Consider the following 72089-nt stretch of genomic DNA (forward strand, 5'->3'; position numbering starts at 1 on the left):
GTGATCCAAAGTAGCATTTGAATATGTTTTTGTAAGTGGAGAAATGGGAAGAAGCAGTGGGAGGACCAAAGAGCCTGTTCAGTGGGGAAAGGACTACTGCCTAGAAGAAGCCCGTGAAGTCATTGTTAGCTAAAAACTTCCTTTCTCCTTTCTCCTTTCACTTTTTTTTTTTTTTTTTTTTTTTTAATTCTAAAAAATGCTACATGAGTGTCAGATTATTCCAATGAATGTTGTGTGTTTGGACTGGGTTACAAGACAAAGTATGTACAGTGGTGTATAATAAGGATGATGCTTGTGTGCGCCTCTCATTTTTCCAGGTCACAATGTAAAGTGCCTAGGGCATTTTTGAAAACTGCCATGGCTTAGGTAAAGTCATTTATAACATAGAGTTAATATTGAGCAGAGCATGAAACAGTTTGCTCAGACTAAAAGTGAAGCATAGGGGATGACAAATTCCTGTCTTGCCTACACTGCATCTTCAGCAGGGTACACCAGGTTTATTGCCTAAGGGCCTGCATTGTGGATACAGCTGGGTTTGTCAAGGTTAGAATAATAATACATGGTCTCTGAAACATGGGCATAAGTGCTCAGCAGTTGTAAATGCAACTATTTATCCTCGCCTTCATGAATTTTCAGAATAAAGATGTTGGATAAAATGAGAGCCCAAGGGTATCCATGGGGGACAGTGCTGGACATTATTTCCTTATCTAGATGGAATTACTATTTATATAATTAGCCTCTCCTGAGTTAGACAGACAGCTTTTGATCCATTTAATTGTATTTCTCTCCAAACCAATTTGATTTAATTTCCCCATAGGATATGGTGTGACATAGCATCAAATAAATTTTGTGAAATGCAGACAGACCTCCTGCATGCCATTCTCATAGTTCTGCAGTTGTTTCAGCAGCAGAAAAAAAATGATCAAGATGGCTTGGGACATTTGGTCTCTATTAATTCATTTATGATTCTATTTAACAACTGATTCCAGACTTCCAATTATCATATCTAACTAATGTAATATGCAATATATTAGATTCTAACAGAACTTTCTCATTTCATAGAATGGCCTGGGTTGAAAAGGACATAAAAATCATCTAGTTTCAACCCCCCTGCCAAACATTTTTCAATGTTACAACTGCAACTTATTAATGCTAATTGCTCAGAAAACGATTCTATACTTTGCAGCTAACTCATTGATTTCTGTGCATCCTGCCCTGTTTACATTAATCAGGTATAACAAACAAGTCTTGATCTAAGCCAACCTTTGCAGCAGAGTTTTTGTGTTTTGCTTTTCATCTATGCTGTTTTTTTCACTTCTGGTCAAGTTTCACACCAATAACTAGGGAAAGTCTACTGTGCTGATCCCTCACTCTCTGAACTGAGAAGAACAGGTGGAGAAAACCCTGATGAAAAAATGTTCATGGATTGAGGTAAAATTGGGGAGACCACTCAGTATTTACCATAATAAGACAAATAGACTCAGCATACAGAGAAAAAAGTAAATTTCTTACATACAGGTAGCAGATGAATCAAAGAAATCTATACACAGAAATCTAACAGTGAAGTTTTGTTAATGTTAAGAAAGGTATTCTTTATTGGCAGCATGGGAGTAGCATTGAGACAACTCTCCAAGAATGCTCCATCAGTTGATTGTGAACAGATTATATTTTCACATGTATTACATGTTCATTACATTCCCAAATTCATTAACCGACCCACTTCCAGTGATTACCCAACTAACATAGCCACCTGGTGATCACCAAGCATCCTTCCAGCATCGTGATGGTCCACTGTTGGTCTGTTGTTAGTCCTTGGGGCGACCGTTTACTTCCTCCCAACACTCCTTTTTGTCCCAAAGATTGCTATGGAATGCAAGGACAATCAGGGAAATCTCTGTACACACAGATTAGGAAGACAAAGAGGAATGTCTTGATACTCTGTCACATTTTAGGCAAATTCTACTTGATATGTGAGGATCCTGGCTTTAATTACATCTTCAATTAACAGACTAGAGCAGAAACAACTAAAAGTAAACTAACAATACATTTTCCTCATCCACCTTCTATTAACTCCTCCCACTGAGTGGTACAGTGAAATGGGGAAGAGGAGTTGTGGTCAGTACATAATTCTTTGTTATATGCTTCCCCTTCATGGTCATGAATGCAGTCCTCCCCATAGGATGCTTACCTTCACAAAATATTTCGACATGGGCTTTCAAAACTCCAAGCACCGCCCCAATACGGCTCGGTAATGCGGAGCCCTTCAGGAACTGCCCTACAGGGTCCCCCTGGGGAGCAGCTCCCGCAGACCTCTCGTCCCACCGCAACCCCTCCCCACGATCTGCAGCTCCGGCCGTGCCGCTCCCGTGGGAGTATGCACGGTCCACGCCTCCTCCGGGCTTCATCCACCACCGTACCGCGGGCCCTTCGTGGCCGCACGGGGAGCTCAGCTCCGCGCGGTGCCCGCGAGCTGCAGGGTCCTGGGCTGCACGGAGCTGCTGCCGTGCGCCCTCAGCGCCTCCTGCTGCGCTCACCTCGGTGCCTGCACGGCCGTTCCTCCCACATCTCGCACCCCTCTCCCAGCTGCGGCTGTGTGGCAGTTCCCCTTCCCTAACTCCGCTCTCCCAGAGCACCCGGCTTCACTTATAGCTCTGCTCCAGGAGCGGTGGTTCCTCTCGGAGCAGCTGGAGCGGCTCTGTTCAGACGTGGGGCAAAGCAGAGTTCTGCTCATAGAAGCCCCAATGCAGCCCCCTTCCACCAAAACCTTGCCATGTAAGCCCAGTGCAGTAGCTAATAACTTAACCTTGGATTTTTAGGTATTCCAGTGACCTCCTTGTAGTCTGATCTTCCCACTTATGATTTTCCTTAACTGGAAGATGTAATGGCCAATAATTTTGCTTTTTTTTTTTTTTTTTTTTTTTTTTTTTTTTTTATGTCTTTGCATATGGTTCTTTTGTATGTTTAGTCAATTCTTCCACATGGTCCAGTTGCAATCATTTTTTATTTTTATTTATTTCTTTTTTTTTCAGGGAACAGCCATTGATCTAATCTATCTGGACTTCTGTAGATCTTTGACATGGTCCCCCACAGCATCCATCTCTCCAAATTGGAAAGATATGGATTTGGTGGGTGAGTGGACTGTTCAGTGGAAAAGGAACAGGTTGCAAGATCATACCCAGCATGTAGTGGACAGTAGCTCAGCGTCCAGATGGAGATCAGTGATGAGTGTTGTTCCTCAGGGATCAGTAGTGAGACTGAGGATCTTTAACATCTTCATCAATGGTATCAACAGTATTCAAAAGCACCCTCAGCAAGTTTGCAGATGACACCAAGTTGTGTAGTATGGTCAACTCAACTGAGGGAGAGGATGCTATCCATAGAGACTTCAACAGGATCAAGCAATAGACTCAGGAAAACCTCGTGAGTTTTAACAAAGCCAAGTACAAGGTCTTGCACCTGGGCTGTGGCAACCTCTGCTAACAATACAATCTGGGGGATGTAACAATGGAGCACAGTCCGGCCCAAAAGGGAGTACAGGTGAATAGCAAGCTGGACATGAGCCAGTGATGTGCCCTCTCAGCCCAGAAAGCCAACTGTATCCTTGGCTGCATCAAAAGAAGTATGGCCAACAGGTCAAGGGAAGGGATCCTGCCCTTCTACTCTGCATTGGTGAGAAGTCACCTAGAGTTCTGAATCCAGATATGAAGTTCTCAGTACAGGAGAAACATGGTCTTGTTGGAACACATCCAGAGGAGTGCCACAGAGATCATCAAAGGGGTGGAACATATCCCCTATGAGGTCAGGCTGAGGAAGCTAGGGCCATTCAGCTTGGAGAAGAGAAGCCTCCAGGGAGACTGGTAGAGGTCTTTCAGTATCTAAAGAGGAGCTATAAGAAAGAAGGGGACAGACTCTTTACCAGGATCTGCTGTGATAGGATAAGGGGAAATGGTTTCAAACTAAAAGAGGAGAGATTTAGATTGGATATGTGGAAGAAGTTTTTTACAGTAAGGGTAGTGAAGCACTGGAATAGGTTGTCGAGAAAGGTGGTAGACGACCCATCCCTGGAGTCACTCAAGGTATGGCTGGACAGGGTTCTCAGCAACATTATCTGACTATAGGTGTCCCAGTTCTTTGCAGGGAAGTTGGACTAGATGACCTTTAGGTGTCCCTTCCAACTCAAACAATTCAATGAGCCCATGATTCTGTTTCATCTGACTTTAAATGAATTAATTATCTATCAGCAACCATAGGAAATAAAAAGTAGCTCCTGTGTTAAATCAGACATGATTAATCTTCTTTGGCCTACATTCTCTGACAGAGACCAATATCTGAAACTGCAAAGAGAAATGGAAAATGATAAACAAAATTCTGCTTTCAGGAAAGGATTGAAGGATTAAAAAAAAAAAACCCTAGTAAAATCTGTAGAAAATAATAGTAACTCTTTATATTCCAAATATTTCTCTCTCTTAAGGAAAAGGATGGAATTATCTTGTAGATTAGAATAGCTCTTCTTTCTAATAATTGGTTATGTCAGGCAAATGCAGCCTTGGAGTTTTAAACATCCTACATAAAACATTCAGCTTTGAATTTCTGAAGTCAAAGGTTTAAAAGGCAAATAAGTTATCTCCTGAAACAGTTATGCATATAGATGTATTTGTTGTGTGATATAAATTTCTGGTCTAGGCTTAAAACCTTTTAAAATAATTATTAAATATATTCATACATGTATTTCGTGTAAGGTTGCCATTAGTTTGTCCAGTTTTGAAATTGTTAAAAAGTGTTTTCTATCATTTGTATTTGAACTGTTTTTGTAGTACAGGAGTCTAGTTTCTAATATCTGTTTCTTAGAAGATCAAGATGAAAATTAAGAGCATTGTAAATTTTTGTCTTTTTAGCGAAATCTTGGAGAATCATAGGTATATACATGAGAATGAAATTTCTTGCAGCAGACATGGTCAAGTGTTTGTTTACTATCTATTACAATGATAAAAAAATGAAATATTTTATATTGCTTTTCTTTATTACTTATTATGGAGATAAAAAAATTATCATTAATCTAACTATTTTAGGATTTGGAATTGCTTATTTATGAAGTAAATGAAATTATGGCTTTTCAATTTTCTTAGCTAAAAGCTGTGAAAAGAAATTTTAGTACTACTAATGGAGTATTTTTCACCTTCTTATCTATAACTTAGAAACAAAATCATTTCATTTTATGAAATGCTCTTTATAGCAATCTTAAAAACTATAATAACCATTGTGTTGGGAGCAGTATGTGCCTTCCTGTGCACAAAATACAGTGTCTTGCATTGCAGGCTTGAAGAAATAGCAAGTAAAACATTAGTTTTGATCATTATTTTATAAATTTTCTTTCCTATAGCATAAACATATACATCCAGTATTGGTCAAGGTTCAGTGCTATGATTGTCTTTTCATCAATGCACATAATTTCTTGAGATTGGCCTTGTTAATTATTGAAAGCTTGTCTTTAGATCAATGGGGAAAAAGGAAAAAAAAATCTTAGTGAATGAAAATACCCAATTTCTTCAGGGATAAATAAAATATTCTACTTGATACAAACTTTACTTTCAAAAACTCGTATCAGAATTAACCTTGAATTTATAAAGGCCAAGAACAAATTGTTTTGCTTTAGTTAGTTGGTTGGTGGACTTTTCTTGGTGAGATAGTTAAACATTTAGGTGACTTAATTAAGACCACTCTAACCCATTGCTCTAGTAATTTAGAGGTTGTGCATGTGTATATAAAGTGATCATTTAGTAAATTCACTGTTTAAAATTAGGTCCTAATGACTTTAATATGATGTCAGATTTTACATTTCCCATATTTTTAATATTAAATGTACTCATATTTTTGTATGTTTGCGTTCAAGTAACATTTTATAAATGGTTTCTTAAAAGCATATGAAAAATGTACTATAAATCATACAAATCTAATGTAAGTTATTTTTGAAAATTTCAGGGTAGTTAATAAGTGTAATGACTTCTGTTCAAAAGAGAAGGATGAATTCACAACCACATTTCTTTATTCTGCAAGCATGTCTTTAATTTAATTGTGCAAGATACAGGAAGATGACCTTTTCTCCTATGCAAACAGAAAATATTTTTTCAGGAGCACATTTAATTGAATTTCAGCTGCACCACTCCTATTCCAATAGAAAAACAAAGCCTTAAGAGACAATAAAATCAAGGGTATGCTTGAGTAACAAAGCTTTTCTTTTTCCTAATACTTTTGTTAACAACAGAGGACATAAAGTAAAACTTAAGCCAACCGAATAGACAAAAAAAATATGTAAAAGTGTAGATACAAGAAATATGTGAGAGTTGGAAAAGAAATGCCAAACTATTTTCAAGCTCTTAATTTAAGGAATGGAAACATAATTTTGGGGATGCTTGTTAAAAAAAATGATGAAGATAAGAAATAAATGAAAATTATGTGTGGTATTAGAACTAAATATAAAGTTATTGAGAATCAACACTAAGGAAAAATACTAATGGTATGTAAAAATTAGCTTCATAAATATAATTTTGGCCATAAATTGAGTAACATTTGACACACATATAGACAGTAGTCAGTACTCGCTGCCAATCATAATTATGTAAAACTATCTTTTCATTATTTAAGGGTTTAATTTTGCTGCATTTTTTTGTTGCTTTTGTTGTGTGTGTTTCTGTACATTTTTGTTTGTTGTATCTACTTTTGCACTTTTCTCTGCTACATCTTCCCATTACTTTAGGCTGTTATCTAAACTGAATTTTGTCCATAAATAACAAAACAGAAAACTTTCACCTTACAGAGCTGCTGCTGCCAAGATAGAATCTAGTGTAAAATGAATCAAAACAAAATTGAGAAACAAATTCTTCTCAACATTGTATAGAAGTTGTTGGATAGAGATTCTGCTGAATTAAAAAAAAAAATAAATAAATCTGGGTTAAGCAAAGGAAAGAAAACCATAAACATGAGGGAGCTTGTGTAAACTGGTTTTGTAATCCTCTTAAATAGTACAATATAGCTCTCTGTGAGGGTAAAGTACAAGCTCTATTGTAAGGACACTGCAAAGAGGTTTGACTTTGGGACTATCAATGTGATTTTATGTTAATGGAATTGGAAGCCTAAGTAAATAGCTAGGAATTGCAATTATTTTTCTGAAACAATCTGAGCTGGTTAAACATAGTCAGTGACATCAGAGAGATAATGTTTAAGTCCTAAGACTAGAATACAATAATTCTTGTGTACCTAAAGCATTACTCAGTGAAGAATAAGAATGATAAATATTTACCATTTGTTTAATATAATGAGGACATAAACAAATAACTGTTCAAAATGACCTATGTATAACTTGTTACTTAGGAAAATGAACAGGGGAAACTAATGAGCAAAATATTAGAAGAGTAAATACGTACATACAGAGCTCTTTTTCAAAACAAGAACACTAGTAAATGTAATCTCCCATTTCGTTAGGTGTCTGACACTTGTTAAATACCCCCACAGTGTTGCAGTCTTGCTAAATTTGATAATGAGTCTGTGAAATTATTTGGAGCTCTAGTTGACAAACAAGTCTTATGGTTGTAAATGACTTTGTGACTTTCTTAGATGGCTTTGAAAATAGTTGCAAAACACAGTATTTTGATATATTATTGCTTCTCACATTCACTTTTAGGAGGGAATTTTTTGCAGCTGCAACCAATTTCAGCAGCTTCAATTCACTCATGGATTTCAGCTGAGTATTTGACTTTTTAGTTATGTCCTGGGATAATATGGTATAGTAAACGGGGGAAGACTATGAACATTTTGCAGTTCTGCTGACATCTTCCTATATTCTAACCTTAGTTTTGTCTTGCAAGTGAAATATATCTATGTATTTTTGTGTGTGCACATCTGTTTTAAAACAAGAGATGTGTCATTTACATTTTTTTCTTTTCCTGTTTGTTTTGTTTTTTTTTTTTTGTTTTTTTTTTTTTTTGGTTTTTTTTTTTCTTCCCTAAAACTTGATTTAAAAAGAGTGAAAACAGAGCATATTTTCAGGATTAGATTTCTCTGAGGACAAAATCATTTCTGACAATATGTGTTTCTAAATCAATGTCAGTCTTCTAGTTAGACTTATAAACAACTGTTTAACTGTATTTTCCAAGCCTAAATTCCATAATCGTGAACATCCAAGACACAATAAATCTGAAGGGTTGCATAACTTATGGTAACTGAAGAATTTTTTTTTTTTTTCAGTGACCATGCTTCAACACAATTTTGTAAAGTTACCCAAGCACCTCTCCTATGTTAAAAGAGGGAATGCTTCAATATTTTTTTTCATGCAGGGATTTTCAGATTGTGAGAAAAAAAGTTTTGGAGATTATGGATGGAAAATTTTTGCTGTTTTAAGCTTTCAGCTAAATATATGCATAATTTATCGTGGTTTTGCACTTGACTTATTCTAGCATTTTTAAACAAATGAATCCTAGAAGTTCTTTTGTAAGTTTAGCTGCTTTGAATAACCCAAATAATCACTTTTGCATCACACCTCTTACAAAATCAATAACATTTATGGATTCCCTGAGAATCATTCATCAAAACAATTACATTTTTATACAGTACATGAAAAATATGCATAGAATTGCTCCTATTAAATTATGATGGACTACTCTATAAAAGTATAACAAATTAAAAGGTTTCCATTTTATTTAATTATGACATTAATGTATTTGACCTTACTAAAATCTGTCACCATTAGAGATATTTTTGGGAACATAATAGTCTATATTCTAGTATTTTAGGGAATTTAGGGAAAGATTTTTCATTTTCTTTAATAGCTATGTAAAAACATCTAACATCTTTACTGTGTAGGGTTAGTATTTTTAGCAAGTTGTCTTATTAAAGAATATAACTGTTCTATTTGCTTGATATGAGTGGATTTTTCCTTGCATCAGTTATTAACTCAGAAAATTAGTTCCTAGTTTTGAAAATCTGTATGGAGCAACTTTACTTCAAAATAAAACTCTCAGAAAGGTTCATTAATGAAGCCTATAGCAATTCAAAACAGAATAGCAATGTGTAAAATTTTTGTTTTCACAAGCAAGGATTTCTTAGTGAATTTGTATTTATAAACCTTATGCTTCAGGCAGTCTTCTGTCTGTTTTCAGGAACAACGAAAAAAAAAGAGGAAAAATATGTTGACTGATAACCTTTCATATGTTTCTGAATATACTTAACTATACCTCAACATGAGAGGTAGAGCAGACTGTACTCTTGTTTTTATTATTATTTGTGGATGAAATAGGTGAACAGAGCAGATGTTCTAGAAAGCATTCCAGATTGGACAGCTGAATCTGTCTGAATGCTTGTCTGAATGCTTATCTGATGGTATAGCAGAGAACTTGGCTACATAGTTGTTACACCAACACAGGAAACAGAAATAATAGGTACACTGACCCATAACCTGGGCTTGCATGAAAAACTCTGGTGGAGTGAACCTCCAGAAGAGATCCTTCCCCACTGGTAGTCAGCTCAAATGGGTCTAGAAGAGGTGGAGCCAGGCTCCACCCCTTCCGGCAGCACAGGTGAATTGCCTTCACCTGTGCTCCCATGGCTGACTCACTGCTTGCCTTGGGTGATTAATCAGAGGTTCAGACCGTGATTCAGTAGTTCCCCTATATTCTGGTAGCATGATGGTGGTTGTTATGGTGGTTGTTTTTTTTGTTTGTTTGTGGAGTTTTTGTGTCGTCCCCTCCCCCCCCCCGAGAGAGATGTAGGTGTTTGATTTCCATTTTAATCTCCTTATAATTTTAATCACCTCAGTAACCATACATTATCTATTTATCTATTCATTTGCCACTCTGTTATATTAGCTTACTTCTCCCAGCACCATTATGTCCTATTTCCTCCTAAGCTACTCCTTACACGATATATTGCTGATGTCAGAAACTGCTCTGTATTACACAGGGTCCTGGAAATGGCTGAATTTCTGGTAAAATCACTAAGGGGAACACTGTGGAGCAGTGACAAATATGTAATCTGACAAGCGATAGTTTGCTCTCATGCAAGGCAAACACTTCTGTGCTTATTTGCTTTTATGTACATTTACACTGCTGTAGAACTCAGAACAGGATTGTTTCAAGCTGTAATCTGTATAGTTACAAGCAAGCTGTACTGTGTGTAAGTTACAACTTGCTTATCTCTACACAGAATTTTTTTCTGAGAAGGCTTCCAGCATTTTCATGATCATCTGAAACAAGCGCCTTTGTGCCCTTTTCATCCTATGTGTAGTTATTCCCATGAGCTGAGCAGCTCTCTCTAGAATCAACAGAGCAAATCAGTCTTTTTTTTCTCCTTTTCCTTGTTTAAATCCATATTAGAAAGCAGAACACGTGCAGAAATTCTTTTTACTTTGTTGTTAAACAAAGCAAATTTGTTGGCAAGACCTCTTCAGGCTATGGCCTTGAGTGTTGTCTTGCTCCAATTTATAGGAGAGAGAGGAGGTTCTTTTTAATATATGTATACCCGGTGCGAGATTAAGAAACAATGGTTCAAATGTTAGTCCAACCAGTTTATTACAGATCTTAATCAGGGAGATGGGAAGGGGAGGACGGACACTATTATGAATTAGGGTAATGGGGAAGGGAAGGAGAGCGATAGAAAAGTTAGGAAAGAAGAAGCAAGGAGCCTTTATGGGAAGCAAGAGAGAGATAGTCACCACCATGGATCCAGCGTGGTTCCTAGTTCAGTCATCGATCTTCAGTAGTGGTGGGTCATCAGGCATTGCTGTTCCGTTGAGGATGATGGTGACCGTGGTGATAATGGCAACTTTTCAATGGTAGTACCAACTTATTTATAAGTCCAAACTGGTTGAGTCAGCTCTCTTTGGAGTGACAGCTCAAGTCCAAAGTGGTTGAGTCAGCTCTCCTTGGAGTGGCAGCTTCTGGCTTTGGGATCTCAGCAGGAACTCCTTTTGTTCTTATCTTCTGGGCCTTGCTAGCAGATAGAGGGAGAGGGAGACACTTGTGCCTTGCCTTCACAGGATACAATGGTATCATCCCCCAGTCTCCCATAGCAAGCTGGAGTTATCTGGTCACTAGGCTAGATCTTCCTCCAGTAAACAGCTAAAATTGTCCACATACTGATGTTAATCGCCACACGACAACACCCATCACTCATCTCCTAGACAAGTCTGTCTTATCACAAGAAATACCTCAGGAAGCAGGCTTTGAGCCAAAAAAAAACAAAAAACAAAAAACAAAAACTAAGAAAGATTCTCACAAGTGGTTTACTGGTCAGCTGAGATAGTATTGAGGCTATGAACCCAAATATGTGAATATTAAAACTCACACTAATTATGTGCTTATTTTAAAATTTACAATTTCTTTCAAGTGAGTAGTTTCATTAGATATGTATATTTCTGTGAGAAATAAATTGTAATATATATTTATATGAGAATTTTGAGTCCATCATTCAAAGCAATTTAAGAGGAAATAAAAACAGTGTGAAATACATGCATGAAGTAATACAAGCCACAACATGGTTGTAGATGTGCACTTGCAAATGTAATTTCAAAAACTGTTACTTTTATGACATTTGTGACAGACTGGGGATTAACTAATTCCCCAAAATTAGTTCTCTGATCATAGATGAAGGAAAATTGTCTTTTTTAATACTTCAGTTTGACTTGTGATATCATTCAGCATTGCATCTGGTTGTAAATAGTCGTGTCATATTGTGGTAAGTTATACTACAATACCATCCTGAAAAGGGTGATGTAATGATTTTCGGCATGTCATATCTTGATGTGCTCACCAAGGAAATAGAGCATATACAGATCGATCCTTTCTGTAAATGGTTTGAATGTATGATATTTAAAATAAATGAAAATATATTTCATGACAAGCAGAGAGCATAAGAATATCTGCTTTTATACTGACCTATAGTAGTTGGAATTATCTTTGTCTTAGTTACTTCAAAACTGAATATTGGCAAACTTGGCGGAAAAAAAAGGGTTGTGGGATACATAACACAAAGAATCCCTTCTATAAAAAGAACTACTAGGGATCTATTTTCAGCAGTGCACAACAGGAGTCTTCTTCATAGTAACATTTGAAGCACAAATGGAATTTAAATGCTTAAATTCATAAAATAAATACAGTCACTTGTAGAATAGATGAAACTTTGAAAATTTGCACTTTAATATATTTCTTCTTTTATAGTATTCATGGTGTCTGTGTTCAAAATTATTCACAGGTATACACTGAACATGACAGGAAAACCTGAAAGTTGAGAAAGTTGAGTTCTTTGAGAACTTCATCTGTAAGAATAACAGCCAGCAAACTTATCTGGGCACAGATCAGTTAACGACCACCTGTTTATTAAATGCATAAAATAATATTTTTATAAGCAGATCATAAATTTATACGGCCAAAGACTCTTTTCTTCAATGTACTTAACTATGTGAAAAACAAACAGGAGACTTGTAAGTAAAGATAATTGGAATTTGGTGGATTTTCTTTTACTCTTTCCTTGGAAGATTTTATCATAGTTCTTCAACCATTAAGGTTGTGTAAAGTGTTTAATTGGTATCCACCACCTCTACCTCCATTAAGAGTTTTGAGGCCAGGATGAGCAGTAACCAATTTAGTAATACAGCTATCTAAAACTGTATTTATACCAGAATGGCTCTAAAACAGTAAATGTAGAATTGGCTATTTACTTTAATGCTATGTCCTAGATATTTGAAGGACACTGCTCAGAATGAAATGTTATTTCTGTCTTATGGTACCATTTTTTCCAATTATACTTCAGGTTTTTTGGAAGATATTCTGAAGAGAATAATGGTTGAAAGCAATGAGGATGATGGATCTCACAGGTAATGTGTCATTATTCTAATTAATTTAACTAAATCACAGTAATTTACAATGAACTTGTTATAAATATATTAAAGATAGCACTCCTAGAATTATACAGAGGAGAGTCTTACCAGAATTTTAATCTTTTCTAAGAAAACAAAATATCGTTGATGATTAGAGAAAAATTTTCACATAATAGGCAATAATTTTTATGCACCTCTGTAGGAGTAACATTGTAGTGCTACATTTTAGTATCTTCTGCCTGGATTTTTAGTATTTTAGTATTTTTCTGCCCTGGATTTTGTGGATATGACATAATTAGATTACTTAATTCCATGTTCTATTTTTAAATGAAATGGTAAGCAGTTTATTTTACTGAAGGAAATGTTTGAAGGAATATTTTTAGAACGGATTAGCTACTTTGAATATTGTGTTTTAAATACCACAAAGTCTTTAATTTATTAAATATAAGTCACTGAGGTTGACTTCTTGAAGAAAAAGCATGTGTTTTTCCTGTTCCTCTTATCCCTGTCTAATTTTTTCCATTATAGTTGGAAAATATTAAGCATATAAATATGTTTAAATTTAAAAATCACGATTTTTTTTTAAGATTAATTTAATGAATATGCCCTTATGGCCATTTACAGAGGTAGATGTACATTTTCACTGTATTAAGATGTCCTTTCCCCCACGAGGTTGTTCTAAATATCCTGATGTCAAGATGCCTGCAACACCTGCTCACTAGAAAATATTAAGACCAAAAGCCCAATAAATATTAAACTAAGTTAAAGCTAAACTCTCCATCTCAAGATGTGCAGGTTTACAAATGCTAATTTTAGGCTAAAATCTATTGGAGATCTTCTTATAATGTATAAACTTCATTAATTCAGTGAAAATGAACTTAGTATTCAGGTCACTGGAAAATCCTGAAAACCTGAGAATCAACTCGAAGGAATATGAACAGAATAAAACTTCCGTTATGTTGCTGTGTTTTTTTCATACCAATAGACACTAAGCTGCACCACGCCACTCTCTCACTCCCCATTCTCAAAAGAACAGAGGGAGAAAATATGATTGAAATAAAAGCTCATAGGTTGAGATATGGACATGAAAATCACTTAACAGTTACCATCATGTGCAAAACAGATTAAGCATAGGGAAATTATTATTTTTCTTTTTACTATGGATCATATACTAGAGCAGAGATTAAAAAAAAAAAAAAAGAAAACAAAGATAACGAACACCTGAAAACATCTTTCCCATCCCCTCTCTCCTACTTCCTCCCAAGTTGCAGAGAATGGGAATGGGTGTTGCAGTCAGCCCATAATGTTTTGTCTCTGCCACTCCTCAGTGGTCACTCTGCCCCTGCTCCACCTGGGTTTGTGCCATGTGATGCTGTCCTCCCTAAACTGATCCTGCATGGGCTTCCTGCAGATCCAACCACTGCTCCAGCACGGTTCTGTACCATGGGGCCAACCCTTCAGGACCATGCTGCTCAAGTAGCTACAGGAATCAGCTAACCGAGACCATGGGGACAGAGTACTCACCACGGGCCTCTCCTGGACTGCAGGGAGCTTCTGCTCTGCATCTGGAGCACTTCCTGCCCTCCTTTTGCACTGACTTTGGTGGTTGCAGGGCTATTTCACATTTCTCACTCTTGAGCTGCTGTTGTGCAGCAAGTGTTTTTTCTTTTTATTAAACCTGCTCTCCAAAAATTGCAACCAGTGTTTCTCATGGTTCAGATCTGGCCAGCAGTAGGTTCCTGCTGGAGCACCTAGATCTAGGTCTGCTCAGAAAGGTCAACTCTGCAGCCTTGCCATGTAAGCCCAATGCAATTGTTCATCTTGTTCAGCATCAGAATGAGGATATTAGAAATGAACTAGCTTCTCAATTTTATATAAGTCTTAGTTATCTTTTCTGCCTTTCTGAACCTTTAGGTTTTCAAAAGCAAACTTGGAAATCTTAATACAATTCTTATCACATATTGCCATTTGTCAAGTTTGTAATAACAAAATCCTGAACCAAATTATCCTCACATGATTTAATGTTTCCCTTTGAATATTCAACATATTTTCCATAACAGAGTTTGTAATCATCATTGTCTTCTGAGATTTCTAGTAGGCTACTGTCGTTTGGGTAAATCTTATAAATCTTATATTCTACCCTACAAGTTGTTACATGATTTAGTATAATTTCTTTTAAAAAGATCTAAAAAGCTTGATTTTGTAATTCCATTAACACTGAGCTATATTTTCGATCCTTTGTTTCAAAGGTTAACATTTTCTTTTTTCTGTACTGAAGAATATATCAAAGAAGAGGATAAGAACTAGCAATCATCCATAAGTTTTAGACCTTTTTTTAGTTTGTATTTTTTTCTCCTTTATAAACTGTAATTATATTTGTGTTCTCCTTTTGATAACTGAAAAGCCAATATTCTGTTTTGGTCACAACAATCCCAGGCAACCCTACAGGCTTGGGGAGGAGTGGCTGGAAAGATGCCTGATGAAAGGGTGTACTGTACCTTGATGTACTGATGGACAGTTGGCTGAATATGAGCCAGCAGTGTGCCCAGGTGTCCAAGAAGGCCAATGGCATCCTGGCTTGTGTCAGGAATGGTGTGGTGAGCAGGACTAGGGAAATAATCCTGCTCCTATACTTGGCATTGGTGAGGCCTCACCTTGAGTACTGTGTTCAGTTTTGGGCACCTCAGTAAAGAAAAGACATTGAAGCGCTGGAGCAGGTCCAAAGAAGGGCAACAAGGCTTATGAAGTGCTTGGAGAATATGCCCTATGAGGAGAGATTGAAGGAAGTGAGGCTGTTTAGTCTGGGGAGTAGGAGGCTGAGGGGAAACCTTATTTCTCTCTTCCAATATCTGAAGGTGCTTACAATAAGAGCAGGGTTGGTCTCTTCTCTCTGGTGACAGGTGACAGGATGAGGGAAAATGGCCTTAAGTTGCACCAGGGTAAATTTAGGTTGGATATCAGGAAACACTTCTTTACAGAAAGGGTTGTTAAGCACTGGAATAGGCTCCCCAGGGAGGTGGTTGAGTCACCATCCTTGGATGTGTTTAAAAACCATTTGGATGTGGTGTTCAGGGACATGATTTAGAGGAGGGTTGTTAGTTAGGGTAGTATGGTTAGGTTGTGGTTGGGCCTGGTGATCATTATGGTCTTTTCCAACCTGAGTGATTCTATGATTCTATGATTCTATGATGAGATGTGGAAAGCTGATATTTTATAGCTTGTAGTCAGTTGCTGTGCTTCATTTTTTAATTGTCCTTGACAAACCTTTTGGCAGCTCATCCCTCTGGATTTTCTTCAATTTGAAACTGCAAGCAAAACAAACAAACAAACAAACAAACAAACAAACACAAACTTAGAAAACAATATGTAAATGACTTCTACTCCTTTTCTTGCAAACAATACTTTCTTATTCCTGGTTAGGTTAGTATGCCTAAGAAAGCAACCACTTTGGCAAAGAAAAGCAATGACTACTTGTAGAGAAGTGAATAAAAGACTGAGAGGAAAGAGAAGAGGGGAGAGTACCAGAGACAGAAAGAAAGATTTATTTTGAGGTAGAAACATTTCACCACTCCTGGATCCAGTGTTGTCTTTAGTCTGTGTCTTGATCCATGGGTGGTGGGTCAATGTGCATGTTCACCATTACAGTCATTAAAGTTCCATTCTTTCATTCTCAGACAGTCGTTAAGGCTAGTTGGTTGATTCAACAAGTTTCTTGCAAGGCTTAGAGGGTCTCCTAAGAACTTATGTCATCATCTAAGTGTTCAGAGTTGATTTGGAAAATGCAGGAAGCTATGGTTTTAGAGAAGGAGAATTCTGTGAAAGTAAGATTCCCTCAGGAAGGTCGTCAACAAGAGTGATGGAGAATTGAAATACCTACTCATACTTCAAAAACAACAGATCAACTTAAGTTCAGATCTGAAAACTAAGAAAGTTGACAGTGGGATGCTTAAGCTCATTGTCATAATCAAGTGTAGCAATCCAGAAGAAAGAAAAAGATTTTCTTTATTTCTTTTATTAAATAGAACTTATTTAAGAGTGATGATATAATATATACCTTTAAATGGGGAAGAAAGAGTAGTACGTAAAGGCAAAGGGTCTATAAGTTTGGTCACAAAGACCAACCAAAGTCCAATCAAACAGTTAAACTCATCACAATGTTATCAAACTACTATAAATGATGTGAATATTAGAAAACCATGTGCTGTTTGGGTGAACTTCACTATTTAAGTTATATGTTTATGAGTGCAAGTGTGACATACATGGAAAACAAGGAATTTTGTTTTAAATTTAGAGTATGACCATGGTGTGAGATAACCATTAGTAACTCATTAATGCAAAGTAGTCAAGTTTAATATTTAATGTGGAAGGTACTTCTTTGTAGTTTGCTTTGTTAGAAAAGAAATGTTTTGGAAAGAAGTGTCACAGAAAGTCCAAATACAGCTTTTATGTATCTTCTTGTTTCAGTAAGTACTTCAATTTAAGAGCAGAACTTGACCCTGCAATTGCCACTAGAATATGTTTTGATTCTATACAGTTTGTTCTCTAATCTCTAAGAATACCTGATGTTCACAGAGTTGTAATCCTTTCATTAAAGCTGATAGACTAATTTATCCTATTCAAAGACAAATATATCAGAAATATTGAGCTTCTTCACCTCAATTTTTGCAACAGTTGTATTACCTGGTTATGTATTTTTATTTGAAGATGCTGTTAAAGCTTTTACAAAATAAATGCTGTTTACAAGTTCAAAGTGTTTTCTATTCGAACATGTGGAATTCGAAGGCTTTCTCTTCAACTTAGAACACACTTGAGCTTTGAAAGTCAAAGATTTGCACTGTCATTTAGTAGAAGTTTGCACAGTATTTGAAATGGCAAAGCATAGAACTTCTTAAATAATTTCTGTTTTATCTTAAAAAATAAAATAAATAAATTATTGGGGTTTTTTGTTTGTTTGTTTTGTTTTTAAGATTTGTTGTCTCGAGGAAGCAATTAGTCACAATCACCAGCAATAATGCTGCTTTTTTTTTTTTTAAAGATGGACAGGCTTACCCAGTTGTATTTAGTATCTCTCAAAAAGATCAAACTAATTACTTTTGTGAATTATTTGTGATGAAATTAAGTAATTCCAAATATATTCAAACATTTTTTTTCCGTATTTTTTAAATTTTAGGCATAGAAGTCCGAATCCGCCTTCACTTTTATGTAATCTCAAATTAGGCAGTTATCTTGCTCTGAATTCTTGTGACTTTGTTGTTGCTGTTGCTGATGATAATATTTTTATTGTGGGGAACATATTCAAGAAGTGGAATAAATAGGTAAAAGAGCCTTGAAGATGTTTAAGAATTACAAGTAGGCTTCCAATATTGTTTTAGACATTATTTTTAGATTTATAATCCAATTTGACTGAAAAACTAGCCAGCTTATTTCCTGTGGTATATTAGCCTGAAACCTTTCTGGTAAAATCTTGAAGCCATATGGTCTAGTTAGTATTTAAATAAGAGACTACCCAAGATAATGCAGATGCTACTGAGTGAGGCTCTTACAGCTTCCTCTTCTTCTGTTTTTTTTCTCAGACTAATCTTTTGATCAAAGGTTCTGGCAGTACTTCCTTCAATAATATTCCTATAGAGCTTCAAATAATTTGAGATTTAGACTCACAGTAGATTATTTTGTGTCCTTAATATTATTCCTTTCTCTTCCTGAAATCTGACTGATTTTAATGGACTGATGTTGTTTTCTCCATTTTGTAAATTTGTTTGTTGTTTGCTAGACACCTTTAATGTATATTGATAACTGCTGTGTATGTGTTTATAAGGGATTTTGCTTCTCTGAGATAACATTATCTAGCAAAATATTTGTCTAAACATGTATCAGAGTAGGAAATAGTTGAAGAAATTTGAATGAACTGTGTAGAAAATGTTAAAATAATTATATATGCTTAAAAAATGTATTTATATTTCACAGGCTATATTTCATAAAAGATTAATAATTTCCTGTTCATATATAAAAAAATAGACTCTGTCATAAACAAAACCCTAAATCCTCACAATTCTACATTTATTAGAATGGATGTTAACTTTTAGCACACTGCGATTAATAAATGAACCATATAAATGCAGACTACAAAGAACTGTGAAGAGAGAGAAGGAGGCTGTTCTGTGTATGAAATCTATATCCAGTACTGTCTTCTTCTGTTGATATTTACTGATAGAAGTTTGGTTTGAATGTCTTTTGGCTTTTAATAGTTGAGACTTGGCTTCAGGTGTGAGTTGATGTATCACTGATGATACCCTAAAAGAAACTAAACACCTGTTCGGAGTAAACCTGCCAAGTCCCTTCACTTCTGTAGTTTCAAGACTTTGAAATCTAGCTGAACATTCTGCTTCTTTAATATGTACACAAGGAATCAAAAACTGATTTTGTTTTGTTTTGTTTTCTTTCAAAGTCTTTCATAGAATTTCAGGAAAAATTTCAGGAAAATGACATGAACATTCAAAGAAGTACTAGAAATACCAGGCTTTTGTAATGGTTTGATCTTTTGCATTTTATATACAAGGATAAGAATTCAATCAAACATTAATTATTTCAACATATTGAGAGAAACCTGAAAAAAGAGTTTTGAGCCTTCAGTTTAAAGATTTCAGATTGTTGTATGCTGATGAATATCTTAATCCTGTCTAAAATAGAAATGTATTTTTATATGGGATTGTAATTAGTTTAACTGAGACTGCTTTGTTTTCTCTTCCAATTTCTGATGAAAAAATAGGTATTAAATGCGATCTCTAAAATTTATACTGAATATTTGCACTGTCTACAAATAAATGAAATATCACTGGACTTCTAAGGGAGCCATTTAAACATTTTCTGTGCAAGGTGAATCTTTTTCTTCCTAAGAGTCAAATCCTTAAATACTGTCTCACTTTTATTGCCTATATGGGGTTAGATTCTTCTACAGTGAATGCATGAATAGACATAAACTAAACTATTAAATGCATTCTATCCTAATATTTAATAATTATTTTTTTATTACAGATATTGTTTTCTCCCTATTTACTATTAGCCATAGTTATTTATCTAAGTTACTGAAGGTACTTTTAAAAGTATTTGAAAGGGAAGAGGGTAGTGTCATTATAGGTCTTTAGAAGAGTTAAAATACATGAAGAAAGATGGTAGCTGGAGTTAGTGCCAGTATCGGAAGCAAAGGCTAGAGATGACAGAAGTCAATCTCTTTGCTAACTACAAAGTGCAGTAGGTTTACCTTGGCTAGCTGCCAGATGCCTATCCCACATCTTTTGAGTGGGATAGGAGCAGGAAACAAGATAGAAAATCTTATGGGTTGAATTTGAGAGGTCAATCACTAATTACAGGCAAAAAATAAAAATAAAAAATAAAAAATAGTTTACTTCCAATTGCAATAAATTTGGTGAGAAACAACAATAAAAGCTAAAACACCTTTCCCCCACCTCTTGCTTTTTCACAGGCTCAGCTTCAATCTTCCATCCCCAGCTCCTCTACCTCCTCCCTCTCAACCATGATCTGTGCAAAGAAGTGGAGAAGTGGGGGCTGTTGTGAGTCCATAACAGCACTTTTCTGCTTCTCCCTCCTCCTCAACATGATTCTTACTGCATATTTTACCCTTCTGGAGACCATACAGCTGTAACACTGAGAAAGCTTTCATAATTTCCCATAAGTATTTTTTTACAGTGAGCAAATAGTCTTATTGCTTTATTTCACATTCTACGTGATAAGAAAAGAGAAATTTTGTGATATATCTGTTTCTCCTGCTGCTGGGATCCAAAAATTTTTGGCCCTGCTTTTGTATATCTGAATGGATTTCTAGAAATTACTTTGCTGACAGAACTCTTGACAGGTAAAAATGTGAAGCCCTATCTATCAAATATGACATTTCAAGTGATTACCCTTTTAAATGCCATCTCTCTATAAAAAGCAATTTCCAAATTTATTTATATCATGCTTACATTGTTTTGAAAGGCATTATCTCATCTTTTTATCATGGTTTTGTTAATCCTGTTATCAGTGTTCCACCTCATAACATCATGTAGTGAACTGGGGGTTAAGGAGTTAATGTTCCAGTTTCATGAACTGTCGATAGTTCCAGGTATACCTTTCTCAGAAGAGAAGAACTACATATCCCAGAAGACATAACTGTTTCATTTCCATTTTTGGTTTAGAGGGAAAGATTAGACTGTTTGGGAGTCATGAGACTGTGCCTTTTTTTTTCTGCGGTGTGTGCTCTCTAGCCATCTCACCTTCAGCATTAGAGTGAGGCCTTCAGGTTTTTTTGGACACACTCTCTCTCATTTTATTTATTAGATTCAGTTCCAATTATATTGTATTATACTGTTTTACCTCACATTTCACTATCATATTTAGTAAATTAATTTTCTCCTTTAGCTCATTGCCACTGTTTTGTTTTTAGGTTCATCTGAGGGCTTGGGTCTGTGGATCTCCCCTCCTATTAAGTCACAGAACAAGGACAAACCGGATCAGAACTGTGACGCTTGTTTAATTTTTTTGTTGGGATGACTGACAGGTTGGCCAGGGTATACTTCCAGTGGCTACTGATATCCGTGTGACTGACATAGACTGGCAAATCACTGATGGGATAGAATTCCAGTGGTCACTGACATCCATGTTACTGACACAGACTGGCATACTGCTGCGCTGCCAATTAGTTTGGCAGAAATATGAACAGAAAATGGGTAAGTTATGAAAAAGGCTTTGTTCTTTCTAGCTTTACTTCCTTCTCCTTGGAGGACAAGCACCAACTTGATGCTAGTGTTTGTGTTCTTAAGTATCTCTTGGCCCTCCACCCCGATCTAGCCCCTTGCAGGGGGACATTAGTGGGTACTATCTCTCCAGTTGGCTTATGGAGTCTGACAAATGCACTGCAGATTTCTACAGTTCTCTGTCATACCTTCTCTTTCTCCTTCTTCTCAAAAATGCCATATAAATTAGAAGTCTAATCCAGCATTAACTCCTTCAATTGTAACAGTGAGGTTCAGTCTCTATTAGATTAGCATTTTTCCATTTCTGAGGAATTTCTACCATATGTCTGTCTAAATAACAAGATTTGCCAAATGCCAATTTACTTCTTTGTAAAAACAAAACAATAACCTTGAAGGTAAGAATCAGTGAATAGCTATATCCCAATTACTGACGCTTAACCATTCTCTGGTATCGATAGCCCTTTATAAATATCTTACATCTCTAAGGTTGGTATAATGTATAGTATGGCTACTTCTAATTCATATCTTTCTAAATAGATGACCAGTCTAAGTAAATCCTAAATTAATAATTTGTTTTCAATTTGTTGTTTCTAGTATTTGGATCTTGAAATATTCCAATTGTGTTCATTATTAAATATTAAATTAGATAAAAACAAACAATACTAAATAGCAAAAAATTGCTATATGGAAATATGGAAAAAATGAAATGATAGGGATAGTAATATCTGATTCTCTTTCTGAAAACAAGCAAACAAGCAAAAAAAAAAACAGTATAACTTCTACCAAGAAAAATAGAAAAATGTACACAAAGAACTGAGACAGTATTAAGCTTGAAGTCGAGCTATTAAGCAGCTACAGCTCCTTTTCTCATGTTAATTGCTTTCCTAGTGTCAGCCCCTGTGTTTGTATCTCTGGATGATATTCTACAATTCATCCCTTCTTTTCAACTATGTGTCCAAGTGACAATAGTACTCTTTAGAAAACTGTATCACACCTTCAGGTCCAACGCTATTTGGCTGCCTTTATGGATTTCCCATTTGTAGTATCTGACCTGTTAAAATTGTGGTGACTTGGGAGATCCTCTTCGAGACAAAATACTTATCTGTCATAACATAAATATGAAGGAAAACAGAAAAAAACAGTATGACATCAATCAAAAAAAAAAAAAATTCTTCACTTTACTTCACCTTATCTTCTATAAAAGTGATTTCTTTTTTTTTTTTTTAAACTTTCTTCCTTTATTTCTCTTTCTAACTAATCAATATGTTCTAAGTCCTGTCACACTCCTATGGTTTGTCCTACAGGACAAATAACCCTCTCTTGAGTTGCCCAGACCTTTATCCAATTATTTACTTAGTTCTGACAGTTTTTTCAGAGTTAAGCTCCTGTGTCTCTTCCTCTGGGGCATATAGAAGAGGCTCAAATGAGCACAGTGTAAGCTAATAATACTGAATCTTAAGACTTAAACATGAGTCTTGTTACTTTAAATACAATGTTCTCTAACTGTGAAAGAACAAAGGAAAACACAAAGGAAAACACAACACAATTAGAGCAAAAAACTTGTGGGAGACTATGGAAATATGTAGCAAGCCAGATTTGGGGTTTGGTTTGAAAAGTCCTTTTCTGTGAAGTGGGACAAACACTAAATTTCCACAAAGCTGTCAGGATCAATAGTCTCAATTGTAGTGCAGTTATTTTGAGCAAAGTGGCTTTAGGTCCAGTTATTTTGCATTTCAGTATAGGACTCAGCCTAGACTTCACAGAAGATGACTATTCTTATTGTCTTTGATATCTCAGTCACTGGATTTACAAATTATGCTGCAATCCCTCTGCCATGCTTTTGCTTTACTTAGCATAAGAGTAAGAGAAAAGTCTACAAAATATATTGTCCATTGAATACTGGAACAAATCAGATATTTGGCTACAGGTGCCTTAGATAATAAGCTATGAATTTCAGACCACTGAATGGATAATATGATAGTTATGATAATGGGTGGAGTTACCATGACCTATCTGTTGGAAACCAGACTGGTTAGAAATCAATCTCTTACTAGAAGAAATAATCTGGTCACGCTTAGGCTCTACTATGTGATACTTATATATACTGCATGGAAAAATAACAATGCAAAACATGAAATATGTCCTTTCTCCTTAATCAAATGCATTCACTGTATATATATGTATATATATATGTATAATTGTTTCAATCCTAACTGTAATAATTTGTGTTATTTTATACTAAAGAGTGATTTTGTTAAAGTTTGTTATAGTAACATTGAAAAAATAGGGACATTTTGTATTTGCAGTACAAAATGGGACAAAGATCTCATCCTAAACAGAAACAATATTCAGAATAAATGTGCTCAGCTTCCAATTCTGTTGTGCTGTGTTGCAAATTCTGTTAGAATATTATCTTCTAACATCCTACAGCCTGATTCATTGCCTTAATTTTAGTTTTAAAGTTTTCAGTGCTGAAAAAGTTCAGATCCTTTTCTCATAGGAGTTTTCAAAAGAATTAATTAAAATATAATGAAATAAAGGGAGCGGTTGAATGGATTTCTGAACTAGTTTCATTTTTGCTAGGGAGAAAAAACCTGGCAGGGTACAAATAGTAAGTTTGAAGGGACCAGCAGCAATGTATGAGAGCTCTGTGGACTATGCTAATTCATTTCGCTACAGGAGGCAGTACATCAGAGGTTATATAGCTGAACCAATTTTCCAAAGAGCCAATTTCTTCTTCTGAGACAAGAGGAAAAAAAAAAAAAGGCTTTATAAACATCTCATGAGGAATTCAGCATTATGGAGTTTAAAACCAGTAGTTCATTCTGGACTGTGGTGTGTTTTTCCCCATGGAGGGGAGGTGTACTGCCACTACCTGGTGCTTGTCCTGCTCCTAAGCTCTTGCTCTTTCCCTTTCCAAAAGAGGAATTTAAAGTTCAAGCTGTTGAAGTGCTGCCTAATGCACAATGTGTTCTTGGATAAATAATGTTTCTAACAGTTAGTGAATAACCTGAAATGCTATGTTTAAGGAATCTGGATAATGTTTTTCCAAGATATGACAGGTTTTAAACTGTTCATTTACCATTGAAGCAGACCTTAGCATCACATGAAACAGTGGTAATTGTAGAAATTTAATTATAGGACTGTGAGAACACTATCAGACATGCATCACTGATCTGAGCAACCCCACGTGGGACACTTCCCATCTCTAATCACCTTGGCTAGGAGCTCTATGCTGGCTCTGGATTCACTGGCATAGAATCATAGAATCATAGAATTTCTCAGGTTGGAAAAGACCTCAAAGATCACCAGGCCCAACCACAACCTAACCATACTATCCTAACTCTCACAACCCTCCGCTAAATCATGTCCCTGAGCACCACATCCAAATGGTTTTTAAATACATTCAGAGATAGTGACTCAACCACCTCCCTGGGTAGCCTATTCCAGTGTTTAACAATCCTTTCTGTAAAGAAAAGCTTCCTAATATCCAGCCTAAACTGATGCAACTTGCAGTCACTTCACCTCGTCCTGTCACCAGAGAGAAGAGACCAACCTTGATCTCGCTGTAATCGCCTTTCAGATATTGGAAGAGAGCAATAAAGTCTCCTCTCAGCCTCCTTCTCCCCAGACTAAACAGCCCCACTTCCTTCAGTCTCTCCTCATAGGGCATATTCTCCAAGCCTTCACCAGCCTTGTTGCCTTTCTTTGAACCCACTTCATCATCTCTGTTTTGATGCACTTACTGGCTTTTCCAAGTGAATCTAGACCCAACTTGCTCCTCACTGTGTCTAGATCTTGGTACCTGTCACTGTTACCACCATGAGGGGTTGGGCCCTCAAGACATGGTGGGCAGTGCCCTGCAAATGTGAGAGAGAACTTCTTTACTTTGACAGTGACAGAGCACTGTTCGTTCCTCCTCAGATCATTGCCACTGATTTGTTTTAGGCCCATCTCTCTACCCTTTTCTCTTATCCCTTTCCAGAGGTACAGTTCCAAGGCTCTGAGCAACCTGATCTAGCTGGGGATGTCCATGTTCAGTGGAGGGGGTTTGGTCTATATGACTTTTAAAGGCCCTTCCAAATCTAAGCATTCTATGATTCTATAATACATACTATAGTGGATGCTCAGGAAAAACAGCAAGTAGATACTTTTGTTCATTTTGTTCACTTTGTTTTGTTTTTAACAAACCTTTCCGATTTCTGACAAGTCTCATAGTTTATGACTGAAGTACATCTCAAAAAAAAAAAAAAAAAAAAAAAAAGTTTTTAATCAGAAAAGAACAAAAATGAGCAGAGATGATCAAAAGAATTGAGAGATACCTAACATAGACCTTAATAAATCTGTCTTGTCCTTTTTTTCAAAATCTTTATGTTCTACCTTTGATATTCTCCAATAATGAGCTGCCCAGTTAATATCACTGTAATCTAGGGAAAAGTGTTCTTCTGTTAGTTTCAAAGTACTACCTGACTATATAACTAAATGTCTCATATCCTTGGTATGGTAAGCCACTACTGAAAATGTTCTTCCGGTTCTTCCTGGCATCTTTCTGAAGAGAATGTATTTTCTACAAATACTAAAATAATTCTCATATGTTTGTTTGTTTGTTTTTATTTGATACTCTGTTTTTCTGTGTTACTAGGCTTTAAGTGGATATCTTAATTTAAAAAAAAAAAAAAAAGAAAATGAATTTTCTCTGAGAAGTCTAGGTATCTACTTGTTTTTCCCATTCATTCAAGTTTTTATTTTTTTCCTTCTAGGCTGTGAAGGTGTGCTAGTGTTTTTTGTTTTGTTTTGTTTTGTTTTTTTGTTTTTTTGCCTTGAATGCATATTAATGATATACATTGACCTATTCAGATAACTTGAAAATATCACATAAGTATATGGTGCAAAGGTTTTTTGTCTGTTTATTCTTATTTTTCTTCCTTTCATATTTTATACATTGGCTTGAGTAGAGCAATCTAGTGATTTCTTCTTCTAAAGGATTAAGCTCTGAAGAAAAATAGAAGATCTTTGAGCAATTTGGGGTGTTTTTGTTTTGTTCAGATGATAATGAAGTGGTGAAAACATTCCCTGCGTATACGTACATAATTAAATTTAAGTAATTCACAGTATTTTTCTTTTAAAAGTACTAAATCTCATCTCAACTCGGGATTATATTCTGAATACAAAAGTAGAGTTTCTCCTCTAAGAAGCGCAGCTCCTGTACAATCTAATATGGGCAGAGGATAATCTTATATCTTCTCTATATCTTATATTTTTTTTATTATTTACTGCATAAAAAACTGCTGTAATTTTATGCAGTTTTTAGTATTTGAATTATTTTTAAAAATCCTCAACAGTGAAATACTACTGTATTCCAGTTGCTTTTCAACCATATCACTTTCAGTGTTTTCTTTTAAAATACTTTTATTTTAAATTATATATTTCATTAATTCATGCTTTCTGTTTTATCCCTAATTCCTCATATAGTTTCTTTGCAAAACTTAGCTTTACCTAAGACAAGCAAAGTCTTCTAATAAGCTGGAGACCAATCTAAAAAAATGTCATTTTGCCTTTATTTTCTTCTAACATTTTCAAAAGGAAATTATATGTAACCTGGAGAAGTTAGCAATGTGCTGTATTATTTTAAGAACATGTCCTTTATTATTTAAAGTATTCAATAAATTTTATTTCTTGCTTCACTTAAATATTATGGCTCAGATTCATAAGAAATCTTTGAAAATAATTTCTTGTTTATTTTCTCATGAAGAGAGAAATTAATCTTTCTTCTACCTATATTTTGTATGCTTTGAAGTGTGATCATACTAGAGTTTGCATGGGATCTTTTTTTTTTTTTTTTTTTTTTTTTTTTTAAATTCAATCATTAATTCAGTCATCCATTTATATTTATTTAATTTAAAATTGACAAATAACAATATTATCAGTGAAACGAATTCATCAAGTAAGAATGTCATCCAAAATAACAGATGCTTTCATAATGATTGCTGTATTACAGTAAGACAAATGTAAACTGTCAAAATAGAAATACGTTCTGTTGGGAAAAGCATGCCATGGGAGAATTCACTTCTAACAATGGAATAACTTGATATACCTTGACCTACCTGTCTTTAATCTGACTGTTGTAACAGATTGACAGATATTTATGATTTTTGGGTGGTCCTGTGTAGAGCCACGGGTTGGACTCCATGATCCTTGTGGGTACCTTCCAATTCAGGGTATTTGATGATTCCATGATTCTGTGATTCTCTGATAGCTCAGCTTTTAATATCTGGTTGTTTAGAGTCTAGAGGAAAGACTTTCTTTTAAGCAGTCTGAACTGGCCATTTACTCTTTCATCTTTTTGACCCTTTGACTTTTTTTTTAATTCCAGATTCTTTTATTATTCTGTGAACAAATTCCTTGTAAACAGAGAACAAAACTATTCTTTTCCCACTCTCCAAAAGAAATTGAGAAAACAACGGCAGCAAATCTTTCCTAGAGGGTGCATCTGCTCCTTATATTATTATTTCCTGCTCCCAGACTTACTGCAACTTTTTGTAAATTCCAAAAAAAGTTTTTCTCTGCTTTCTCATAAATTTGGGTGTGAAAGTGTGTGAAAGGTGTGTGAAAAAAGTAAAGACTATCAGGAAGAGATTAATTCATGTCTTTCTATTTCTTGGAGAAAAATCAGGGAAGCTATATATTGTGATCTTGTTTTTTGTTTGGAAAGGGAAAATCTTGTAACAGGAGTGGAAATAACTGGTGGATAGATGAGAATGCAACTGACAGACAAGGTGATAAAACAGAATATAGAAGAAATTAACAGGGTTAGTTATATTCAATAGACAGCAATTTTTTTAAATATCTGCTTTTATAGCACTAAAAGAAAAAACCTAGCTTGCTTTTTCAGTTGACAATATTAATCTTCTCATAAATGTATTAATAAAAATTCCTAATATGAGTGGAAATAAGAGAGAATAAACTTACAAAGAATCATTCTACTAGAAACTCTCTATAGAAAGTATTTTCACAATTTCATGAGTATTCTTCATTTTATTTCTTCCCCTTACATTCACAAAAAGCATCCATTCTGACATTTCCACTTGTTTTTCTTGATATTTGTAAAATCAGCTGTAGCAGATGTAGTTGCTCTTTCTACAGAATACTTTCCTACAATACTCTGAAGTGGCAACTAGCAATGCCATTTTTGGGAACAGAACTGCCATGAGGGCAAATTCCTGGTGTTAGCTTTCTACTAATTAGGTAAATGTACACTTGAGGTTACATTTGCATACATCCGTTTGCATAATTATCTCAAATTTAATAGTATACTCACTATGTCCCATAGCTACTTGGGATGCAATTATTTTGACAATTATTATTAGCAGGTATTATAAATAATTCAGGACATACTAATGCAAAATAAATCCATTAAGACCAAAGCCCTAGAGCAGAAAGTCTGGCTCTCATAGAGTGATGAACAGAACACTTTTCTTGGAGTCCAATTTTCCTACCATGTAAGAGTATACAGGAAGAATGGTCAAAACATGACATAGAATGTGTAGCATTATAATGCTATCAAAGCATAACCTATGTTTAATATTTCTCTAACATAAAAAGGAAAATTTTGTTTCTATAATACTTAGTAAACAGAAATATTTTCTTGGAAAATGTCTGGTAAAGTTTATGATAGGTAAATGATGGACAAGAATGTGATTGAGAAAAAGCAGCTGGATTTATCAAAGGCAAATATTGTCTGCCAAACTCAGTTGACTTTTTGATGAAATGACTAGATTTGTGGACATGGAGAAAGCAGACAATCTCATATTTCTTGACCTTAGAAAGACCTTCAGTAATGCCTCCTCCGGTATTCTTATAGCCAAATTGGACATGCTGGATAAATGGAGGGTGATTGGAATATCAGTTTTAGAAGTCCAACTGGCAGTTTGTGACAAGTGGTGACCCCAGATATTAGTGTAGGAGACAATACTGATTAATGGCTTTATTAATGACCTCTGTGTTTGGATAGAATTCACCCTCAGCAAGTCTGGATGATGCCACGTTGTCAGAGGGACTTCTGATCAGAGAGACTTTTAGAGAATGAAAAGATCATCCTGAGCTCAATAATACAAAGGTGAAGTTCTGGGCTTGAGATGGACTAAGCTGGTGCAACAGTACCAGCAGTATGGCAACTGGTTTCAAAAAGTGATTATTCTCTTTTAATAATGTTTGTGAGATCACATCTTGAATATACGGTGGATTAGACACAGAAATCTCAAATGCCAAACTACTGACCTCCTAAAGTATTACTTCTTGATAAGGAGTTAAGAAAGATGACCCATTTGCTCCCTTGCAGGACTTGCCACCATGCAAGAAATTGGACTTTACTTCAAAAATACTAAAATATAAATCACTTTGTAACAATTTCTTATTTCTCAAAATTTTCACAAAATGTAATTCAAATTTGGTGTTCATATGTGCTGTGTGTTACATGAAACAGATCTGAAATTTTTATTGTTCAATCTTTTGCTATATAGTCAGAAATTTTCTTTGACATTCTTGAGAACTCTAATTTTGGATCCTGCACTAGTAAGTACTTAACCTTAAAAAAAATCCAGTTACATTTACATGTTACTATTATGTGACCACTGATAATTTAGAATCAGAATTTTGAAGTGTGTTATAAAGCTTTAAATTTGAGATTGTGTTTGTATGTCAACTGATACACATGTGTTTGTAGCTAACTGATAACATTACACCTATTAGACCATAATTTAAAGAAAAATTCATTCTAATTTTGAAGAAAAAAAATACAACAGAATAAACCAAATAATATTGCTTATTCTAAAAATGTCTGTCTTCTAATAAGTGTCTGGGTAAATGATCCAAGATCAGTGAAAGTTAACAGGGTTCCTTTAATGACCTTTTTTTCCCCCTTAATATTGGATTAATCTAAATTAAATTTCACTTTGAGATAAATATGAAAGAAAATATCTTAATGCTATTTTTTCTGTAACCTTTGAAATGAGTTTATTAAATAGATCATATTTTGATTAATCTTCATATAGGTTTCATTTGATTTCTTATCATAACTGTTTAATTACAAGTAAAAACAAACAAACAAACAAACAAGCAAAGCTTATGAACAGTTTCTAAAGCTGAGAACATGGGAATAAAACCAAGTAGTTTTAAATTAACTAGAATGGTTAATCTTAGTTGGAAAGAAAAAAGTAGATTGAACAACAAATGTCTAAGTTAAAAGACCAATTAGTTTAGTTTCATGATATTTTTGTCTTTGACTTCTGCACTACCTCCAGAGTTTAGACAGTGAATTCTTTATTTGCACTTCTATAAGTTGAAGATAATCTGCTTTATATCAAAATGAGGGGAAATTATTTGGCAAAACTAATCACAAATTCATCAAATATTGAATTATTTTCCTAATGCCACAGTAGATTTTGAAATTGTGATGGAGCATAAAGACATGATGTATAAAAGGATCTTCCAAACATGGAAAATTAACAAAAAAATTAACAGAACAGCAACTGAGAAACAGTAAAGAAGTATGTGGTCATATAATGCATTCTTGAATCAGCATGAAAGTTCTCCCATTTTCAGCACTTAGAGGGTATGAGTTGTTATTCATGCCAGTGTTATGAACACAGAATAAGTTGTCATGGTTTTATGATTTTTGGTTATTGGTATTCCACATCCTAACATCATGTAGTGTACTGGGACTTTAAGTGTTAATACTCTAGTTCTGGGTACCTGTCCCAGAAGAGAAGAACTACATTCCTCAGAATATTGTTTGCTGTGTTGCTACCATTTCTGCTCAGGGGGAACAGATACAACGCCTTGGTAGGTCATCTGACCTCCCTCTTCTTCTTTGTCAGGCTCTCCTCCCTGCTGCTTGTCCCAACCACACGCATCGCTTCAGCATTAGTGAAAGGCCTTCAGCTTTTGGACAATCTCTCATTATATTTGATTTATTAGCTTCAATTCTAATTATATTGTATTACAGTGTGTTATCTTGCATTCCAATACCATATTTAGTAAATTAGTTTCTTTCTCCTCAGATTGTTGCTGCTGTTTTTAATTATTTTAGGGTCCCCTATTTCCCTTTTCTGGAGGAGTGGATTCGCAAATCTCTCCGCCCGCTAGTCATGGAACTGGGCCAAACCAGCCCATAAACCGTTGACATAAGTACATCTGAACATAGTGAACATAATTTTAAGTACCCCACTTTTCTGGATTCAAATATTCAGTTTTATTTTATTGGCTGAAAGACAGAGTCACACAACTGTCCTACTGATCTGAGAGAATTAACACAAAAGCATTAAACAAACGTTTCCATTTAAATTAATGACCTGTGCTTATGTTAATTTACCTGCTGTTCCTTTGTTTCATAAGATTTTTCTGTAGTAGTGCTTTCTCAATCGATTAACAAATGAGAAATACCTTATACTATATAAGTTGATATACAACTCAAAGAGAAAGCATGTCATGGCAAAGAAAGATGAGACTACAAATAACTGAAATTTTTAATCAAAACAGACAGATTATTAAGACAGATTCTTATTACTTTACTGGTGTTGAAAAATCCTTTCATTTTCTCTCCTTTATTTATATAAATATCTTTCTTATTTATTTGTTTGGGGGTGTTTGGGGATTATTTATCTTGATATTGGGGCCTTTTAGTCAAGTTTGAGCTGAAAAATGACTGGAGTTACAGTTTTAAATTTCTTCATAAGGACTGTAATTGAAAACTCTGAATTAAATTAAAGTGATGTTTAAAGAGTTTATACATATATGTAACCACATATAAGCATGCAGACTTTTATAGTCACATGTTATTCTAATGCTGACATGGGTTTCTGTGTGTGTGATAGGATGGAACCAGTGCATGATCTTGATTTCTCTTCCATGCACATGATGCTGCATACTCTCAGTTCTTCTGTGGAAACAGAGAGTCACTTTACTTTGACATACGATGGGAAATTTGAACTATACAGTTCCTCTTTTCACCTAATTAGGTATTAATCAAGACAAGAGAGACATTAACTTCAATGGTAGCTGGACCTCAAGCCCTAGAAAAAGCTTTATATTTCTAATAGAACTTATGCCAATATAGACCAGGAAAAAATGAAAATGAATGTATATGCATTCAAAGAATATCTTCAAATAAAGCTTGACGCATTACATTATTTAACACTGACATTATTTGACACTGTGTCTCAACTACAAGCACAGTAAACATTTTTCATCCTCTTAGCTATTGGCTTTGCAGAGACACATCATGTTGTACAGGGTATGTAATCATGACTACAGCTGATTTAAAAGAGGTTCATCTATGTGCAGCTTTAGACTGTGGCACTGGTGGCACCACTCCTCTCACATTTCCTCTCCCTCATTCTATTTCAGGATCCTCAGGCTTTTGGGGCTCCTGCTGTTTCTACTCATGTCATTGTTGCTGTATTTCCCATGGGATCCAGCTTTGAATTACGGGTGCAAGAAAATCTACTCCTCTGGATGCCACTTCAGTGAATCCTTTCTTATGGGGAAAGGAGAGGAGTCATTGTTCTTCTAAGCTTTGCTATCTGTGACAGCCACTAAACAGAGTTGCATTATTTTTTTCAAGTCCACAAAAGCAAAACAATGATGTTAGACATAGAAGTGATGGTAAGGCCACTGACTCATGACTACAGCATGTAATTTTTAGGCCTCAAGTCCTCTTTGCCTGCTGCAATCTCCCCATTTGGGCAGCTGGTGTAATCTGAATTCTTTCAGAGTCCTGTGTGAGTAAACCAGCAGTAGCAAATCTCATTCTCCTTTGTGAACTGCTATAGACAAAGAATACAAACTAATAATACTCTGTCTGCCCTTCATAATCAACCCAGAGGAGCATCCTTTTCCCTCTCATGGGTGTCCATTTGTAGGAAGGTAGAATGTCTTGTGAAGGAATCAATTTCCACTACAAACATGACTTTGTCCATAAGCAGAAGTCGCATATTTATTTCAGTTGATCCCTTCAGGATCTCACTGAAATTTGGATTCATTTTTTTGTCAGGAATCATGTCACCACAACTCAAGGGACAGTCTTGGTGTGTGATTTTCTGCAATTCTTTCAATTACTTGTGCAAGGACACTGGTGAACTATTTATCATGCTGTCCTTGAAGCTAGGTGAGTACAGACACTGATTATAGTCTAGATTGTTACTTCTGCTATTCCATTTATCTCATGTAAAATACATGGGTTTAGAAGAGGAAACTTCTAAATAGTAATAGTACTTTTGATGGTTTTTGTTTTCTCTTTTTTTTTTTTTAATTGTTTTTTTTTTTTCTTCCCCTTGAACAATTGGCATTATTAGTGAAAATACACATTTTCCATTTTTCAGTATGAACTTATTTCATAATATTCTAACTTCTCTGAATCCATGGGAAAATCATATTTAAACATATTATGTTAAAAAAAGACTCCAACACAGAAGGGGGCTTATTAACCATCCCTTACTTTCTTGGTTTGAGTAAAAGAAGGATGAATAAACAGATGGGGTGAAATTCCCAATTTCTCCACTCAAGTTGTATTAAATATGCACTATACCTTGAGGTATTTGGCAGCTTAAATGACGAGTGATGTTCTAACTAGGCTACGAGAACGTAAAGCTGCAGGTGTAACTCATCCTAAACTTTGTCAAGACTTTGCATATTACACCGAAAATTTCCTATTTCAAAAATAGGAATAAAATTTCAACTGAAATTTTCATTTTTAATATAATGAGTAGCTTAAAGAACTAATAATTATTCTCTTCAGAAAAAAAAAATATTGGTATTGAGAAAAAAAATCAAAATAATATATATATAACTATATATAACTATATATATATATATTCCCCCAGAAAATATGCAATTTGAACTACATAGGGTTCCAAGGATATTGTAATTCATTTGCCTTTCTGTACTTGTTTTATCTTGGGCTAGCTTCTCAAACTGGACAATGTTTCCTGTAATGTACCATTCTGATGATTCACCATAACCTTCTTTCCTGGAGAAAACATGAGTGCACCCTTTGGGAAACAGAATGAAGTCATAGAATTTTCCTGAAGAATTTGTGAGAGCAAAGCTAATCAAACTGCAATCCTCATAAGACAGAGCAGGTTTTTTGTTTTTTTTTTTTTTTTTTTAATTGCAATAATTTGTATGTAATATTCAGAAAGAAAAACAAAACAAAACAAAACAAAACAGGGCTTTCTGAGGAAAAAAAATGGGCAATAACATAATTTATTTTTAATAATAAATTGGCTGCTACAGAGTTTTTTCAAGAGAGGATATAGTTAACACAGAGAATCTTAAAGCGGTTGCTTTATAATGCTCGGAGAAATATCTAAAAAGTTCATTCCACATCTGTGAAGAAAACAGAAATGGTGAGCATTCTGCACATTTACCTAAATATTCCTTGGTGCGCAAGGCAAGAAAAAATTATGTCAGTTACATTTTCTCAGTGAATGAGAATTCAGGCTAGGCTAGACCACAGGAGTTTCTGTGCCAGAAGTATGCTTGATACCTTCCAGGTTTTCCAATACACCAGGGTGGCAATTCCAGATATGTGTACAGGCATGGTAGACAAAAAGCTTAACATGAGCCAACAGTACATATTTGTGACCCAAAAGGTCAACTGTATCCTGGGATGCTTCAAAAGACTGGTAGCCAGCAGGGCAAGGGTGGTGACTGTCCCCCTCTACCCTGTTCCTATGAAGCTCCACCTAGAGTACTGTGTCTTGGTTTGAGGTTTCCAGTACAGGGGGGACGTGGAGCTGTTGTAGTGAGTTAAGAGGGCCACAAAGATAATCAAAGGACTGGAGCAGCTCTTCTGTGAAGAGGAAGCTGGGCTTGTTCATCCTGGAGAAGATAAGGCTGTGAGAAGGTCTTATGATAGCCTTCTAATACATAAAGGGAATGATGGGAAGGCACATGTAGTGATAAGATGACAGGTAATATTTTTAAACTGAGAGAGGATAGATTTATATTATATATAAGGAATAAATTATTGATGATGACAGAGGTAAGACACTGAAACCTGTTATCCAGACAAGCTGTGTATGCCCCATCCCTAGAGGTGTTCATGGCCAGATTGGTTGGGGCACTGGGCAGTCTGATCTAGTGGTGGCAACCCTGCCCACCACGGGGGAGCTAGAACTAGATAATCTTTAAGGTCCTTTCCAACCCAAGATTTAGCAGACTGCTAAAATGATCCAAATGAATACAGGAGAGGCTTCCTAAACAAATGGTTGAACTGAAAGTTGACGTAAAATCACCTACAATCCAAGAAAGTAATTTAAAGAGTTTGTTCTAAAAGGAATTAGAGAGAGAGAGAGAGAGAGAGAGAGAGAAGGGAAATCGAGAAATTTGCTATGATCCTACCTTTTTAAGAAAAACGCTATTGTCATCTTCCACAGAGACATCATGTGCAAATGAAGTACTTAGGGAATCACAAGAATATTATTCTTATGGACGTATGAAATACTTTTTACATATAGTCTTAGCCAGGGGGCTCCTAATCTTTATTAAAACTTGTACATATTGTAATGAATTCAGAGTTCATTGACTAAATTCATTGTAATAAAGCAAAATTCAGACAAAGTAATATGCTTTTGAGAATAATCTTTGTCACCAGAATGATTATTTATTGTGTGATTTCCACAGAGCAGGACTCAGTAATAAATCTTTCAGATTTTTTCTCATTAAAAAAGTAAAATGTTTCTTTGTTTGTCTTTCTTATTGCTTTTGCTTTTTGTGTCATTTTAATTTTGCTATTTGTACAATTGCATATCTGCATCCAGGCATTTAAGCTCTGTGGAATTACAACAGCCAAACCACCAATTTGTTTATTTTCTGTTAATGTAATTTACTTGAGTTGCTGTGCTTGAAGAAAAAGAGCAGACCTCCTTGGAGCTGTATTGGTGCTATTTTAAAATATTTTATTATTTGTAGCAGATGATGGAATTTTAATATTTTAATAATAATAATTGTGTGTGTTTGTTGATAAATGGTGGCTCTTGCAAATAAAGCATATGATGAGGTTATAATAATGTAATAATTTGAAATCAAATGTTTCCTTAGGGGAAAAAAATAATTTTTCCTTTCTTTCTCCTTTACGCTCATTAGGATACTAATAGTCAGTCTCCTATTTCTTCTTTTATTTTACTATATATCAAAACTGACTGAAATCTTTACGTGGGGCAGTCTGACCTAAAAATAAGTTTTCCTGAAGCTGACTTAGAAATATCAATTTTGTTTTTTATCATATTTGGAAATATTCAGATAACTGTTAGTTATCTAGTGAGGATGTGTGTGGGTGTGTTTTGTTGTTGTTGTTGTTATTTGTTTGTTTGTTTGTTTTTCTTGATATTTTAATATAAAAGGTATTTCTGAAATTGCCACATGGTAACTTTCAATTTGAAAATTTTGAGGCTTTCCTAGATGCCTGTTCGAAAATGTGTTTTAAAGACATTAAAAACATCAAGAACTCTGCTTGTCCTCATATTTATTTTAAAAAATTCCAAATTTACTGAAAAAAATAGTTCTTAGCTTTCACATTAAATGGCAGATAACTGCTAATAGTTAAATTTCCTTTCAAAATCTGATCTGGATTTGCCCTTTATTTCCACTGGTCTGGAAATAAAGGGCAAAAATGTGAAAAAGTTGTCAAGAAGAAAATACTTTCATACTTTGAAAGTCTTATGAAGTCTTATGTCTTATTCAGTGTAGATACTTTCATCTTTCATATGCAATTTCAAATTGAAAGGCCTATACAAAGGGATAGTTAGAAACTAAACTAAACTTTTTTTCTAAATGAAAATATTTTGGAGCTGATATTTCTGAATTTCATAGATTTTAGAGAAAAAACAGATTTTTGCATGGCATTTTTTCTTGACAATCTTTCAACTCGTTTTAACCAGTTACAAAGTTCCCCTGTAAGTATTTCCTGTCCTATTTCAGGTTTAAATTCTTTACATACTGCTACAATGTAAAAAATAGTAACCCATGTTACTCTTTTACTTTCTTAGTTGTTCCATTGACATTTCAGACACTCACTTTAAGCCATTTCTACATGGATTATCTAATCTTTCATTTTCCTGAGTGAGCAGAGAATGTTTACTGCTAAATTAGAACAAACAGTATAAATAAAAATAAAATTTCTGAGTAATTTTGCCTCTGCATGAGAGCCAAATGTTTATTAAGAGAAACATTTCTTCACATTATTTCAGTAGTTTGTGCGTCTCTGTTACTGTCTCCAGTTTCAAGACAAGAAGACAGGGGAGGTAAAAAAATATATGGTATAACTTGTAGATGCCTCTTATCTGGTCTTGTAAGCTGATCTAATGCTTGACATTCTTATCTGGATTCAAACATTAAAAACAAAATAAAACAAACTTTAATTATGTCTTTATATATATATAGAGAGAGAGAGAGAGGAAGGATGGGCCGATAATTTGAGCACTATTCATAACTTTATGAAAATAGGATTCAATTAAATATGTTGCCATTTCTATATGACCTCATATAAATTACTTAGGCTAAATTTTCAGCACTATTTTGGTAGCCAATGTGGAATTTATCTCACTTAACTTTTAACTATCAAAGATGAAAGCATTTAACCTAAGTAGGTGTATTGGATCTCTTTATAGTCAATGAAGTATGTAGATATGTCCCTCCAGAGAAAATGTCATCCCACTTATCTTTTTCTGCCTTGGAGAGAACTTATATAATTAGTTTAATCTATATATGCTTGGCTCCTATAACTTCATCCAAAATGAGATGATGATTTCAGTGACCAAATTCTCTACTGAATGTCACTTTTCCTACTCCAGCATTTTTTCCTACATTTACAGCTTTCTGAAACTTGTTCACATGACTTAATACACATAAAGTCTCCATATGTGCATCCACACATAAACATACATACATATATGCATATACACATACATATCAGAATGTAAACTAATATGATAAATGCTATATACAATAATTTTCCTCTTGAACACTTGCTATGTTTGGTTTCATCTTTGGCACTAAAGTAGACAGGCATTACAGGATGATTTCCTTCAGAATACAGCAAGAGAATGTTATTTATTTATTTATTTACTATGTCCATGTGCTAAAACATAAACATTTTTAATTTCAGTATGATCATAACAGAACTAATAGAGGAAGAAAAAGGACATGGTTGACGAAATCTTGTAAGATTTATGCTTTGAAAGTAATGCCTTTGTTAACGGTTTACGGGCTGGTTCAGCCCGGTTCCATGACTAGTGGGGCAGAAGGATTTTGCAAAATCCACACCTCTGGAAAAGGGAAATAGGGGACCCCAAAATAACTAAAAACAGCAGCAACGATCTGAGAAGAAACAAACTAATTTACTAAATATAGTATCAGAATGCAAGATAACACACTATAATACAATATAATCAGAATTCAAACTAATTAATCAAATACAGTGAGAGAGAGCGTCCGAAAGGTGGATAGGCCTCACCATAACACTGAGGTGAGATGCGCAGTCCAGTTGAGCAGCAGGGAGACGAAGAAGAGTGGACAAAGAAAAGCGCATCAGGTGACCTTGCCAGGAGTTATATCTCCTCTCTGACCGCAAAGCCCCCTGGGGAATGTAGTGCTCTTCTGGACAGGTACCTGGAACTGGAACATTAACACTTTAACTCCCAGTGCACTACATGATGTGATGTGGAATACCAATAACGAAAAATCACAAAACCATGACAGCCTTCTACCTTATTATGCTGGCCCACAACATCAGAGGCAGATGTTGGTGGTTTGGCAATAGAGATTGAACCTTCCCACTAAAATTCTGCTTCATTCTGTCATTTTGTGATAGATAACAGCAGAGGGGCAATCTGACAAAGTAGTTTCTGATATAGAAGAGAGGATGAATCAAAGGTGTGGAATTGATTTCCTCCATATGGTACCCACTGACATTCACTGAGAGTTGCTGAGCATTTATGGAGATTGAACAGTGGGCATCAGCAGAAAGATGTAGTGGGTGGTGCATTTCAGCAGTGGTGACAGTGATATGAAAGACATGGCACATTCCAGATAACCATGCAGATGGTTATGAGTGTGGCATGAAGGCTCTTGTTTCACTGGTGAAAGTACATAGCTAATCATTATGACTATGTTGGAAAATAGTGTTTTGTATCTGAGAATTTACTCTTTTTATCTGTTTTAGTTTCCATGGAAATAAATATGAGGTATTACTTTGAGAACAACCTATATATAACATAATGTGGAACTTAGCAAATTATATTCTGAGTACTTAATTGTGCAGAGAAACTCTGCAAGACTAAGATCACCTGATTCTCCAGAGTGTGCATTAAAGCAAAAGAAGAAAGGGACAGTTAGAAGTGCAATGCATGTATTGTTTACTAGCAGGAACGTATCTTTTTTCTGATGATATTTAATCATATTTGATGTTTTACAGTCAGTAAAATTAATTTTATGAACATATTGCAAGCTGAGAGATCATTTCACTATTGACTGGCAAGTCCTATTGCTGTATTAATATTATAATTATTTTGTATTTTGTTTCATGTTTTGCTTCATAAGTAATTTCAATTCACTCTCTTCAGTGAAATTAAAAGAAACATGATGAAAAAAATCAAAACTACAATGGAAAAGTTTTTTCAAAACGTTCTCAGATTTATAAAAATCTGTATTTTGAGCTCCATTTTTTATGCAGACTTGCATATTTTATTTAAGTATGTATGTAGGCAAAATGTCTTATGCATATCTTGCAATATATCTTCTAACACCTTATCTGAGTAGGTGCAAAATATGCCCAACTTGTATATTTTAATTGGGAATGGGATACCTACCTCTGTCAAACCTTTAGTTAAAGTCTGAAAGTACGTCTATGAGAAGTAATTTTTTTAATTCCGCCATTTCTTCATCTATTCAGTAGGGGAAACAACAACCAATTTGTGTGAATGATCTCTGGCTGATTCTCTTTAATGATTTTGAAATTCTCTAACTGATCTATATGTTCTGAACCAAAACTTATTACAGCGATTAATATTCGTGTCTTTACCCTTTTCCCTTTAAGTGCAAAGAAGATGAAGAGACAGATAGCTTTAGATTTAATGAAGAAACAAGATGAGATAAAGATTATAGGCTTCCCAAATGCTCATTTCTTAATTTCAGCAGGTGAAAGAAGATAAAAAGAATAAACAGAGCATTAGCACTAAATAACATGCAAATATGTAGTAGCCCAGTGACTAAGGTATTGCCATTGGATGAGCAGGGTGCTAGCTGTGCCAGGATCACGAGGAAGCTGGACCACCATTAGCCTCAGTGGGACTGAGGTGGATTTCACATTGGTCAAGTGCCCACTGCCCAGCCTGGCTCTCAGCTTCAGCTCTGGAAGTGCTATGAGGAGAAGAGCTGATGGCTCCAGTCCATCCCTATAAAGGACACGGTCCCAGGGGCAGAGGGCTGCAGGGCATCACCCTGCCCTGGGAAGAGGGGAGGGGTTCAGGCCAGGATAGGAGGGAGTATGTAAAGTTTAGCCTGGAGAAAAGAAGGCTGCGGGGTGACCTCATTGCAGCCTTTCAGTACCTAAAGGGAGCCTACAAACAGGAGGGGAATCAACTCTTTGAAAGGGTGAGTGACAGCAGGACAAGGAGAAATGGTTTTAAGCTGAGGGAAAGGAGATTTAGGTTGGACATCAGGGGGAAATTCTTTACAGAGAGAGTGGTGAGGTACTGGAACAGGCTGCCCAGGGAGGTTGTGGACGCCCTGTCCCTGGAGGTGTTCAAGGCCAGATTGGATGGGGCCCTGGGCAGTCTGGTCTAGCATTAGGTGGGATGGTTGGTGGCCCTGCGTGTGGCAGGGGGGTTGGAGATTCATGATCCTTGAGGTCCCTTCCAACCCTGGCAATTCTGTGATTCTGTAAAGAAATCCACAAGCTGTATAAAAAGAAGTATAGCCAACAGGTCAAGGGAGAGGATTCTCCTCTCTACTCTACTCTTGTGAGACCCTATCTGGAGTACCACATTGAGCTGTGAAGTGTGCAGTATAAGAAGAAACTGAACCTGCTGGAGTGAGACCAGAGGAGGGCCATAGAGATGATCAGAAGATGGAAGCACCTCTGCCACAGAGACAGGCTGAGAGAGTTAAGGCTGTATCGCCCATAGAAGAGAGGGCTCAAGGGAGACCTCACTGGGACCTAGAGGAAAGATAAGAAGGGACTCTTTATCAGACAGAGTTACGATAGGACAAGGCATAATAGTTTTAAACTAAAAGAGGGTAGATTCAGATTTAGATTTAGAATTAAGTTTAGATTTAGATTTAGAATTAGGCAACCTGATCTACTGGGTAACAACTCTACCCATGGCAAGGGATTGGAATTATGTGATCTTTAAAGTCCCCTTCACCCAAACCATGTACTTCTATGATTCATGAATTAGGAGGAATGACTGAATCCCTCCCCTGGGAAGGAGGGAAGAATACTGAACATTTTGTTCTTCTGAGGAAGACAGAAACTGTCCGTGAAATGTATTCAAGAATTTTGGGAGAGTGATCATAAGACTAAGGAAAAATGTATAGATATGGGGAAGGTTTTTACTGTAACTATTTTATAACTGTTTACAACCCTACTACCAATGAGGTTTTTCTGGTTTATTTGGATGATTTTGACTGTCAAACTATGAAACCATTAGTTGGACTGACAGTAAATTCAAGGCTTTGTGCCCTTTCCCGCAACAATACCTTAATAGCATTTAAATACGTACTTGGAAGCAAGGTATATATTTGCTATATATTGTTACTTAAATGTCACTACCTGTTATTTCTAACTCTGCATTTATTCAGTACATTGCTATATGCAGTTTATTCAGTACATTGCTATATGCAGAAAACTGGCAAAATCCAAACTGAGCAGCAGTTTTTAAAAAGGGTTTGTTACTGTATTCTTTTACTGTAGTATTCTTTTTGTAGAAGTGTATACACAGTATGATTCCTATACTAATGTAACCTACCAGTGCACCTCCACAAAGAAAGAAGGCTCAGAGTCAATAGGCAAAGGTGACAAAGGTGATGTATTCATTGAAGCTCAGGGAAGAGGCCTCTCAGGGAGAAGCTATAGATGTTGTAAAAAAAAAAAAAAAAAATTAAAAAAATTAAAAAATTGAACATAAAGCAAAGGCAAAGGGGTATGTCTGTATCACCTAAATCAACTGTTTGATCATCTCTGAATTAAAGAAAAAGTTGTTGAAGTCTTTCTGAGCCAGCCAAAACAGCAAAGGGGATATATGTATATGGCTCAGCCCAGCACACAATCTAAAACCTGAGCAACAAACAAAATGAATTGTGAAGAGAGTTAAGGCATGAGCTGGCTTCAGCCTATTCTTTTCTGGTTACTGAAGACAGCAAGTCTTGTGATAGTGAGCATACAGAGACTGTAATAGGAGTCAGCTGATAATAATGATTGAATTATATATTGCAATTGCTATACTAAGCTTGTGTTGTGATTTTGGAACTTTACTGTATCACTTTACCAAATCACAATCCTGTATAACATGAAGTATCTTCTGATAAGTAAATTTAGTGTTAAAACTTCAAACCATCATGGAGAAGATCTAAAATATTGGGCTTAATAGGATATTTGGCTCTAACAACAACAACAACAACAAAAATAGAATAGTGCAAGAAAACAGGGCTTTTCTGAACTAATAGTTCTCTTCTAGACAATAAAAGTAAAATTCCGGATGAATCTCTGTGAGAAGAAATGTTTTCTGTGGTAGAAGACAGCACCCTGTGCAGGAAAACATGAGTTTGTTAAGCAGGCATGCATAATATGGCAGTGAGCTGCTATGAGGGAAGACAAAGCACTGAGCACTGCTTAAGCTGTTGTTTGCTCTCAGTTAATATCAATATTGAGTTTATGATTTTTGTAAGCACTTTGAGCCTACATGCAACTCTTGCATGAAGAAAATGTGTTCAAGAGAATGTGTTTCTTAGACAAGAAAATGTGTTTCTTAGGATAAGTCCATGCTCATGCCTGCACCAGTTTTGCAAGGAGGCCACAGATAGACAAGAATATGGGCTGAAGTTCATAGATCAACTCAAGATATTGCACAGCTCCCATGGTAGCGTGTTAGCCCATCCAATCTATTTTGGCAATTAAATGATTATATAAGTGAAAATAAGGAGTAAATGTGGTAATCTTCAGGAAGAGAAAATATGATGCAGTTCTCCTACAATGAGAGTGCTCTGAAGTATGCTTTTATGTAAGGTCTGTGTGTGTGTTAGTATATATTTTTAAACCATATGTTTTCTATTCTGATATTTCACATCATTTCAATTCAAACTCACTCTAGGCAAACGTATTTTGGGATTTTCAAGTTCAGTGTAGTTAATAGTTCACTTTCCTGCTAAAGACAGTGTTACTACTCTTAACCTCTGTTGTGTAAAAAAATCATTGAATTACCATACAGATGGGTATACAGAGGCAATACTGAACATTGTAATCATGTCTTCATGTCTAGTATATCAGTTTAAATAGGTCTTCATTGAGCAATTTCTCTTTTATTCTGTGTTGTCTTACTTATCCAAGAGCATATAAGGTGTTCTACACCAATTTACTTTATTTCTTAGAATATTTTTGGACTTTGGAAACTATAACAATTTTTACTTTAAGTAAATAAATTGTTCAATTTTGCAATATGGAAGGCAGATATTGTCCTGCCTATGTAGCTTGGACTTATTGATAAAGCACAAACAAGGGCAAAAGAAAGTGATGATCGTTGTGTTGAATGAAAAAAATAAAGGCTACTGTTGAGACAAAATAACGACATCTCCATCCTAGAATTATTATTAACTTATAGTACTTCCATGATGTTCTTGTTCTTGCAATTACACTTTAAATGATTCATCATTATTATCCATTAAATATCTTTCACCTAACAATATAGGACAACAAAACAGTTTTCAGTCATATTTGAATTTAATTTTATACTGTTAGTTGATTTCTTTAGTTATATATACAGTTATAGTAACATATATGCATATGAGAAAATTTGTTTTCCTTTTTAGACATCCTTTAGATAAAGGTGCACACATACATAGTGAGAAAAACCAGAGAAAGCACTGCTGGGCAGATATTTTAATATATGTGGTACCAGATGTATTGATAGCTTCTGGCTTAGCCCAATAAAAGCAAATTAATATTTCTTGTTTCCAAAATTATTGACTTGTGGCTCTTAATTTTTTGGCTTTAATTAATTTGCTTTTTCTTCAGATAGAATAATTAAATATTGCTTAATAGGGTCCTAGAGATCGAAATCATTATGTGGTATGGGGCTAAATTGTTCTCCTGTCACTGAAGGATTATTAAAATTTTTTAGATTACTACATGTTTTTCTATTTATAATTTTCTTAACCAGTGTTTTTTTTTTTTTTTTTTTTTTTTTTTTTTTTTTACCTCAAAGATGTATTGATGACACTATTAAACAAAGCTAGCAAACATCTCTTTGATTTTCTGTTAGAAATGACACATACAGTGAAGTGAGAGGCTAAAGTGTGTTTCACCTATTCTATAACGTTGCTAAATGACAGGTTTTCTTAAAAAACATGAATTCTAGAATAATTCTATGATATTTTGCAATTTGTGCACAAATTCCAAGACCAGATTTTGTGATGTTCATATGAAACCAAATGCTCTTGTAGTTTAAGTGGTGTATTCTGCAGAAATCATTAGAATTATACTAAACTAATTTAAATATTTTGCTTTAAGATGAGATGGTTTACTCAGAACATTCAATTTTTTAATTTAATGGGCATTCTACCCCCTTTTCCAGAAGTGGGAAAAGCTCTTAACCTTGACCAGGCATATTTTATGTATGCAATATCAAGCATTGTGACAGATAATCATAATATATTATAAGAAGTAGCACAAAGGACAATGCATTTTATTGATTTCTTTTATAGATTTCTTTCTCCCAGTTTTAATCAACTATTACTGACGTATTTGAAAGGAAATCTTAAATTTGGTAAGACTAATTCAGGAAGAGGAAAAAAAATCACAAGAACTGTTTGCAAAATAAAACCAAATATTCATTTATTTCTTTGGACTTTAACACTATCAGGTCTTATTTATCCAGAAACCTTACTGAATAGAAAAATCTTCTAGTTTTGTTTACTGAAGGCTGGTATGATTTTATAATACTGGTCTGTATTGCTGCTCCTAGGTCGCAGATTTTTTTTTAATTATTATCAAAGCTAGAAGGTTATTAATTTATTTATATTTATTTGATATATGTCGCAATTATTTTTAATGCCTATCTAAATAATTCTAAAAGCTGCCGTTTTCAGCATCTTTTGAAAGTTCCAGAGAATAGCAGTGCTCCTTCATTACCTGCATTCGTTTTCTGTTGTGTTTTCTCAACGTGGTATCAGCTCATCTGTCATCCTCAGCAGTAGCTGAAGTTATTTTAGACTCTATTTGTCATCTGGGGACTCTCAAAGCAAGTAGTGTAGTCTGGATTTTCTCTCTTTTTTTTTTTTTTTATTTAAGGTATTTCTAATTTCAGTGTGGACTTTATTCTTCCTGGCTGATTTTGGTTAATACTTACTTCTTAATAAATGCCCAGATGTTAATAGCTATCTTCCATGAGTCTAGAGCAGACTTTCACAGGTAAGTAGATCTGACCTTGAGCTTAACTTTTGTCTGAAGCCTATGCTTGTTTGGATCTCCAACTTGGTTTGATCACTTTCTTCATCAAATAGACATGTTCATAGCTAGCAGGAAACTGGACATCCGTTTTGCCTTTGTTTTGTCAGGAAGTTTAAGGAAAGTAAGATTTTCCAAAAATAAACAAGTATATTTGTGCTAAGGACACATCAGAAAGCAGGGCAATGATTTTTATGGGAACTATGTCACCATTTTCACCTGCTGCTGTCAGGACCTTTGGGTACTTTTTCTTCTGACTTATCAGATACAATAGGTACATCTGCCTTGAAGACTGATCCACGGATATTAACCACAATGATGTTTGGTCTTCAGTAGTTTTCTAATGATTAGATTTATTCACTTCTTACTTGCAATTCTATGTATAGTAATGGACGTTATGTCTTCAGCAAACAATTCCACATGAGATTAAGAATGAAAGCCATACAGAAATTCCAGTAGTTTAATATACAGAAGCCCTTTTAGAAAATACACACAAAATACTGCATATCATTAACTGGAAAAATCACAAGCATTCCTAGTCAACATGGATGGAGAACTCTGATTTAAGACTTTTATTTCTAATTTCTATGCTTATAGAGGTACAGCGGATGCAGATCAGCTATCTCGGGAAAAAAAATATCACTTTTCACTACTCATTAGGAAGAGACATTTATCTGAAAAATATTTTTGTCCATGTAAATTCTTGTGGTGACTCATATAATGCCCCTGTACTCAGCATTGGTGAGGCCTCACCTCAAGTGCTGTGTTCAATTTTGGGCACCTCAGTAAAGAAAAGACATTGAGATGCTGGAGCAGGCCCAGAGAAGGGCAACAAAGCTTGTGAAGGTCTTGGAGAATATGCCTATGAGATGCGGCTGAAGGAACTAGGAATGTTCAATCTGGGGAAAAGGAGGCTGAGGGGAGATCTTATATCTGAAAGGTGCTTACAGGATAAGGGGAAATGGCCTTAAGTTGCACCAGGGTAAGTTTAGGTTGGATATCAGGAAACACTTCTTTACAGAAAGGGTTGTTAAGCACTGGAATAGGCTTCCCAGGGAGGTGGTTGAGTCACCATCCCTGGATGTGTTTAAAAACCGTTTGGATGTGGTGCTCAGGGACATGATTTAGCAGAAGGTTGTTAGAGTTAGGGTAGTATGGTTAGGTTGCAGTTGGACTTTTGATGATCTTTAAGGTCTTTTCCAACAAAGCAATTCTATGATTCTATGATATAGATGTCTTACTACTGCTATGCATCAGAGTCTTGAAAACTATGGAATAATGTGCAAGGTATATCCCCAATATTTTCTAAACTATTTAAGTCAGATTTCAGCAAAAGAAAATAAAAGAAGATTTTGACTCACAAGTCCATTGCTGAGGAAAAGAGAAAACAAAAAATACAATGTTCCTCTTATGTAGTGGTACATTGTATAATGCATTGAGTACTGACATTTTTGTAAATAAACTGTTAAATAACTGCTTCTAAAGAAAACTTCTAAAACTCTTCAAAAAGGATAAACAAAGAAGGAGGAACAGTGGTGTGGTACATTATGCTAGAGAGTCTTTCAACACTGTTGAGTTCAGGGTTGGGAATGATAAGGTTGAGTGTCTGTGAGTAAGGACTGGAGGGAAAGGCTGCAGGGCTGACATCATTGTGGGGGATCTGTTATAGACTACCTAACCATGGTGAAGAGATCACAGAATCACAGAATCACAGAATCACAGAATGGCTAGGGTTGGAAGGGACCTCAAGGATCATGAATCTCCAACCCCCCTGCCACATGCAGGGCCACCAACCTCCACATTTAATACTAGACCAGGCTGCCCAGGGCCCCATCCAACCTGGCCTTGAACACTTCCAGGGACAGGGCATCCACAACCTCTCTGGGCAGCTTGTTCCAGCACCTCACCACTCTCTCTCTTTCCCTCTGACATCCAACCTAAATCTCCCCTCCCTCAACTTGAAACCATTTCCCCTTTTCCTGCAGTTATCCACCCTTTCAAATAGTTGATTCCCCTCCTGTTTGTAGGCTCCCTTTAGGTATTGAAAGGCTGCAATGAGGTCACCCCGCAGGCTTATGATGCATGAGGCATTTTACAGGCAGCTAGCAGAAGCTGTGAGGTTACCAGCCCATGTTCTCACGGGTGAATTCATCTTCCCTGATATGTGCTGGAAATACAGTATGGCACAGAAAATGTTTAGAAAGTTTGTAAATTGTGTGGAAGATAACTTCCTAGTGCGGCTGGAAAAAGAGTCCACCAGAAGAGATCTGCTGTTCACAAACAGAGAAGAACTGGTGAGAAATGTGGAGGCTAGGAGCTGTCTTGGGCAGAGAGACGACAAAACAGTAGTGTTCTTGATTCTTGGTAAAGTCAGGAGGGGGTTCAGCAAAACTGAATAGCAATACTGACTCCAGGGATCAGTACTGGGGCCTGTCCTGTTTGATATCTTTACAGATGACTTGAACAAGGAATTGAGTGCACCCTCAGTAAGTTTGTAGATGACACCAAGTTAGAAGTTAATCTGCCTTAGGGTAGGAAGGCTCTTCTGAGGGATCTGAAAAGGCAGAATTGGTGGGCTGAGGCCAGTTGGAAGAAATTCAACAAGACAAAATGCTGGGTCTTGCACTTTGGTATGAAAAACCCCTGGGAATGTTAGAGGCTTGAGGTAGAGTGGCTGGAAGACTGTGCACAGAAAAAGGACCTTATGATGTTGGTCAATGCTCAGCTGAACATGAACAAACAGTGTGTCCAGGTGAAGGACAATGGCATCCTGGGTTGCATCAGCATAGCCAACAGTAGCAGAGAGATGATTTTCCCCCCCGTACTCAGTTCTAGTGAGACGTCATATTGAGCACTGTTTTGGGCCCAACACTCCAAGAAAAACTTTGAGGCCCTGCAGCATGTTCAGAGAAGGGCAACATATCTGGTGAGGTGTCTGGAGCACAGATCTTATGAGGAATGGATGAGGGAGCTGGGATTGTTTAGTATGGAGAAGAGAAGGCTCAGGGGAGACCTTATTTCTTTCTGCAACTACCTGAAGGAAGGCTGTGGCAAGGTTGGTTCAGCCTCTTCTCCCAGTTAATTAGAGATAAGACTACAGGGAATGGCCTCAAGTTGTGCCAGGGGATGTTCAGGTTGGATATTAGGAAAGATTTCTTCTCTGAAAGAGTGGTCAGGCACTAGAACAGTCTGAATCACTGCCTCTATGTATATTCAAGAAACATGTACATGTGGTACTAAAGAACAATATTGGTAATAGGTGGATGTTTGGACTAGAAGATCCTAGAGGTCTTTTCCAAGCTTAAGGATTCTATGATTCTAAATAAGTTCTTTATTATTTCTTTCTTTCTTTCTTTCTTTCTTTCTTTCTTTCTTTCTTTCTTTCTTTCTTTCTTTCTTTCTTTCTTTCTTTCTTTCTTTCTTTTCTTTCTTTCTTTCTTTCTTTCTTTTAAATGAAGTAGAAGACATTTTGGTACCAGTTCTTCTGTATGGGAGAAAGAACTGTGAGAGAAGATGAGAATAAACTAATACAATGATTCTTCTCTGAACAGTATCTTCTGCAGGTTAAACTGACAAATGCTACTGTCACTGCCAATAGTGATAACATTCAATACAATACACCACTAAATTAAAATAAATGCTACATTTTTCTGTTGGTATAGTGAAGTAGTGAGACTGAGACGGGGAGTTATGACTTGCTCTATGCCTTTTACTAATGCAGCTCACTTTCTCTCTATCCTTCTGAAGTAACAAAAACTATTGCTTGAATAGAATATTTTTTTCAGTTTGATTCTGTACAGATAAAAATTCCAGTGGCTTGAAATGTTGAAAATCATTGCTAAATTATCATGTTAAACAGTAATTCTCTAATAACTGGGTCTAGGAGAAGAGTCAGATAAACATCTTGGTTTCCTTGACTGTTCTTATTGCCTATATTCCAAGAGCATTAAAATTTCATTATCAATTTAAAGTTATTTAAAATTAAATTAGAAACAACATGAATAATTATATTGTGCATACTGTTCTAATTACTAAAGTTCTGATGGGGGTAAATTGATTGACTCTTTATTTCAACATTATTCAAAATTACATTTTTTAGTAAATTAGCACCACAAGGGGATTATGCCTATAATAATTGGTGTCAATGAAATTGTCAGGAAAATGGCTGATTTGAGAGAGAGAGTTAGGTGGAGGGTTGTGAGCATCTGGTTAATCTCCTTCCTACTGATCATTTTATAAAAGATTAGGAGGTAAGAAGAATGGAAAATAAGTTCTAATGTCCACTATTGTCATAATCTTGAGCCTGTAAAAAGGAGGTAGTATATAAGCTATTAGGCTTCTACTCAGGATACAAAAATTACATTTATCATCATAAATATTTTATGATATATATTTTATATTTTATTAGCATTAATGTTGCTATTGTATGACCATAGACACAACATACAAGAAGCAGAAGGACAAGGAAAAAGACAGTAAAATATTGTAAACATTCTTCTTTCTTTTATGTACTTTCATAGTTATTAAAACCTGACTGTATAGACCAACATGCTCTTCTGCTGTCTATCAGAAGATGTCATAGCTATCACCAGTTGGGCATAACTTTCTTCTCCGAAAGAGTGGTCAGGTGCTGAACTGGCTGCCAAGGAGGTGGTGGAGTCACTGTCCCTGGAGGTGTTCAAGGGATGTTTAGATGTTGTACTGAGGGATATGGTTTGGTGAGAACTATTGGTGATAGGTGAACGGTTAGACTGGATGATCTTGTAGGTCTTTTCCAACCTTGGTGATTCTATGATTCTATGATTTTATGGAAAAAAAGGCATATAGAGATTTATAGATTTTATATGACACACAGCCCAGAAATACAAATCTTCATTGTGTAATAATATATTTTGTCAAATACTTTAAACAGTCATAAACAGTCATCTTAAACACATAGATTCTCCTTCTTTTCTTGTTTATTTGCTTATTCTTTCATTCTATCGAACCTTCATCTTGAGAAAATGCCTAAATTGCAGCTATTACTTACATCCATGTGGGGTCAGACTTCTAAGTCTGTGAGCTCTCCTCATTTAAGCTGTTGTGTATTTCAGGTAATTTTATGTGGGTTAAGTTAAATGTAAAACAAAACAAAAACAAAAAAACACCAAAAAACAGGAAAATAATCATGTTACTATAGTAACATAATTAACGAAACAGACTCGATACACTTCTCCATGTCAAAAACTTCAAAACTCAATCTCAAATACATTCAACTGTACCTTGAAGCAGAATAACGAAAATAAATGGAGATGTCTGTATACAGTTCAACCCTCATGTTTCGTCATTATAAAACTAAGAGAAGTTCTGTAAATTCATTCTGATGGTGGTCTAAAAAGGATGGCTAGATGATGAGTAAACGAATGATTAATTGGGACATGATTCCTTCCCTGACAGTATCCTGGTTTATAATTTTCAGTATTTATTACCTGAGTTTGTAGCTTTATTCATGTGTGTCTTCTGTGTAATATTTTAATTATTATTATTTTTTTTTAATTTCAGTTTCAGTTTCTTTTCTCTGTTATTAGTAGATTAAGCCAATTTCATATCCTATGGCAAAAAAAACCCCATCTTTTTACATTGCTTAGTTTTATGTAACACCTCCTAAATTTTCTAAAATAAATTGCAACAAGTAATTATCCCTTGGATAATTATTCAATCACCTGGGTTTTAAACTGAAGGGTCCTAATGTCTGTATAAGAAATCCAATCATTTTTCCTGCTTGTCTATATAATTTTCAATTCCAAAATATCTTTTAGAGATAAGGATGGTAGATGCTCCCTGCAGTTTTCAAGAAAGAAAACTAGATTTTAGGATGATTATCTTTTTAGTCTTGTTCTTTGTTCATCACTTCTTAGTATTTCTAGGTTTGTGTGGTTTTTTTGTTTGTTTGTTTTGTTTTTTTTTTTTTTTTGATGATTTCTACATTAACGAAGATGTATAGTAATCATAAGGCGACAATAATAATCATTAATTTTTTCTCATTTTTTAAGTATGTGTATGATCTTGGTGATTCTCTTCTCTTCTCTTATTCCTAATATCACTGTTTTCTCTGCTGTACCAAAGCTTTATTACCTAGGATTGTATAGAGAAAATTAGAACAGTGAACCTGAATCATCTGAAGAAGTAAGCATGTATTTACTCTCTGGATTGTTCTTAATTTTCATTACATTCTCCAGTCAAATGACTACAGAAATTTCTGTGCCTTCATGAACTCATAATAATGCCATGGAAGTAGAAACTAGTGCTTGGATATAGCTTGGATATAGACAGTGACTGTTGGCTTAAGCATCTCTTAATATCTAACATAATTTAGCATATGGTTTACCTGATAAAATGAAGATAATGTAGATATCAGGTACAGGGTTACCTCTGATTCCTTGAAGGCCATAACTAGTGAGAAATAACTATAGTTTCATGATTCTTTTCATTCTAAAGCAGAAGTCCAAAATAGATGAATTCTGTTGTAGAAATGGTTATTTTTATCAAAGTGAAAGCCTAGATGGCTAGCTCATATGAGCCAAATCCCTCTCCTAATCTACATTTCATTGTTTTGGGGGAAGGAAAGGTGAAGTGACTTTTTTCATAATTCTACATGAGCTGACTGTTTCAGGTCTTCTCATAATAGGAACATGGCCACAGGCAATTTGAGCAAGTTAGTGGAAGCTGATGCATATTTCAGAAAGTTTGTACAAGTACATACCATTTATTCCTCACTCTTTATTTTTATGGGTTTTTTTTCTTGTTATTTAGATCTAATTCTGACATCACTCACATGCTTTATCAGACAGCAATGTCTTTTTGTTGTTTTGTTTTTGTTTTTTTTTTCTCGTTTGTTTAGGTTGTTTTGTTTTTGTACTTTTGATTCTTCTCATAGCTTTTTTTTTTTTTTTTTTTTTTCTTTTTTTTCCCTCTTTATAGTAGATATAATTGTTTTAGTCTAATGGTTTACCACAAAAGTTTGGATAAACTTGGAATGGTAAAGGCAAGGGCTAAAGACAAGCACATATCTGTCTTCAAATACAAGAAAAAATGCTGGAGAGACATAGAATCTGTGCTGAATGGTCATGATAATATGTGTTATGTGTATTAAGTTGCAACATTAAAAATGAAACTTAGAAAAGCTTCTACAAGTCAATGACTGTGATATGTGAGTACGCATTACCTGAGACTTCATTAGTAAGGATATTTTTAAGTCAAATATAATCAATCATGTCTTTGGAAAGAGAGAGGAGGGATAAATGATCTCTTAAATTTTTTTCAGTTCCTTATGTTCTTTTTCTGTAGCTGTGCTGAAATTTTTGTAAATACCTATTAAAATATGCTTCCATACATATATGTCTATTGGATAAATGTTACATAAAGATTTTCCATACATATATACACAATTTTGGAAATATATATATGCATGTTCGTATGCATGTATATAGAAGGTGCTCTGAAACTAATGTCTCCTATTTTATTATGTTGACCCACTACATCGGAGGTAGATGTTGGTGATATGGGCAGTAGGAATCGAACCTTCCCACCGGTATACCCTTACATTTTGTTGTCATGTGACAGAAGGCAGCAGAGGGGCAGTATGACAAACTGGTCTGGCATGGAAGTGCACTTAGAGCAAGTGGGGATAAATATAATTGTCTAATTTTCCATAAGGAAAACACTGCACCAGCTGATATTCATTGACGGTTGCTGAACATTTCAGCAAAGACAAAACAGTGAGATGAGATCACAGTGAGGCTGTGGGTGGTTCATTTCAGCAGTGGTGACATCGACAGGAAAGGCAAGCCAAATTCTGGATGGCCATTTAGAGATACCACACTATGAAACGAAGAGTGCCTTGTTCATCTGTGCAAATTGGCTTATTGTGGTCACTACACTGAGAAATGGTGTTTTGTATCTAAGATTGTGCTCTATCAAATAGTGTTACTATGCTTTTCATATCTGTTGTCTTTTCCATGGAAATAAATAAGAGGCATTACTTTCCGAACAACCAGTGTAAAATATATGTAATATTTAATAGATACCAAATCATGTGTCTTTCCAGTATTTACTTTCAGAAAAGTCAGGAAACTGCAATGCCTTAGAGACTCCATGCTGTATGACCAAAATCTTCCTTCTTTGTCTGTATTTTAAATATATAAATATTTTCTGGTTATGATCCAGAAAATTTTCACCCAAATACTGTTCCAGTATTTTGTATTTCCTGAAAATGGACAAGTTTCCATGACGAATTTCATGATCCATTCTTTAACAAATGTTTTTTCTTCTCAGAATGAAGACAAACTCTTCAATATCAGCATGACATGTAACAACAGAAAAACTGGAGAAAAAACAAACAAACAAACAAACAAGTTATCTTGTATATTACCTTTACACAAGGCTGAATTAACTCACTATATGCTGTGTTTTTCAGGTATTCATGCAGACAGTTCTTAATACAGTCACTGTGTGTGACTCCCAAACTTCCCAAGTTGTCTTCTCCACTGTTGTAATCTCTTCTCAAAATTTGTAAAATTTAATCTAAAATTTAACTTTTCTATATACTTCTGCAGACTCTGACAAGTGCAATGTTATTGTTCTTCAGGTTAGTTCAGTGCTAAGCAGAATAGTACTATTGATCCTTCCGTGTCATACTTCGTTATTACTGAGCACATGCTCAGCAATAATATGGTGTTCACTGAACTTTACACTATTGTTTTTCAAGAAGCCTAGACCGCTTTCTGAAGAACATTCTCTGATATTTGAGAAGCAGATTATAATTTCCTATGTTCAAACAGAATTCCACACCATTTACTGGGCTATTTTCCAGTTTGCAAAGGTAATTTTTAATTTCAATCTCACACTCCAAGGTATTTGCTTCTTCCTATTTTGTGTCATTCCAAATCAAACTCATATTCTCCATAAAATTATTCCTCACATTCTCCAGCTTACTAAGGAAAACGCTATATAGCACTAGAGTCAGGGAGATCCTTGTGGAACCAGACATTTTCCTAGATATTTGTTGATGGCTCTTTTCTGTTTACAGTAATCTCAGTATGTTATATTATGTTTTTCCAACAACAAAATATGTGTTGTTATAGTAGAAGAAACTTCAATTGAGAAAGAGGAAAATTCACATTCCCAGTACAAAATGCAAACAAAAAATGTTAAAGAACTGTACTTGCTGAACCGTGCTTTGCTGTGTTTCACTAAAATCTAAGTCATGAAGATCATGCAAGGTCACTCCTACATTTGTTCACAAATGTAGTGTTATAAATGAGGGAAGATATCAATCAGCGGAGGTATTTTTAGTATGAAGCAATATCCAAATGTCTCACAAAACATTTGATTGTCTCTGTAAACGTATATCAGAAAATGCATGCTCAGAGATTTCAGGGAAAAATAAACAATACTTCTCTCTTGTCAAATCTATTATTTAAAACAATGTCTTTACAAATTACAGCAGATGAAATTAAAGTACTATTTAATGGCTTCTAGAATCTTTAATTTTATTGGCCCATGTAGACATTTTTAATTCTTTAGATATAGAAAATGATGACAGATCAGAAAATTTAATTTCAGCTAATATTTTTGGATGGTCCAAAAAGGAGTTAATGATTAGTACTTCAATCAACTATAGTGGAATAAAACTGTGAGATTTACTGTTAGGTATAGGTTTTCATTAGATTAATAATTTTATTTTCCATTTTTTGCTTGTTTGTTTCATTGATTTTTTTTTTTCCCCCCATCAAGAAAGAATGTGAAAGTACTTTGATCCCAGAAAATATTGTCCATTATGCCCTAAGAATGCTGTAAGAAGAGAAGGAAATTCGTTAAAAGCGAGATATGGCAGTCATATGAAATAACTAGTGTCAAAGAAAAGTGTTTTTTTCAGAAGTTTCTACAATTTTGTAGTTTTTCATTTGTTATGACAAGAAACAAGAATAGAAAATGATGACAATTATAACAAAATGAATAGTTGAAAAATGGAATTTTGCACCAAAAGTGATTTCAGTGAGGATTTGGGGATATGATGCAGTTTTGTACACAATGACATTTATGACCATATCATAGAACTAAGCAGCAGAGGATTTGAAAACTTGATAAATAGTGAACGTGAATGCTATTCTATTCAGTAATTAGGCAAGGGAGGATGAGTGTGAATAGAAAGAATTATGCTATGGCTGTGCTTCCTGCTTATTAGACTGTCCTTCCAATGATTTCTGTGTAAATAAGTCATGGAATTTACTCCACCAAATATACTGGTACTGCAGATTACATTTTTCAGCGTTGAAGACATTAGGAAATATGGAACAATGATGAAAGAATACTGCACTAACATGGCAACAGCTATGTTTTCTTTATTTGTTCTCTATGTACTTGTTGCTTGAAGTATGTATTACAGTACTGAATTATTTCTGAAACCCTTCACTAAATATTTCTCAAAACTTCAATGTCCTGAATACACTAAGTAGAATGAAATGGCTTTGTATGGATGATATACTGTTTTTAACATATTTATTTTTCCCATGTTTGAAATGTTGCAATCTATCAAAGTTAGTAGAAAGCCTCTAAAAAATTGGAATGTATTCTAATAAGGTGTGATGAAATTTTTCTTCTCTCATCATCATACAGCTCTGAATGAATTTGGTTCAGGAAAATTAGCTGAAGACTGAATGAAAAGAGGTTAATTTTCCCTGTGGGAACTGATCAACTTATTTTTCAGAAACATAGACCTCAGTGACATAAAAACTAATAGATGTTTTCTCACTACTGAGTGTCTTGATAGCTTTGGTAAAGCAGAATAAAAACAGAGTGTGTTATCCCTTAGATTTCACCCAGCTATCAGATTAAGAGCCCTCTAGGTCATCACATTTACTCTTTGGTTCTTTATCTAAACACAATCTGAAATGATGTATTCTTGCTAGTTTGTTAAGATGTATGAGAAATTTTAGCTGTACATTCAAAATGTGTTTTAACAGTGCATTAACAAAAGGATTTTCCTGTTTTGAAATTCTTTATGCTCCTGGGTCTTTGACATTTATGGAAAGTGATCAATAACTCCCTTTTCATCTTCCGTCTTCTTCTGACATAAGATTCCTCATTCATCCTACTGGGCTTAAAGAAATCACTTTTTATAGTAACCTCTTCTCCCAAGTAAATAGTGATAGGTCAGGAGGTAATGGCCTCATGTTGCTCCAGGGAAGTTCAGATTGAATATTAAGAAGAATTTCTTCTCAGAAAGTAGTAATGTATTGGAACAAGCTGTCCAGGGAAGTGGTGTAGTCACCATCCATGGAGGTATACAAGAAAAGATCACATGTCCTACACAGGATCATAGTTTACTGCACAATATCGATGGTAGGTAGGCAGTTACTGGAACTAGTAAACCTACTTTACTTTATCGCCTTGTTAGTTATATATCTGAGACTTGCTTCTCTCTGTATCTGGCTTTGCAAAATGAGTCAAAATTTATCAAGTTATCAGTGCACTCAATACCTTTCAGTGCCCTATAATGCAACCCTTCAATCCTTTGGGAGTTTTACCTATTTTCATACATGACAGTAAGGACAGGTCTTTCTGACTAGCTCTCTGGGCTCCACATATCCAGTTTTCTTGATCAGTCTTTAACATTCCTATTATCCAAATTTTTGAGTTATTTTTACTGTTTTGTAAACTGATCATAGTATTTTGTAAAGGTTTAAACATTCCATAACAACCAGGCTAACTCAATTTGAATGAAATCTTCTTTTGCTGTCATCATAATTTCTGATACAGATTTATTAAATCTTTTTTTTTTTTTTTTTTTAATTCAGATTTTGAAAATCCAATGTATTGCTTTCATAAGTTTTCTACCTGGAAAATGTAATTTTTGAATAATAATTTTGTCTTCAAATTTCCGGATGGCTAACTTTGTGATCAATGAAAATTTTTGTGGATAAGAAGAAGAAAAAATAATTTATATCTTGTCTAAATTGACAGTGGTTTTGCTGGATCTTAATGAATTTCATTGGTAACATAGGATATTTATGATATTTTTCAAAAGTTTCTGGAGTACAACATAAGGTTTTTAGTATCATAATAAATGAGTAATGTACAGGTGCTATATCAAAACAATAGAAGCATTTCCTTGCCCCACAGATCTAATCAATAACCTAATTTTAGTCAAGTGAATGTGACAGACAATGAGTATGAATAGAAGCTATTTATTTAAAAATACAGTATTGCTGAATACAAACAATAAATCTAAATCTCATGAAAAGCATGAAAGATGATCAATCTATATATGATGGTTGAAAAAAAAAGTAATATTTTAGATACATGTGAGACATAGTAATATGATAGAACATTGAATATAATTGCTATTCAGAAAATACCAGTTTTCCTACAGAAAAACAAACAGACAAACAGGAAAAACAAAAACAAAAACAAAAACAATTAAAACTTCAGTTTGATTACTAGCATTATCTCCACTTTCATCTTCCTAGCATTGCAAAATCATTTCCTGAACTTTCCCAGGCACTGCACGTCTCCAAATCAGTATCATCACAAGGACAGGACCTCCCCAGCCTTCTGAAGATGCAGGTTTTTAGATTGTAGAATCATAGAATATTGCAAGTTGCAGTGCTGCCCCTCAGCTGTAGGCTGCCATAAGGGCAGGGGAAGGGTCAGGGGAAGGAAAAAGAAAAGGAAAGGGAAAGGAAAAAGGGGAAAGAGGAAAGGAAAAAAGGGAAAGGGGAAAGAAGAAAGAGGAAAGGGGAAAGGGGAAAGGGAAAAGGGGAAAGGGGAAAGGGAAAGGGAAAGGAGTAAGGGGAAAGGAAAAAGGGGAAGAGGAAAGGGCAAAGGGGATAGGGGATAGGGGAAAGGGCAAGGCAGGGTAAGGCAAGGCAAGGCAAAGCAAGGCAAGGATTTTTATCAATCATTTTTGTCAAACATTAATGTAATATGCAGGTCATTTTTTTGTCTGTGAAACATTACCCAGCATTGTAAGAGACAAGTTTGTACATGTTTTGCATCCCTCTTGAGAAGAATAAGGAAAGGCATTCTTTTGTATCCCTCTGAAGCTAGAAATGATACTACTGAACACACACCGGTAATAGCATGTTCCACTGCAAAGAAGAAGGTGCTTTAGCAAAGAATATCTGATGTCTATTTGATATTCTCTTACAACTGTTCTACTAACCACCTGAAATAGTATCAAATGAAGAAAGACAAGAAATAATGAGTAGAAGCAACAAAATGCAGCCACAAAGAAAATCAGGGTCTTTTGAGAATACAGTAAGAATATTGATAAGGAAATGCTACTATTCACTTGTGGTACCTGTAGTTGCATCCAAGAACAGAGTTAATTCTCTGTCTTCCAAGGAACTATACTTTGTGGTATCTTTACATTTCACATGAAGAATCATGATACAAACACTGTCATGCTTGTATTTAAAGAATTTAAAGAAGATGCAAGCAGAATCTGATCTCAAAGATACTTTGTTTATGGTTATAGACTGCCACATCTCCTTGCTCATTTCAGGTGTCAGCATGATCTGTGTTCTGCTTGAAAAGTTAATGATGGCAGCAAAAGACATATTTCATCCTTAGTGTATGCTGATCACCATGGTTTAGTCTATTGTGTAGTCAAGTCTTCAGGCACGTTTTCCTTACTACAGTTTCACTAACAAAAGAGATAAAATAAAAACATGCAATGAATGTTGTTAGAAGGCTGGGTTTTGCTTTTTTTTTCATTGATTTCATTTGTTTTTATGCAGGCTTGTATATTAAAACTTTGCATAACATAGGTAACTCAGTAATAGCTCACACTTTTGTACTTCATTACGTATACATACGTATGTGTATTTATGTGAACAAGTAGACTGTATAACAATCAAATAAAAGTGCATGTAAGGAATTGTTATTACTACTTGTAGAAAAATGGGAAATGGCCTAGTGGTAATAAAGTTCATCTTTTTCATTATAATTTCACTGGTCATGTATTGGACTTAACTATATTGATTTTTCATACTTGCCTAAATTTCTTTTCAATTTCTCTTTCAATAGGAAAATGTTTTTAACATTAAATCTCATCTTATCAGCAGGATGATTAACTGAAATTTCAACTATCAGTAATTTACAAAGTATCCAAAAAGTATGCCTGTTTTATATAGGTATATCATACAAAATGTAAATTTGAAGAATTGTTATAATTCATATTTCTAGCTGTTTTTCATGTTTGCAAGTTTAATAGATATATTTTTACTTTCCTTTCTTAGAATCAAATTTAATTCAAATTGAAGCTGAACCCATGCAATCTATACATCAGATTTTTTTTAAAAAAAAATTTAATTTAATATCATTGATATTAAAGATAATAGCTTAAAAAAGGAAAAAAAAAAAAAAAGAAAAAAAAATGTTTACTAGAAAGAGTTGATTTGCCACTTTAAACATGGGGAAGAAATGCATTGAAAAGTATCAGAAATACAGCTATAATAAAATGAATATAATAACTATAACACATAATTACAGAGTCATGGAATAGTTGAGGTTTGAAAGGACCTCTGGACGTCTTCTGATTCTATCCTCCTCCTCAAGAAGGGACAGTGAGAACAGGTTGCTAAGGATAGTATCCAGGTGGCTTATAAAAAGATCTTCAGGGAGGGTCGGAATAGTTTCAGAAGGAGCAAGAAAAAACACAGAAGGTAATGTTTGCTTGCCAGAGTTAATCTGGTGATCCTGACAGCAAGAATGTTAATTGATTTTTCTTAGATATATAATAGATTTCTTCACAATCTTATGCTGTATTATCTATTCAAAAAGTAGAGTACATGAGGTATTTGACAAATTCTTGTGTAACATTAAAACCTAGGATACATATTAGTATTATAATTTAATGATAATGAAATGTGCTTCTCAGTTATCATAAACACATGTAGAATACAGAATAATAATAACATGTATATTATAATGCCATAAAGCAATGGGTATTGCTTTGTTTTACATTAATTCAGGAAAAAAAGAAATATCATGTATTGCTATATTAATTAGAGATTGCAATATGTAGCAACTGAGTAGAAAGCTGTGCTAAGCACATGCACTGAAAAGCTGGAACTATATTGCAGACCAGTTGCCATAAAATACTAATCATTTTTTCTTCTTCAAATGTTGTACTTAAACTGGGATTGTTCAGTGTAAAGATCAGAAATGAAGTAGGGGATAAAATTAGTTGATTGTGTAAGACTCAGTGAAATTACACTATCAAAGTATTTAGATAAAACGGTTGTTGACAGATATTAATACTATCATACAGATTTAGAAACTTGAAAATATACTGTCAATAGAGGCACATCAATAAGCTCTCCAGATATTAAAACTTTGTTGCTTAATCTTTTATGGGTTTGCCTTAAAGATCTATTTTCCATGTGATTTAAATTCAAGGTTTGGCCTTGGTAGACATAATTAGATAAACCAAGAATAAGATGCAGTTTCCATCTTCTGTGTTTCTAAAATGAAGAAGCACACTGTAGATGTAGAAAAAAATATAAAAATAAAATAATTAAAAAAAAATCACACAAAGCTCTGTTAGGAAAAATATATTCTGCCAATACAGAATAATAGAAAGATTTGACCATGACATGAACAGCTACTGTATTACCAGTTGTTTCAGAAATTAGATACATTAGAATTGTAATTAACTTTAGTTTCCTAGCTCAGATTTACAATCTAACCATGCTTTACTTAATATGGTTTGTTTTCCACAGGGATTCACTGAGATTTGTAGAACAAATAATACGTTTTCTGTTCAGAATTTCAACTGGTTCCAGCAAACGTGTTTAAATGAACTTGAAGTTATTGAGTTTCAAGTTAAAATTAGCTACGGTAGTACCAAGGCTGCTTTATTATCTTGATAGAAATATCCATGTCATCTATGATCAGAGAGTGACTTGACAGGTCAGAAATGCTATAAAATATGTACACGTAAATAAATTTTAAATAGCTAATAGCATCTGAAATATAAAAGTGTTGTCTTCACATGGAATACTGTCAGATGCTCTTGTCACTTCATTTCTAAGAAGTGAACAGATTGTATGAAGACACAAGCCAGTGTGGATCCAAAAAGTATTAGAAATCAATTTATTAACAAGATTAATGGCATCGGAAGTTAAACAATGCATGTCATCTTTCTTCTATCTACATATTTTCTTTCTTCTGTTATAAGTGAAATAGTGAAGATGGTAGTGAAATTTAAAATAATTTTAAATCAACAGAAATGAATACGTAGATTGATGGACAGAATGTATTACTAAACATCAGCTTTTAAATATTAGTTAAAAATCCTTATGTTACGTAACAAAGTTCACAGCTAAATACAATGATGACAGTTGTAAATTAACAGAAATTCATCTTTGACAAAGTTTAAAATGAAACTTCTAATAGGGAAGGCATCTGAGTTCTTTTTGTGGTCTTTTGAAACATTATCAGGATAGGAGTTCTTAAAAAAAATTTGGTAGTTCTGATCAAGCCGTTTAAGTACTATGACTTTGCATTTCTATCAGAGATGTTTTCAATAACCCACAGCTCTGTTATCACAAGAGGGCACTGTAGGAATGCCTGCTAAATAGTTGCCAAATACTCATCTGAAGCATACTGGTTATATTTCCTTTTTCATTTTCTCCTTCCATAAAAGTAGAGTAAACTGTAAAAATGCTAGCATAACTACCAAGATCTCACAGTTTACTAATGAAAGCCAATATTTTTTTTTAGTGAAGATTACTAAGAATTTGTTCCATATAGTCAAAGAACTGTTATCAAATTATAAACAGTTATCATCCTTTCCAGAGTCAGTCCTCTGTTATAAAACATATCTTCCTCTACCCTTATATTAACCATACCATCTTCTTCTTCTACTTTTTCTAATGACCAAATGTTCTTTTTACATGTCTTAAACAACATTTCTGAATACTTTATTTATTAATATGTTAGAGATGTTGAATGGGAGTTGGAGTTCAGATCTTGACAGTAACATTTCCTGGCATAAACATAAAAAAAACGTTGACATTTTATCACCCATCTAGAAAAACAGAATCATTTCTACTTCTGGTTACAATTTTAATATGTCTCTGACCTAGAAGAGGAACAGAAGTTACTGTTTCCTTTTAAAATGAAACAGAATAACTATAGCACTGACAACACACATTATGACAACTGGAAAACTTGCTGGAAAGTAAGCCCAGATATATATTTTTATATTATTTACTAAGAAAAGTTTTCCTTCAACATCTTTTTTTTTTTTTTTTTTTTTTCCCCCCCCCCAAAGAAAAATGTACAGACAATAATAATCAGCTTGTTACCTGCAAAGCTGAATGATGAAAGTTATCTTCAGCATAATTCCTAACAATATCCTAATTTTCATATCATGGGGATTCTTGTTTATGAAGGCGTTTTGTTGTTGTTGTTGTTGTTGTTGTTGTTGTTTTCTTGACAAAAGGCTGTTTGTGACTTTATGCTTCGTAATGGATAATGCAGTTCTGCGAGTAATTATACTAACAAACTTTTTTTTTTTTCTTTTTTTTTTTTTTTTTTTTTTTTTTTTAAGACTCCTACCTCCAAAATAGTAGAAGGCAGAATCTGCTTTACAAGATGACTAAAGTTATGCTTTGTTTCTAAACTCTGATTTGTTGTTTGATTTTTAGTGAAAGCATACAGGTATCAACTTACAGTCACTTTGAAAATAAATTTTGCATTGTATCTTAAAAATAAGATATACACAATTATATTTCAGTACTCAGATACACACACACAAAACGTAAAAGCAAATGGTGAATTGTTTTTGATTCCAAAGTTTAGCTGAAAACACATGACAAACAATGTTCTCAGAGAAAATAATAATAATAATAATACCTTGTGGAAAAGAAGTACTGTGTAATTCTTATTTTTTCAGAAAGCCTTAAAATTTTGTTGTTGTTCATTCGTTTGGTTTTTACTTAAGTTCTCTGTTCCAAAATATTGATTATTATATTCTTACTGTTAAAAACACCACAGATTCCAAATAAAAAAAATCTGGTCCCTTTTTTTTTTCCCCCTGAAATATGAGTATGTGTTTTTATTCCAACACCTAGAATTTTACTGAGGAAATCCAAGATTATTATCAGAAATATTTAACAAGTTTTCTTTACTAAAAATAACTCTAATAAAATAATTGAAATATTTTTGGTGTTTTTGTTACTATTATTACTATTCTGTTTTATCTTTGCATTTATGTCAACTTTTCTTTGACATGTTTCAGTGGACTATCTACGTGAAAAAGAAGTGCTTCTGGTGAGCTGGTGCCTTCTGGATACATGATAACACGCAAGAAATATAGTTTATATCCCTGTGTTCTACAGAATTGGTTACTGGTTAAGTAACAAAGATAGAGCTGTCCATTTGTGAGCACAAACTAAAATTTAATCTGCCTTCAGATTAACAGGACCTATTTTGAGTATTTTCAGTTTTGTTTGTAACTTTGAGGCTTCTTCATAATGAAGGGAAATTAAGACTTTGAAACTGGTTAATATCAGTCTTACAGACCAGGTGTAAAGCTAGTCTATGTGCTTCCTTTCTCTTTGATACCACAAAAACTGCAAGGAACAATGTTTCAAGTTAAGCATGTCAGTGAATTTTCTTTTAAGTCTTCTTTGCTGTTTTTCAAACCAAGATAGGTTTTGAAGTGCTGCACCATTCTGGTGAGCTTCTTAAGGGTAGTAAAATAAAGTTAGATTTAAGAAACTCTACTGAAAATGCACATCACAATATCTTTTGAAGGCAAGGAAACAGTAAGCCTGTACTTTCAAAAAATCAAACTTCCACGTTGTTTACATATTCATTAACTACGTTCAATCTTTTTGTTTTTCTGTCAGCTGCAGCAGATGTGTAATGTATATTGTCTATCCCCTACTACTTTGCCAGATGAGTGGAAAAAAAATGTACTAAAATTCATCATGTTTCAAATGTCCCTTTGTCTTCAAACTACAAAGAGATATATTACAAATCCTTTGATCAAACTGTGGCTTCAGCAAGTTTTGTTTGATTGCAAAAGGTCTTTCTCTGTCAAACTTTGCTGCGTAGGGATTTTGGAATATGTGTTTCTCTGAAACCACAGGCAATTCTGCAAGTGGGCATATGCAATAATTCAAAAGCTTGTACTACTGGGTAAATTTTGATCAGCTGTAATGGATAAAACTCTGATTTTGCAGATACACTGAGTCATTGATGCAATTGGATTTGACATTAGAACTGGATACTATCCTTTCAATTCTTTACAAACGTTCAATTCTTTACAAACGTTCACACACAAATCTTTGAAATCCTGGGAGTTTGAATTGATTTCCTCCTTTTAAATTCATTCAAGAGGAGTTGCCACCTAAGCTTTAACTGAATGATAGACAGATGGTTGCTATAGTATCTTTCCACCTGTCTGAATTCTGGAAGCTAATTACTGTTTCAGTCACCAAGGTCTTTCCACTTACAGTTCAGTTTGAACAGTCTCCTAAGAGCACTCTGACATGGAAATTGTCTCATCATTGGTAAACCTTTACTTTTAAAAACATGATACCCTTTCTGAACTTAGAGCTTGAGAAAAGCAGCATGAAGTCTGACAACTTTCTGTAAAATGTACTTAATATTTTAAGCTAAAAGCCAGATGCTCTTTCCCATGGTCAGTGAAGGAAACTCTCTTTAGTTCCTGCAGCAAGTAAGACATATTGCAAATAAGCATTCAGGTCAGAAATTTTTCCTAAGTTGCAAAAGAAATTCTTTAATGAAGAAATTTAGAGAAAACAGACTGACTAGAAGGCCATGGAGGCAATTCGTGTTTGTTATGTTGTATGTCATAGCATGAAATATTTTAGTCTATAAGATAAGACAAGAAGAAATGTGGATATTACACATAAATAAAGGTAAATAAACTATATCCTCTGAAAATGATTATAGCTTTCCTTGTAAGTGTTTTGCTTACTAAAAAAATGATGCTGTTTGAAGGCCTATGACACCTTCAAGAAAGTATAGTCAGTATAGTAACCGCAGCAAGTATTAAAGCTAGGAGTTAACTTACAAAAGCATTGTTGCTATACAACAATTTCAGAAATACATATCTATATAGTGAGTATTAAGAAACATTGAACTCCTAACACCTGGAAATTTTGTTCTGGCAACAAAGAGTAAAAAAATAGTGAAGACAAAGAAAAATGGAAATTATGGCTTATAGCTTGATAGTGAATGCATTGTAATATATACCTACATTATTAAAATGATTCATAAGTAGGTTTATGACTTCAAAAACATGATTAAAATACCAAGGTATATAGTATTACTTACTCAACAAAACTCTCAGGCTCTCTTGGCAAGGTTTTCTGCAAGCTTAAAAACAGTGTGAAAACTGCTACAGTAAGAAGTAGCATGAGTGAATTATATAAATCAACTAACTGGCACTGAGTTTACTTTCTATTGTAAGGAAGTTGGATTTGTTTTTTCCCTGCTGCAAAAGATTAATGCCATACTATACCATAACAGATATTTGAGGTTGAATAGGTGTACAATTTATTACTGAGATTATAATTCAGATTATAATTCAGAGATTATGCGTCTCTTTCTGAATTGCTACGTTGTTGTTTTCTTTTACACTAGATTTTTACTTTCACAAACTTTAATCATCTGGGTTTGATTTTTCTGATAGATTTTATAGTAAATCTGGTTATTATTATCTAATGTTTATTTTTAAAAGTCAATCTCCTGTACTCCAGCACCTCACCCCCCAAAATTTGTAAAAAACAAATCATTTGAAAAAAGTTTATAAGCGGGTGTACAGCTTTAATATTTTGATGCTATATTTCTTACAGATGTTCAGGAAAGTTTTTTTTTTTTTTTTTTTTTTTTTTTTTTTTTTTTGAGCTTTGTCATTTAATTCTTCTTCAAGGATTTTCTTTGCATTGGCCATATACCAAGAACATTATCCTTGCAATTATTGATCATCTGCAGTGATGTTATCCTGAGGTCCAGATATAGCCAGTAGAAAAAAAAGTTCTAGTGATTTACTTTGTCTATTCTTTTTTCTACCTTTCCACACTTTCCAGGAAAAAAGAAATAGGAAACAAGATCAAAGTTCTGTCCACCAAGGTATGGATGACATAAGAGTCCTTGACAAGAAGACATTTGGGCCTGAGAGCCAGTGAAGCAGGCACTATTTTTCATTAGAACATAGCACTTGTTTCAACAAATTAATTCATTCTAAATCCTGGGTAAGCTTTGTGGAGAATGAAGAAGAGGAGAAGGAAGAAGAACATCTAGATATTTAGTATTCCATATATATCATCCATACATGGCATTCTTTTTTGCTTCTGCTTTAGTATATTCCACATCATTAGAAACAATAGTAAGACTAGGCCTGCTCCTTCTGTTCTTCTGAGCTTGCTGAAAAAGATGTACTTTGTTCAGATAAGAATTCTACCTGTTCAGTCTCACAGAGGAAAGATGCATTCTGCTGTAATTGTATCAGACACAAAAAATCTGCCAAACAAGAAACAACAGATGGTATGCAGCATTCTATGATCTGTAGGAGTCTCTTCAAAGTAATATTCTCTGTAATAAACCCTGTCACAATTTGCTATAGTAATCACTCCTGATTTTAGTTTGCAAAAGTATTTTGTATAATGTGTTGAATTAACGCATGAATATTTGTTTGTGCATTTTTCATTTTATTTTCATGTATATTGTGTATTGATCAGGGAACCAGCATTTACATCAGGAACCAAATACACAAAGTAAATGCTGGATAAAAGTATTACTGAGTCTGTAGCACAAGGACATCTGTTATTTTCAAGTGTTTTCCATAGGGCAGGATCTTAGCAGAGGAAGTTCAGAAAGAATCAGATAGCAGATTGTTTTCATTAGTAATGAATTTCTTGATGGATTTAATTACTGTCTGATTAATAACACATCAAAACAAATGCAATAAAAATTTTTCAGATAAATATTAGGGCTTTTACATTATCAAACAGTAACTGAGAGTGCAGGAGATTCCCTTCTGGGCTTGTGTATGTCCTGCCATACCCATTACTTATTTCTGACAACTAACACCCACTTCTCATGAAAAACTTGCCTTGAACTTCTTGCTCCAAGGAAAATCTTACTTTTCTACAGCTGCATAGTAATTTCATTTGTCATTCCTGTCATATAGCTTAAATGTCACTCTGAAGAAATAACCAAATAGTAATTAGCACTGATTTGTTCATAATGTTTGCTCTGTATCTAGTCCTTCAGAGTAGCAATACTTTTGTACTGAGTGATTCCACTTCTTGTTATGTATAATAGCCCATGCTCTTCACCACAGAGATATGCATGTGCATATCTTTCAATGTGCATGCACCTCTAGACACATACATGCATGCTCTGTCACTTTTCTATCCTACTCCAAGTTCTCATCCACCCATGTACAATAACACATCTCATCAGAAACATTGCTTTGTCTGGTCTAGTCAGTTCACCAAATCACTTTAATGAAGGGATTTTCTGCACAATCTCATATTTAAATAATCCTTGTCGTGTTCTCTTTTCAGAATCTTCACATTCTAGAGCCACTTCCTTTCCTTCTTCTTAAGAATCTCTTCTCAAGCAGTAAATTCATAGAATCATAGAATGGCCTGGGTTGAAAAGGACCACAGTGATCATCAACTCCCTTGCTGAGGGTAGGGTCACCAACCGCAGGCTGCCCAAGGCCACATCCAGTCTGGCCTTGAATGCCTCCAGGGATGGGGCTTCCACAACCTCCTTGGGCAACCTGTTCTAGTGTGTCTGAAAATCTAACCAAAAATCTAACCTAATATCTAACCTAAACCTCTCCTGTCACAGTTTAAAACCATTCCCCCTTGTCCTATCACTATCCACCCTCGTAAACAGCCATTCCCCTTCCTGTTTATACTCTCCTTTCAAATATTGGAAGGTCACAACAAGGTTTCCCTGGAGCCTTCTCTTCTCCAAGCTAAGCAAGCCAGGCTCCCTCAACCTTTCAGTTAATTCAAATTAATTTTGTATAAAATTTTAAAATGCCCTACTTATACTGTCACCTGCTGTGATTGTCGTCATTAACAAAGCGCAAGATTTGGATTTATGGAATGAATTGTAAGCATCAATACGCCTTTAGTAGAGCTGTTAAAAAGCTGTAAATCTTTTATTATCAGAGAGGAAAAAATCATGTATGGCTGCATTTTGCTACAAGACAAAATCTAAAGTTCATAATTAACTCATTTATGTTATTTAAAGTAATTATCCTGAAATACTGGACATGACTGAGTGAAATACAAGTGATTTTAAAACAGTAAAATACTGCAGTCACTGAAAATAAAAGAGAAGTGCATTTCTTCATCCAAGGTATTACCAGTAATTTTTAAAATATAAATTAATATTCAAAGAAAGAATTGCCTAGTACGATTAAAGATGTTTCCAATGAAGTCTACCTTTTTTATTTCACTTGCTGATAAAACTAGTAAATCTATGATTTCTTGTTATAGATTTTATAAAAATTTTTGAGGCTTTAAACATGCAGTTATACAGGTAAATGACAGTATCAATCACATTTTCATCATTTTGAAGTGGTACATTACAAAAATATTAGCAAAGAATTTCAGTGAAGGAAAGCCTTTTACTGTATTCTCATGTTTCATAGTTTTGACAGAAGACCAAAATGTAGGCTTACTAGCATTTTAACAGTTAAAAAAATATATTGAAGAAAAAAGAATAATTAGCAGCATTAATCGGAATAATAAATTGTTATTCAAGATGATATGTCTGTCAAATGAAAAAGGTGTCTTAGCAAGCTGAGTACACTTTTTTTTTTCTTTTCAAATTAGACATTTCTTGGATTTTCTGTGGTGGCACCATATACAATAATTCAATTCCTACATATTATTTTTCCATTTCATGGTCCCAGTTCTGAAGTTAAGTAATTGATACTAATAATTTACTGTAAGTTGTTCTTTTTCTTTAGAAAGAAAATAACACGCTCTTGCTCTTCATTTTTTTTCTAATTCTTGCTTGAAGTTTATATTTCCTTTACCAGTTTTTACTAGACTGTACTTGGAACACTCCATGAATATCTTGTAACATTGTATCTTTGGATATAGACTACAAAAAAACTACTATATGCCTCTTGAATGAATAATGTCTGATTTAAAATGGAAATTAAAGAAATAATATATTTTTCAGTGTCGCTTTTTCTACTATATTTGACACTTGGCTACACCTTCCCTTAAAATCCCTCAACACCCTTCTGTTTATAATATTTTTTCTCAAGATTCTAGAATCCCTTTTAGGGTTCAGTGGTTCTCAGAAAAAGGAACTTGGCTTCTGTGAGGTACTGACAGCTTTAGATTCCTGCACTGTTTCTTAAGGTCCTTTTAGATGATTTTAATCATTTTTATTCTGCAAAGATAATTTTTGTAGGAATTGCTCTATTCCATATTATTTTGCTCTTCATTGAGTCACTGCAATTTGATAACATGCTCTAGCTTTGTCAGTTGCTTGTCCTATTCTGTTTACTGAACTTCTGCTTTAAGAAAATATTTGACTCAAATTGTTGGGGAGATCATAATATCCCAAGTTTTCTTACAAAACAAGTCCAAAAGTTGTATACTGGTTTAGTTTAGGAACTTTTTACAAATTTTACACTGCAGTCATAAAATATCGAAGCTATGGATGTTGGTACATCAGCTACTACCACCTTCCTGTAGAAGAGAAATGAGCTGCTGGCACTGCTGCAGTGACTATAATCTTGTGTATGTCTGATGGAGGCTTTTGCATACAGGCAAATCTCCACTAAAATCCTAATCTATCTACTTGAAGTAAATTTTATTAGGAATGGCTGATGCGTCATTGAACAAATTCAAGTATAACCACATCTGTGAAAAGCAAGCAATTAGTCTGCTTTTTGAATGAAAAGATACAAGATTGGTATAACACAAACAATATGATGAAGGGCTTTAAACCTATTGAATTTAAAGAGAGTATCTTTACTATGTCCTTAAAGTTCACGAGAAAGCCGTAACAGCAACATACCTTTGAAGCTTTGTGACAACTATGCATTGCTTGAATGCCAGATGGTTGAATTGTTTGACTGAGATATTAAGAAGCCCACTCAGATCATAAAATGGGGTATAATCTCATGCTTCAAGCTATATATACTTATTTTTAGCATTAAAAGTAGAAAACTAATGCATATTTTCTCAATTTAACAGTAGAATCAAAAACTGTGGAGAGTGGATAGAGGATGGCAATTTGTTAGAGCTGAAATGAAACAGAACTCCTTTGATGAAACTGAAAAATACTACCTTCGAAAAATGTGCCCTCCTTTTTATTTATTTATTTATTTATTCAGAATGAAAACTGTCTGTCAAATATAACCTGATTTTGCAGGTAGTTTTTTTCCTCTGCGAGTGTTTTGGGGTGAATTTCTCAGATGCAAAATATAAAAATAAGATATCAAAAAAAAAAAAAAAAAAAAAAGTGTGAAAACTAAGAGGTCAAACATATCTGACAGCAGGATCTTGGGCTTTTAATTGCTTGAAGCCAGAACTCAAGGCATACAGTCAGCTGCATTAAATCTGCATCATTTTTTTCTGTGTAGAAGATTATAATGCACAGCCATCAGTGCATTGCAGCATTGCTGAAAGTCAGGGCTTTTTTGTGAGGACAGCTGAGAGAATGACAAATACTTTACTGC

At 34.6% G+C, this 72089-nt stretch overlaps 1 long non-coding RNA gene across 1 annotated transcript; it reads left to right on the forward strand.

Annotated features, from left to right (window-relative positions):
* The first annotated feature begins 3832 nt into the window (after window positions 1–3832).
* Window positions 3833–34740, forward strand: LOC149919914 (uncharacterized). Its single transcript, XR_016463987.1, has 5 exons — window positions 3833–4076; window positions 12799–12862; window positions 33019–33276; window positions 33665–33778; window positions 34576–34740. It is a non-coding gene; the product is annotated as an uncharacterized LOC149919914 (long non-coding RNA).
* Window positions 34741–72089: the final 37349 nt, after the last annotated feature.

This window comes from Phasianus colchicus, chromosome 1, assembly GCF_987193195.1.
Source record: "Phasianus colchicus chromosome 1, bPhaCol1.hap1.1, whole genome shotgun sequence".
Lineage (NCBI taxonomy): Eukaryota > Metazoa > Chordata > Aves > Galliformes > Phasianidae > Phasianus > Phasianus colchicus.